The sequence below is a fragment of the Drosophila pseudoobscura genome, chromosome X (genome assembly GCF_009870125.1).
Source record: "Drosophila pseudoobscura strain MV-25-SWS-2005 chromosome X, UCI_Dpse_MV25, whole genome shotgun sequence".
NCBI classification, from domain to species: Eukaryota; Metazoa; Arthropoda; class Insecta; order Diptera; family Drosophilidae; genus Drosophila; species Drosophila pseudoobscura.
Window position 1 is genome coordinate 1,037,255 of NC_046683.1, and position 63,908 is coordinate 1,101,162.

The 63,908-nt window shown below is 48.2% G+C and overlaps 2 protein-coding genes across 6 annotated transcripts; both read left to right on the forward strand.

Moving 5' to 3' along the window:
• The first annotated feature begins 2,149 nt into the window (after positions 1 to 2,149).
• On the forward strand, positions 2,150 to 31,479 carry Sp1 (transcription factor Sp8). 4 transcript variants are annotated; one of them, XM_033383440.1, is made up of 4 exons: positions 2,150 to 2,602; positions 3,247 to 3,623; positions 27,770 to 28,113; positions 28,854 to 31,479. In XM_033383440.1, exons 2-4 carry the CDS (start codon positions 3,510 to 3,512, stop codon positions 30,517 to 30,519), a joined length of 2,124 nt encoding a protein of 707 aa, XP_033239331.1. In that variant the 5' UTR covers positions 2,150 to 2,602; positions 3,247 to 3,509; the 3' UTR covers positions 30,520 to 31,479. The 4 variants fall into 4 exon arrangements, with proteins under 4 accessions (XP_033239331.1, XP_033239329.1, XP_001354397.4 ...); XM_033383438.1 differs by having other exon boundaries at positions 2,150 to 2,564; XM_001354361.4 differs by having other exon boundaries at positions 2,150 to 2,564; positions 28,869 to 31,479.
• Positions 31,480 to 56,712: 25,233 nt separating this feature from the next.
• LOC4814317 (obg-like ATPase 1) lies at positions 56,713 to 59,223 on the forward strand. Of its 2 annotated transcripts, none has more exons than XM_015186752.2 (6): positions 56,713 to 56,820; positions 56,891 to 56,926; positions 57,027 to 57,244; positions 57,858 to 57,918; positions 57,988 to 58,369; positions 58,455 to 59,223. In XM_015186752.2, exons 3-6 carry the CDS (start codon positions 57,064 to 57,066, stop codon positions 59,022 to 59,024), a joined length of 1,194 nt encoding a protein of 397 aa, XP_015042238.1. In that variant the 5' UTR covers positions 56,713 to 56,820; positions 56,891 to 56,926; positions 57,027 to 57,063; the 3' UTR covers positions 59,025 to 59,223. The 2 variants fall into 2 exon arrangements, with proteins under 2 accessions (XP_015042238.1, XP_001354398.2); XM_001354362.4 differs by having other exon boundaries at positions 56,715 to 56,820; positions 57,030 to 57,244.
• The last annotated feature ends 4,685 nt before the right edge of the window (positions 59,224 to 63,908 follow it).

A 63,908-nucleotide genomic window follows, 5' to 3' on the forward strand; every position in this document is an offset into this window, starting at 1 on the left:
GCTCTCCTCCAATGCACTCAAAGAAACGCTGTAGATCCACTGCTCTTTTAGACTGTTAAAAACCAGATTCTACTAAAATACTACTTTTCTTGCAACACCCAGAGAAAAAAGCATTGAGGATCGAATGCTTATGCTTAGATTAAAATATTTTTGCCAATAGGTTATTGATATATGGATGTGTGTTCTCTTCTCTCAGCTTCCTTAAGAAGTATCCAGAGAAGAGGCTTTTCCAAGATATTCCTTCATGGGATAAAGTAAGCGAAGGCTCTACTTTCGCTCCATAGACCCTACTTTGGCTGCCACTTTTGTCCGTTAGCTTTCCACTCTCCAAAGTCTGTAGTGTTTCCTAGTTTTGGGTGTTTCTCGCAGTGCATCGGGTTTCCACGAGTGTCCCGCGGCCCAGTGGCTTGTGCCGAGCACACTTCCCTCGGTCGCTCGGTTCCTCGCTTCCTCGGCTCCTCGGTCCTTCGCCCTGCGGCTGCTGGCTGTTTTGGGCTTTTCAGCTTTTCAGCTTTTCTGTTTTCGAGCGGGCGGCCGGTTACAGGGGCTGGCATTTTTCGGCTGCTTGGGCGTTCTGTTTGCATAGGGCGTCGCGCGGCGCGTGGTAGAGTGGCTGGGCAGGGGCGGGGCAGTGCCATGGAACGGGAAGGGGTGGGGCGGGGTGGATGCAGTGCGGCAGCTGCCAATCCGGGGTGTGGTTCAATTAGTTTACTGTGCCCCGCACCGAGGCCGAGGCAGAGGCAGAGGCAGAGGCCGAGGATGAAGCTGAAGCTCAAGTCCAGATGCAACAGTTCATTCCATCAGCTGTGGGCGGCCCAAAGTGGCCTGCTTTGGATCCGGAAACACTTCCCCTAGGGTGCAGTAGTCTCCCTAGTTTATAATTGAGGCGCTCGCTCGGAAAAGGATCTTTTGATTGTTCTCTAAGTAGAGCTTTCATTTGTGGCTAATTTGTGTTCCCCAAACTGGCCCAAACTGGCCCAAACTGGCCCAAACTGAACAAAATACGGTCGAATGGCCCCCTGAACTTGACCATGCGGTTCGAAGTCTACTTTTAGGGGCCAGTCCAGGCGAAAATTAAGCTCCAGCCCCACCAAGTGCCTATTCATCATGGGGCTCACGGTGTCCCTGAAGTGCCCGGAATGAAGTCAGAATGGGTTAATGCCATTCTATGGATACAAATTTCCACCCAAATGAATGTCAAAGAACCCACCGATCCGAGCGAGCGATAAGAAAGGAAAAACTGGAAATGGAAATGGGAGTGGGAATGGAATGGAAAACAATTTGTCATTTTGGCGAGAGCGTAGATTTTTCACAATCAGCCACAGTCCAATTCCGAGAAACAACATTGGAGAACATTTAATTTAACATAAAAATGCGGAAAAAAGCAACAAAAAAAGGAACAAAAATATAAAGCGAGGGAAACGAAAGACAAAAAACAGGGAATAAACAGCACTGCTGCCTTTTGGGCCCTGTTTTGTTTTCCCTTTGACGTCAGGGGCTCACGCGAGCTGAGAGTGAGAGAGAACGAGGGAGAGAGAGAAAGCGAGAGCAGGGGCAGAGCAGTCCTGTAGAGATGTAGAGCGAGATGACGATAGACACCCATGCGCGTGCCGGGCAGCTGCCATCCCGCTCGCACAGCGGCCATCGCTCTAATTATAGGTTAGGGCGCTCTCGGCCAAATACAATGATGCGATTGGCCGAACGGCGCTGGGTGTCGGTCGTCGGCCGGCGGTGGGGAGGGCGTCCTGGCCGAAACCCGTTTTCGGGGCGCACGGCAGTCAGTCGGTTTTTATGAATGAAACCCGAGCCCCGCAGCTGCCGCCAGGGCCCACGCTCGCTCGCACTCTCTCTCGCGCTCTCTCGCCACGCTCAAAGCCTCCATCCATCATAGCCGACGACGATGACGATGACGATGACGACGAGGGCTCTGATCTCTCGGTGGTGGTTCGCTTCGTTCGGCTCCCTATGGTCGTCCCGCTTGCTCTGCCTTCGGCCAGAGGGGCGAGCGATGGGTGCTGCTGCTGTTGGCGCAGCGCTTTGGCGGAATTCAAATCGAAATTGTGGAATCTCTTTCGCTCTCTCTGGCCGCCACGGCCTTGGCTAGCTCTCTCCCGCTCGCTCTCTTGTGTGGGACGCGCCCCTTGGCAGAGCTGCTGCTGCGGCATTCTGCTTGGAGTGTGGCGCTGGCGACGTCGACATTTGGCCAAGCTTTTTGTTCGCGTGAAACAGTTGCAAGCCTTTGAACGATCAGCGACGACGGCGTTAACTTTGGCGCGGATACAGAAGATTTTTTTTTCGTTTGTTTAAGCAGGCGCCTGGCGGCTGCCTCCTGACACGTTGACGCCTCTGTCACCCTCCGCAAGCAGCAGCAGCAGCACGAGCAAGAAGCGGCAGCACCAGCACCACCGGCACCCAGCAGCAGCCGCAGCTAAAACAGAAAACAAACAGAAACAAACAGAAAACAAAAAAACAAACAAAAAGATACAAAGATACAAACAAAAAGTTACCAACAAACAACAACAACCACAACAGAAGTGCGAGTGCATTCCAATCATCCCATATCCGTATAAATTTTCTCTTCCGTTTTTTTTGTTAATTAAACGTAAATTTTACTTAATTTTTTGTTGTGCATAAACCAAAAAAGGAAAAACAAATTATCCAACAGGAGAGCAGACTCACTTCTCTCCATATCTCTCTGTCTCTCTGGCTCTCCATCTCTATCTGTCAGTCGTTCCCTCTCGCTCTCCGTGCCGCTAGATATATTCAAATTGGCAGAACGGAGATCCAGTAGGCGGCTGTCAGTGCCAGTGACAGAGCCGCAGCCGAAGCCGTAGCCGGAACCACAATCTGAATCAGAATCAGAACCAGAGAGCGACAGTAGCGATAGTAGCGACAGGCCGACGGCCAAGTGAACATAAGCAAAAAATAAAAGCGAAAACAAAAACAAAATACGAAAACCGTAAACCATAAACCATAAACCGTACATGAAAAAAACGTTTGAAAGATTCTTGAATGCATACAGATGCATAGATACAGATACCGAAATAGAGCAACAGCAAAAGAGTGAAAAGTGCCAGGGAAAAGCCTAAGAAAAGTATCCGTCGGCATAGGCATACCATCGGAGATACTTTTCAGCCTTTTTGTTGCATATTTTGTTGATTTTTCTTTTGCAAGCGACGTGCGTGCGTGTGTGTCCTGTGTGTGTGTCCTTCCATTCCATGTCCCTCTGTCTCTCCCTCCGCCCAGTGTGTGTCCAGCGATAACAATAGAAGTAACAAAAACAACAACAACAACGATACAGTTTTCCCATTGTGGAAAAGCCAAGAAAAACAGAGAGACAACCAGAAGAAAAGAAGCAAAGAAAAGACACCATCATTGTGCGCCTCAAACTGACAGCCAGAGAAGCAGCAGCAGGAGCAGGAGCAGCAGCAGCAGCCGCAGGAGAAGATACACCAGCAGCCGCAGCAGCAGCAGGAGCAGATACAGATACAACATCAGCAACCGCAAAGATGCTCACGGACATGACGCCGACGGCCGGTCAGTTGTATGGCTCTCAGATACCGGCCATGGGCATGAACATCAGCAACATCGCCACACACTTGCAGAAGCCACAAGTTAATCCGGTAAGCCGCACACACAAAAGATACACAACTCCATACAGAACTCCCTCTCCCAGATGCAATCGGAGAGGAGTGCAGCAGATACCAGATACTGTATCTATCTATCAGCTATCTGCTGTAGCTTTGAATAGGGGCAACAGTTACTCAGTTCATTTTCAGATATTCGGTTGTTGTGGGGAAAGTAGCTAAGCTAATTGTTTAAGATACAATTGTTGGACACCGAGATCCAACTCACAGATAGATTGATATATTTTCAGACGATTTACTTTGAGAGATACATCGCTAAAGCGGTTACCTGTATAGAACAAACTAAAAGATACATCTTTTGTTGACCCCAAGCTTGTTTGTATGCATCTGACAGATTGATTAGGACAAATTACTCAGGGGTACATTTGGATCCATTGGTATTGAAGTATGCTGCCTTATACCTTATACATTTCAAAAGTATCTCATACATGAATGTATCTTCACGCTCATCCATAGAGTTTAGCAAATTAGTTTGCAGAACAGTGGACAGTACTCGTATCTAAGGGATAAGCAGGCGCTTGAACGGGCATTTGTACCTGCAAGTATCTCTTAGATACATGTCAGATGTCCGATAAAGACAGATTTTAGCTAGAGCAATCCATTGCTTCGTACAGGCAGCTGGCAGCACCATTTTTAGCTGTATCTGAAAGATGCATTTTCAAAAAACACCCATTTACAAGGTCGCCAACTATAATTTAACCCTAAAATCGATTAGATACTTATGTTCTGTGGCGACATAAACCTGACAAATCTGTAAAATCAACCACTTACATGGCATTATCATCGACAATAATCCACGGGTTAAAATAACAATGGCCACAAGATTTGCTTGACGCCGCCCCGATGCGGATGCACGGATACCTTTGTATTCACGGATTCGCTATCAGAGTAGCAGCCACAAACCTTTTGTGCGACCCTCGGATTCTGAAACTGAATCAGAATCAGAGTCGGAATCCGAATCGGTAAACGAGGCTCAGCTGGGATTCCTTTTGTCTGTTTTGTCTCGTCGAGAGTCGATGATTGAGCTGAAAGTACGAGTATCTAATGCTGGGTGAACGGTAGAGAATGCTCACAAATCGATTAGATGCGGCTTGTTCAGTGCTCTGCTGTGTGCAAACGAATTTCACGCTAGCGCTTAGCAGATACGCAGGCCACAGGCAGAGATACATAGATACAGAGATACGGATAGCTGTACTAGAGCTGGCCCTTCAGCCAGGTAAGCGCCGCCTCGGAGGAATCTATCTGTCTCTCCGTCTGTCAGTCGTTTTCGGGCTGAAATCAATTATTCAGGCTCACTTGAGGTGTGAAGCTAACGATTGAATGATGCCTTCCCTGGTATGGGATTATGTTTTTGCAATCGCAATCTGGGGGATCGTATTACGAGTCCCTAGCTCTCTGGATCTCTGACTCTAGATCTGACTTTTCAACACATATTCCCATTGTGGCGGCGGCTGGCTAATTGATTCGATGGCCCATCGATCGACGGCTCTTGTCGAGTGAGGCTGCGAGCGGAAGCCCACACTTATAGGCTAACAGAGATCATAACGATCCGGCCTCGATCTGAATTCGCTCATCAATACCGTCCCGTCCATATCTCTTTGATCTGTGCCGAAACCGAAAACGAAACTGATACTGAAACTAAAACTGAGGCATTTGCCAAGAGATTTCCAGCAGATTTCCTGCCGCGTTAATATTAATGATGATTGTGAGGGCTCTGGGCCTGCTCTCGATGTTGGCTCAATTTTCAATTAGCGGCTCGAAGAGTTATGCTAATTTCTGGCCACTGAAATCCCCAATTCCCCAATTCCTCAGTCTGTGTCCTTGATGATGATGATGATGATAATGATGATAATGATGATGATGACGATGGGGCCATGCATGGCAATTGCATGACACTTTTAATAGAGTTAGCAAACGCCAAAGAGATTGAGGCTAAGGCAATCTACTACTGGCATTGGTACTCGTACCCGTACCCGTACCCGTACCCGCTCTCGTTGTCGCATCCCTTCCCCGTTCCGCTCCGCCTTGAGCTGCAAACTGCAGACGCCACGCATTTGCGTGTGCCCATAAAATATGGTGTTTCAAACCGCAGAGCCACAAGAGCCGCAAAGCCGAAGAGCCGCAGAACATACTCAGAGTCGGGTCTAAACGGGTCCAAACTGGCCAACAGGCCAACAGGCCAGAGCAGCCCCTGTGCTTTGTCTCTGGCTCTGGCCTCACATCTGCATATTGATGGAGCTACCCTAGAGAGAGAGAGAAACAGAGAGAGAGAGAGAGGGAGAAACGTTTATTAAAATTAATACCACATCAATCATTTAACAAACGCGCCTGTCGGCCAAGTTCAAAGACTGAAACGGCGTTCGAGACTAGACTGCGTCTATGAGGGATCTATGTATCTGATGCTCTCAGGCTGGGGCCCTGCTTAAGAAAGTTACACATGCGCATTGGTTTTAATTAAAAGCGTTTAAAGACATCACAAAAAGATACAGCAGCAGCCATTGCCATAGCCATAGTCAGAGCCATAGCCAGAGCTGAGGCTGAAGCTGAAGCAGAAGCAGAAGAAAGATGATAAATTACCGAGACAAACTGAAATTAACATTTGTGTGCCTGAAAACAAAAAGCCAAGCCACCACACAGAGCATCCCGGCCAAGAGAGAGGGCCAGCGTCTTGTCGGGCTGCCGGGTTGCCGGGCTGCCGGGATGTCGGGGGGAAAAGCTTGAAGAGGAGATTATTGAAAGCCGCTGTTAAATTATTGAAAATCATGCAACGATCCCAACGGTCCGTTTTTCCCATGAACATCTCTCAGTTGGCAGGCTGGCAGCCTCATTTGTTCACTGTTCCAGTGTTCGGTGTTCAGTGTTCAGTGTTCAGTGTTCGGTGTTCGGTGTGCTCGTCGGCATAATCAGCATAACAAAAGGAATTAAGCAATAAAATATTAATGAAAATACACTCACACATATGGAATGGGGACAGGGACAGGGACGGGGACGGGGACGGGGAACGGGGAATGGCAATGGGAGAGAAGATCGCCGCGTCATTGACTAATTTGTTTGTGGTTCTCGGGCTTCTTTCTCCCATTTGCCGGGACCGAGGGTCCCAGAAGAGTAGAAGGCGCCAGGGCGTCGCTGAATAGCCCAGTGAGAGATGAGAGGGAGAGAGAGAGAGCGCTGGAGGGAGTGGCCAGCGGTAGCCCTGACAGGGCCCGAACAAAAGCGGCAGGCGCCCCATAGATACAGCACTGAAAGAAATACATTTTCTGATTTGGTTTTTAAGAAATATTATCCAACGATTCTCTCGGCAGAAGATAGGGAAATCTTTAGGGAAACGCGCGTTAAAAGTATCTTTAAGACAGTTCTCGCTTAGGTGATTTGAATGACTTCCATACTGAGATAATTCCTCAAAAATGTATCTCAAATAAGAGGAAATTCCTTTCCCTTTTGGTGTATCTTTCAGTACAGCTATCTTTCCGAGTTCCCCTTCCGTTTTTCGCTCAGTGCACTTACCTCCTTCCTTCTGCTCGACATATTTACTTAATATGATTTGGCTTAATGAATGCGCCTTGCCTTTGTGCTCCCCTGCCCTCCCGTTCTTCCTGCAGCAGTCCCTCTCCTTCGCCGCTCTCTGCATTTTTCACCTTTGACAAAAGGCTGAGCCCAAACGCAATTAACTTGCGTCATTTAGAAAATTAGTTGCCATGATGCTGCAAAAAAGGTGTATAAGAGACCATCGAGGGAGACAGAGAGAGAGAGAGAGACAGAGAGAGACAGAGAGAAAGAGCGGCGCAAGGTCGCTGCTGGCTGGCTTCAAAAGCGCCGCTTGAAAAAGCATTTTTCAATTTGGTTTTTCCTAGTTGTTGTTTTATTTCAATTACAAAGACCACGCACCAAACATTCGTGTGGTGCAGTGTATCAGTGACTTGCAGTTTTCAGCGCATAATAAAAAACGTCATTTAATAGGCCGTCTGTCCGCCTGTCCGTCCGTCCATCAGAACGTCAGTCAGTATGTCAGTCAATCGGGGTATGGCCTGTCATCCGGTGCGTATACGCACTGCACTGCTTGGGGGCCAATTGGGGATAATTTGCATGCGAAAATGCGAAACCAGCAAAGACCCTGACCAGAATTTGAAATTGCATTTGAAATCAATAAATGAACTAAATAATTGATTGGAAGGTTGAATATGGTTTCTGTGTCTTGAGTGCGGGTTGAAATTTAAAGAAATATTAAGGAATTCAGGAAGAGAAAAGAAGGCCCGAGAGCGAATAGACTTGACTTGAAATAAAGACGGAAACCAGATGATAGAAAGGCCTCCGATCTGAGTGTTAATCCATCTATCCTCATGGAAAAGGATACCCATACAATCCGTACAGAGTGTCGGCTCCCTCGAGCTGCCTGCTCCCTAATTGAGATTGCAACACGTGTTAACTGCCATTCAAGTGGCTTCCTCACTCCCTCCCCTTTCACTGGCTCATTGAAAGGTATTGCAATAAACAATTTAAATGCCAAATAGAATTTATGCAAATTAATCGGTCTTTTAAAATGAGAATGTTGAAAAAATGCAAATACTAATTGAAAACAATGCATGCAGGCCTTCATATGTATATTTATTTATATATGAAAAATTACCTTCTTTCGCCGGTCTTCATACGGTCTTCTAATGAATATGAATCGGAATTTGAATACTGATTGACTGGAGAGCAGTGAGCGGAGTGAGTGGAGAAGTGGAATGAGTGGAATGAGTGGACTGGGGCAAGTGAGTGAGTGACTGACAGAATGACTGACTACCGGCCAAGTGCATATTAGATGGCAGGGCAATTATCTGCAACAACACCACACACACCACCGGGCAAATGCAACACCAACAACAATCATTCATTGGCTGGTCTGAATGCGCTTCTAATGAGCGACGGGGGACCGAGGAGCGGCGAAGCGACCAAGCGACCAAGCGACTGAGCGACTGAGCGACCGAGCGACCGAGCAACGTGTGCGCTTTACACCTTACACTTTGGACATATTTCCAAAGTATCTGTGTATCTGTATATCAGTAGTATCTGTGTTTGTGTGAGTGAGCCTTAAGCCCCGCTCTCTCTCCACACTCTCACACTCACAATCTTCGACAGCAGCACCCTCTGCTCTGAACACCGTGTGTTCTATTATTCACGACTAATTTGAACTGACATCGAATACGCTGCAGGTGACAACCGCTGACAATCGGTAGGAGCCGCCGAGTGAGGGTGCCGCCACCAGAAGAGTGATAAGACACGCCCCTCCAGGAACCCAACAAATATATAGAGCACATATGTATCTAGTGTCCGTATCTGGGGAAAAGTGTATCTAAGAGGTGCAAAATGTAACTCAGAATGGAAATATTCATAGGTGTCAAAGAACTAACACGATGTATAGATAAAAGATACTCAGATACTAGCAATTATAGATTACAGATACTAAGATACTACCATTTATAAGTAAAAGATATTTAGATTCGGCAATTTACAGGTTAAAGATACTCAGATACTACCAGTTATAAGTAAAAGATACTCAGAAACTAGCATTTATGGGCGAAAGATACTTAGATTCGACAATTTATAGATACAAAATACTCAGCTTCTACTAGTTATGAGTAAAAGATACGTAAATTCGAATATTTATAGATAAGAGATAGTAAGGTGCTACCCTTGATGGGTGAAATATACAAAGACACTAATATTTATGGGTAAAAGATACTAAAATTCGACAAATTATAGATCAAAGATCCTCAGATACCTACTACCATTTATAGATCACAGTTACTCCCATTTATGGGTAAAAGATACTTAGATACAACAATAGTTCGGTGGCCCCAAGCTAAGGTGTTGGATTGTTTGATTTTGGGGAGTAAAGTAATCAATCCCCCCACTAGTCTGGTGCAGGCAATATACTTAAAGATACTCCTGAATAACGGTTTTCAAAGCCCCTTGCAATGGCGGTTCTTGTATCCCTGGTATCACACCTTTCGACTGTCGCTTAGCCCCTGCTCGGGGCATCCTTCAGAGGGCCAACACTTTCTGGTTAATCGTAGCCCGCATTTGCAGCCAGCAGCAGCTGCCCCAGGCAGCGGGCAGGGGAAGGGAGTTGGCCGCTTCATTTGCGTGGCAATTTTCATCTGGTTTCGGGCCAAGTGCAAAAGCGACGATTGCACAACCGGCAACCGGCGGCTAACAGCAACCATAACTCGTTATAAATTTTGTTGACACGAAGTCAAAGCGTTTTGAGGCAGCGTTGATTTGAATGCAAGTTCATGAGTTAATCAATTTTAATGCCCGGCAACGGCAGCGGCAGCGGCAATGGGGGACTATGGCAACGGCAACGGCAACGACTATGGGCTATGGCAAGAGTAACCACATCAAGCCGCTCGGATCGGATCTGGGCACGTCTACACATCGATCGATGCCAGATCGATGCCACCTCCTTCTCGTCCCGTCCCGTCTCGTCTCGTCTCGTCTTTGTACCCTCTCTCAAGCAATCAATCGATCCAGCCTCGCCTCGCCTCGCCTCGAACAGCATCGAATTGTTTGATCGTGTTGTAAATTTCTGCTTATACGAGTACACCAGTATTTCCAACTTGGTGACGGCAATGGCGATGGCTATGGCTATGGCTATGGCTATGGCAATGGCGATGGAGTCTGGTCTCGAGCTATGCCTTATACGGTCTCCCGGTACCCAGTCCGCACAGCCAAGACATTATTTATTTATATGTATTTTTTATAAAGCCTTGTATAACTTGATAAAAACAACAGCAACATCAACAGCAACAGCAACAGCAACAGCACGGAGAGTGGCTGGTGGGGTGGGGGCGGGGACATGGTGGGGCAGGCACAAGATTGGGTTACGTTTAAAAGTTTTGTGCGCTTGCAGAATGAAATGATTTATGGTCTGAATTACAGATAATTGTGATAATCATACCGAAAAGGTTCGGGCGCAGTTCGCATTTGCAGATATTTCTCCGAGTTGTCTGGCGTTGTGTTTTTTTTTGTTTATTTTTTTTTTTGGCCTGAAATCGATATAAAAATCGGGCGAAAACACTCACAGGGAGAAGCAGAGCAGAGGAGAGGGGTGGGGAGTGGTGTGGAGTGGAGTGAAGTGGAGGCAGCAATATAAAGCGGGAACTTCTTCGTTCGAGTGGGATGCGTGTCTAAAATGCATAAAAGATTTCATTTCTCGGAGCAAAAGGGTAGCCAGAGGCTTAATAGTTGTTGGGTATATGATGGGGCTGTGATCTACTTTGTTGCGTATTTATTAATGAAGGTTACGGCTCACCGAAGTATCTGAAATATGTTGAAGCTTTGCGGATAATTTTGGGGTAAACGATTGTTCTGTATGCTTTCTTTTACCACCAATATTTTCAATTGTATCTCAAAAGTTGTTGTATCTATGTATCTCCAGGCCATGTAGATATCCCCCAACTTCTATACACATCCCATCAATGGGTATCGCTTAGTCCAATTCCCTTTTTGTGCCCCCTTTTGTGCTGAAGCCATTCTAAATAAAAACGATTTTTGCTAATTTTCCCAAAAAAAAAGAACAAAAAGGGAAACGGCAGAGAGACCAAATTATAGAGAACGGAGGGATGGATGGATGGATGGGCCAGGGAAGCAGGGCAGATCGGGGGGATTTTGGGCAGGATTTTCGGCTCAGAGGCACAACTTAACAAGGCACAACAGGGCGACTCTGCCACAGCCAGAGCCACAGCGACAGCGACAGCTACAACGGCGACAACAATGTGTTGCTGATGATGACGATGATGACGGGCCCATTGTGCCATATCTTTGTATCCGTAAGATGCAGTTCAGTTTGTTTTCGTTACGGCTATTTAGTGCTTGCAACTGGGACGCTGGGACGCTGGTACTCTGAGACTCTGGGACTGGCTCACTCTGGCTCATCCCAGGCTCAAGCGCCTTGCCTTTGGTTTATTTGCTTAGGCGGCTTAGCACACAGCCAGAGCCACAGCCACAGCCACAGCCACAGTCGCACTCGAGTGAAATTCTTATGGATTTACTTGTACTTTACTATCCCTCCATCCCATTCCATGCCATATTTTCCAGTCTCTCGGGGCGCTCTCGGTGCCCTGTTGGCTGTGCATTTCCAGTCTTTTTATGTGGCCATATTTCTTGCAAGTGTTGAAGTGTGCCCATCCAAAGATCTCGACTAAGTCCAAGTCCAAGTCCAAGGGAGGACGGGTGCGGGTGCGGGTGCGGGTGCGGGTGCGGGTGAGGGTGTGGGCGCTGCGGCAGTGACAGGAAACGAGCGCCGAGCCGTAAAACTCTTCAACTTTTTTCAACTTTTCAACATTTTTAATTGCAGTTAGTGTTTATGCCTGCAAATATATTTCAGCCGAGTGTCAAAAAAGGGGCTTTCTTTCCACCATTCCTTAACCGAAGAATGCCGTTGAGTGCCAGCTGATTTCTTGGCCTGATTTATGGCCTTATTTATGGCCCAAAGGTGGGGGCTTAGATCTCTGTCAACACACGCCATCAATACTGGGTGGTGGTGGTGGTGGGGGGGAAATATGTTCAATAATCGGATCTGTGGATCCCACTGAGATATCACTGCACGCCCCTACCGGCAGAACTTTTCCACTTTCCCAGTGCTGGGCAGTGCTGCGAAGAAATCTGAGCATCGTTTTGCGGCTGTAAATATTGTGTTAAACATTAAATGAAGTCGTTAAAATCATTTAATGATGCACTCGTTAGTCACTCGCGTTGACAAGTGAAGCGATGCCTGCCACTGCCACTGCCCCTGCCTCATGCCTCATGCTTATGTTTCTGTTTCTGTCTTTGTGGCTTTTCCACTGCCACTGCCACTGCCACCGTCTCTGTTGAGGCGAGGCAGAGTCAACGGGCATGACTGCGGCAACCTGCCCCGCCTACTCGGGCGGCGGCGGCGGCGGCGGTTGTCAAAAGGAATTGAAAGGATGTTTGATGGCATGCTAAATTGACAAATGCATGCAAAACACTTTTCGACTGCCGCATTTGCGCATTCCGCCTCATTATTCATGGCTAGTAAAAATCGCACATTGCATGTTGCATGTTGCAAGCACACACACACACACACACGCACTCTTTCTCTTTCAATCTGTCGTGTTGCGTGTAAGTTGCCATGCAATTGGAACTCCGTATGGATCCCCATATGCACTCTCTCTCTCCTTTCGTTTTTCACAAGTTCTGAAGCAATTAGGGAGACCATCAGCCCCCCATCTAGCCATCATGGCCCTGTGGTAAGCGGCTGTAGATTCCATTGATTTCTGCGATTCTAAGAGGGGGCTCTCAAAAGCACCTTGTTTTAGGGAGAAAGAGATTAGAAATTACCCAACGAAATCCCACATCTAAGTGCAGAAAGCGATGCTGGAAGCTTGTATGATAGGAATTCCTACTAAAAATTCCTCTGATTGGTGGTGCCACCAACAAGTGCTGCAGCTGCTGCATGCAGCCCCGGCCCCGGCCCCGGCCCCAGCCCCAGCTCCACCGTCAAAGTCAAATGGTGGCTGGAGTCTAGTCATAAGGTCAAACTGTGGGCATTATCAACGCTGCAATGGCAATGGCAACAACTTGCAACAACTTGCAACGCTGCCACATAATGCTGCGAGCGATTCGTGCTTAAAAGAGCGCGACACACACACACACACACACACACACAGATGTTCACCCATACAATGAGAGAGAGATGGTTCCAATGCAGATATTCCAGCGAAACATTGTTGCTTGTCGAGAGCGAGCCCGCCAGCAACATGACTCGCTGTTGCGCCTGCGCCTGCTGCACGCTGCATGCCGCATGGTGCCCCATGCCCCATGCCGCCGCCTGATGCCTGCTTAAGATGTATCTGCTGTGATTACCACCAGGCGAGCGTGTACTTAAGCATTTTATATGCTTTTTTATGCCATCTTGTCCTTGTGCAACATCCCATCCCGTCCCCGAGTGGAGTGGAGTGGAGCTCTCTCACTCTCTCTCTGGAGTTGGAGTTGGAGTTGAAGTTGGAGCTGAGGCTGAGGCTGAAGCTGGGGATGGAGCTCCGAAATTGGGTTTATAACTTTGCGCCGAGGCGCGCGTTGAAATGGCGTTGATGATGTTCATGTTTCATGTTTGTGGCTTGATGAAGCGCAACGATTATCCCCGGCAACAGCCACAGCAACATCCACAAGAGTCTCTCGAAAAGAGGCAACAACTGCAACAACTGCAACACGGGCTGTAAAAATATGCCACAAATTGATTGATTTGCCACGGCACGAAGCTGAGCCAAGACGTTGGCCACGTTGCAAACTCGTTTCAGTTTCAATTTCATTTTTAAAGGCATTTTCCTGCCGCGCAGTCTTTGCCACAGCAGCAACAACAGCAACAGCAAACAGAGCTACAGAGCCCCTGCCCCTGCCCCTGCCACACAGTCACCGCCAAAAGTGGGCGTTCTTGTTGCTGGCGTGCCAAAATCTATCTAAAAGGGGAGACTGAGAGGGGAGCCAGGCGAGAGGCAGGAGGCAGCGGCTGCGACACGGCGACAAAATATGCAAAGCCCCCCAAATGCAATTGAAACGCAACGAAAATTGTGCAACGCCTACTTGCCACAAAAGCAGGCAACATGGGCAACGGGCAACCTCCACAGCGAACTGCGACTGCGACTGCGACTCAAGTATTTATTTTTACATTTTTGTTCGAGTTGCCTTCGTCTTCGATCTGATTTTCATTGCGGAAACTGCCACACAACAATTTCCCAATTGAAATGTGTACGCGAAAATTGTTGCAGTGGCAAATGCCCCGTTTGACAAATAAGTTGCATGCAAATAGCAACAATTGCCACTGCAACGGCAGCAGCAGCAACAACAGCAGCAGCAGCAGCAGCAATTTGTTTGCAATGAATTAAATTCCAGGGCACACAATTTTCTCAATGGCCAACTACTGGCAGCAGAGTTTTCCATTGATGAAAATCACCAGGCTCACCTTTGACCGTTCGAGTTGTTTGTCAGGCCGCCTGACAGGCGCCCCGGCAAAGGGAGGCCTAGAGCCATGGAGCCATGGAGCCATGGAGCCTGAGACCTGCACAGTGGCTGCAAAATCAACGACGGATGGCGGATGGAAGCAAAATGATTGATAAAAGAACGTCTGATTGTCCTGGCAGCACTGTTGCTCCTGTGGCATCTCTTGTCCAACAAATGCAATTAGTTGGCAGACGCCAAATGAATTTTTTGGGGCAGTGACAGCCACTCGAAACGTTTATCAAAATCCAAATTGAAAACTCAACTCAAAAACTTTCAGCCGCCCCAAAACGCGGTTCCCACATTCGTCAGACGAGACGAGGCTGTGAAAATATCTGTCTGTCTCTCAGTCTGTCCCTCTGCCTGTCTCCATGAGGGGAAAGCTGAGAAAATGGCCCCGAGGGCCAGCAAGTCAAACGCCAGACCCTGGACCCGGACTCCGACTCCGACTCCGACTCCCACTCCGAGCAGCTCCGGAGCAAAACCTTAAACGTTGTCTGGCTGAAAATTGTGGGTAATTTTCGGGGTTACCTTCTCCCGGTTACATTAGCGTGTGTGCAGGTTGTAATTTTCTACTTTGCGCCTGGAAAACCGAAATCCGAAATCCGAAACCCAAAGAAGACCCGAAAACCCGAAGACCCGAAGACCCGAAAGAAAGCGGGGAAAACCTTTCCATAACCGATAGGTGGATGGCTTGAGCTGTGGGATCATTATGTCCCACTCCCAGGGCGACTCATAACCATGGCGGAGGGGCTTGTTAACTGCTCGTAAAAGCATTGCTGGCTCTGGTACGCGACGTATTGCATTGTAGATCAACAGATCCAACAGAACAGCAAATGCCCTACTCTGTGTCCCATGTTCATGTTTTTCAATCGGACAAAACAAATCTCACACATCGGGATGGCCCCCTAATGATATAATGAGCTGTGCAATCCGATATAATCGGCACTGGGGATGTGGCTCTGTGGCTCTGTGGCTCCGGCGTTGGTGTTGTTGCGTTTTGTTAATTAGCCATTTAATGCCCAATAAAAAGAGGCAACAACCACAATGGCAATGCCATTAGCCATCTCCACAGCTCCACAGCTCCACAGTTCCACAGCTCCGCAGTTGGCATCGCAATCGGAATCGGAATCGGTATCGGAGTCACAACACGATTTTTGATTTATTGAGTCATTAAATAATAATCATAATTTTCTTGTTTAGCAGCTTTAGCAGCGTTAAGCCGCAACAACACACACAAAACAGAAACTATAAAAAGACATAAAAAACTAATACAAAAACCTATAAAAACCAAAAAAATGTTGATAATTTTGTTGGGGTTTTTGTTTGATTATGGAAATGCCTCGAAGAGGTTCACCAACAAATGCCAAATCTTTTGTAAATATCATTTAAATAATTCTGAAAATATTTGATTGATTACTTTGTTAATTTTAAGCAAATTTATTCCTATTTCTTTGTCTGAAAGAATAGCAAAAGATCTGAGAGAGTAGATTTAAACCTAAGGATGTCTTTGCACCTTTTCTGAGTGTCTTTGCACCTCCAGCAGCAGCATCTACAATATCCAATATCTGTCTGCTTTACACCTCTCGAAGATACAGCCAGAGAGCATTTATCAAACAGAAGGCTTCTAGAGATGGCATGCAAGACGGTGCTCTCCTCAGATCCTCAGATGCTCAGATGCTCAGATGCTTTTCCTAAGCAGATTGATTACGAAATTAAAACGTATAAAGACACTAATCGATAGCGGAGAGATGCGAGCAAAAGGGGGGGCCCATCATTAATCAAAGTCAGCCCCAAAGGGGCGCTGGCCACCTTCGTTTTTGTTGGTTGGACAGTGTCAACCCGTGGAGCGAGAATAAAGAAATCAATAAGTCAAATTGCCAGCATCGGATCGGAGCAGTCCGATTCGGAGTCCAAGTCCGAGTCCGAGTCGGAGTCGGAGACGGGAGTTGGGGCCTTTTTCATTATTTATTATTAAACGAATTGGTGCAACCTTAGCTGCCAAAGCAATTGGCTACCGGTCTTCTCCACTCTTCTCCGGCTGCCATTCGCCATTCGCCAGTCCCATTCCCACTTCCACTTCCAGATCCAGTTCCCACTTCCCGCTTCCCGTTCCCCCATCACCATCTCCAGTCAGTTCCATTCGAAATGAATATGCAAAAGAGCGGGCATCAGACAACAGACGGCAGAGAAAAAAAATAAAACAACACAAAAAACACAAAAAGGGGGAAGGCCGAGGCCCAAAACCGGCAGCATTTCGGAGCTGCAGACCAGACAGCTGGACAAGCCCTCTTCACAGCGGGAGAAGCAGCAGCAGAAGCAGCACCAGACAGATCCGGAGATGGCCATGGGGATGAGGGATGGGGATGGGGGATGGGGGATTGGGGGTATTGGAGTATTGGGCCCCATGCCCCCGCTCTTATTTAGCTAATTTAAATGAGCTGCAAACAAGCAGTTGGGCCGGCGAGAACCCGGGGTCCCCCACGAATGCGGGATACCCTAGAAACGATGGCGATGACTGAGAGTCAAGGCTGCGGTCCGAAGCACCATGAAAACTAACATATAGAGTATTCCATAAGTAAACCATCTCCGAAGATCGGAGCTAAAGCTGAACCAAAATCTCCTTCGAAACGAGCAAAACGAGCCGAAGGGAGAGGAACGGAACCGACCGGTTGAAAGCGATTTTATGGGATGCGTTTTGCAATTTATCAACATTTCGGGGCAGCGGCAACAGCAGCAACAGCGGCAACAGCAGCAACAAATTGATTTGCATATCCAATTATAAACACATTCCGTATGAAAGGAGATGGCCCCCAATTCCTCCTTGAGCTCCTGCTGCTGCCGTTTCTTTGGCTGTCCGAGTCTTTTGTTTAACACAAATTGTCGCACTTTAGCAGAACAACAATGAAATGCTCCCATGTCCCACAGAGGGACAGAGATATACATACATATGTGTGCATGTATACTGGGCAGGCCGGAGAGATGACCGTATTTATATGCCATTGGCACGAACTGGGTTTTTGTCTATTTATTTGGCCATTTAAGCAGCTCTTTCCGTCCGAAAGCTGCTTATTTGCTCCGCTAAACTGGCCCGAGATAATGGGCCCAACTGCACCGTGCTGCTGGCCCAGTTACTAGCAGATATCGCCCGATATCGCTGCTAACCAAACAATGCCAGGCGATATACGAAACAAATCTGATTGCACATTGTACAACCATTAATCGAGTCACGCCAGTCGCCGGCCGCCGGTCGCCGGTTGCCAGTCGCCAGTCACCAGTCACCAGTCACCAGGAATGGCCTCTCACATGAGAGAAATGCATTAGTTGGAGTCGACAAAATCGGAATTGCAAGCAGGGATTTCTCCCAGAGGAAATGCTTCTCATTTGAAGAGGGATCGGAACTGGGACTAGATGGAGTCGGTGGAGCTCTCCCAAGATTCATTGGCCAGATCTTTGCGCATTCCATTTAGGGGAATCGTAAAGATAGAGCACATAGAGAGATGGAACGATGGAACGATGGAATGGCAAGGGGTGTTTGTGTAATCCCGGCACTTATTAAACACTCGTCACTTTTAATTAAAAAAGTCGCCGCCTGTTCCACTCTCTGCGGCCTCTGTGGCAATGCCCCTTCCCGCTTGTGTGTGTGCTTATTGGCCAGGCTGTTTCCTGGGCTTTGTGGTGGGGTGGCGGGTTGGTGGGGCTGCAGCATAGTGCTGCATGCCACTGCAATTTGCAATTACCACAAACACGCGGCACAGGAGCAGCCCCGCAGCCGCAGTCGCAGTCGCAGTCAGAGCGGCTCTTTGCCTGGGCATGTGGCATGGGCAGGGGCATGTGGCATGGCAAAAGTTTTGCAATTAGAACACTTTTCGCGTGGTTTTAATGATAACACATACAAGGGGCAAGGCGGGAGGGGGCTATGTGCCACTGCAGTTGGGGCGGCTGATGGGCGTGGCAGGAAACTAGCTTTTAAGTGTGTCTGCACTCGGGGCATTCGCCGAAAGAGAGAAAGAGAGAGAGAGTGAATGAGGGAAATTTCGAGTGAAAAACGCTCAAAGGATTTTCCTATTTTTCTTCCTTTTTTTTGCATCAGAATTTGCAGGAATTCCGCATTGGCCTAAAGTTTCGGGCATTGCCATGTTGTTTTAGGCCCTGTCCCGTCTGTGGCTCCGATTCTGGCTCTGTCTCTGGCTCTGGCTCTGGCACAGTTTCAGAATCAAGTGCGCCCGGGGTTCTGTTTACCCAAAAGAAAAAGAAAGGACAAGAATGGAAATAATAGAGAGCCAGGAGCCAGCTTTTGTCCTGGCCCATTGTCCTGGCCCCGGATTCTGAGAGTGTTTTCGAGTGTCCTGTGTGTCGTGTTGTGGTTCGGTCAAGTGGTGCAGCACAATGGAGGCTTTGTCCGCTTGAGCCGCTTGTTTGGGCCTCGAATCGTGTCTGTGTGCGTGTGTGTGTGATGTTTGTCCAGGATCGCACTTGATCTCGACAGCGTTCGGGACGAGGACCTCATTAGAGCGCAGATTTAGAGCAAAATGTCTTTTTGCGTGTGCACTCGCATTAAAGGATTTCAAGGATCAACTGCGGGATTATTGCCAGCTCTCTCTCTCTCTCTCACACTCGCCAGCGACATCCTGCAGCGATAATCGTTGAGAGGATAAAAAAAAGAAAGAGAGGGGAGGAGAGGAGAGAAAGAGAGAGAGGGACAGCGTGAGAGAGAGCTACCCCCCTGATAGACCGCTAATTTGTTACAAAAATTGCACATTTGGCTGTCGTTCCCAGCACGCCATGGGGTGGCGCATCCGCATCCTCAAAGCATCCCTCTCGCACTCTCAGCCATCCATCACGGCCATTTGGCAGTTGCCTCCTCTTTCTGGTCCTCCCTTCTTTCCTTCCCCTCATTCATTGTCGGCCTTGTCCTTTGACCTTGGTCTCCTACTGCGCCATTTCAAGCATTTAGCGGCACTTAGTCCATCCATCCATCCATCTCCCTCAGCCATTGGTATCTCTCCTGCTCCTCACTCCAATGGTTCCACGTGAATCTCACAAAGGGACAGCGGTACAGTCATCGATTTTCCGATTTTCGATTTCTATGAGAAGGCATTATTCTGAACACTAACTCTCAAGCCATACTAACTCTTTTGAATCGGTTTTTATTCTCAATCGTATCATTCATCGTTGGTAATCGATGGAGTTATCGATAGATTATCTTCTGTGATACCACGGCGAGAATCATGTATTTTCAAGACAGACAAAGTCAATCAATTGCCTGGCCATAAATATCAATATCCATATCAAGTTGGCTTTCAATCAAACTCATTATGCTAATGAAGACACACAGCTGCACACGCCTACACAAACACACACACAGGTACACACCTTGACTGGCACACAGACACAGATACCCAGACAATCGCTCAGTTGCTGGCCGACTAAGTGAGTGAGTGAATCGCGTTGACTCGACTTGACTGACTCGCCTCGAATCGCCTCGCCTCGCATCGGATCGGATCGTTCTCTTGACTCTTGACTATCTTGTCGGGTCTGTGGCTCTGGGGCTCTCTGTCTGCTTAACCATCCAGCCATCCAAGATTCCAGTCCCCGTCCCAGTCCCAGTGCCAGTACCAGTGCCAGTGCCAGTGCCCCTCGCATCATGATGATCGTCGAATGCCTGACCATCGACATGAACATCGAGCATCGAGCATCGAGCATCGGACAGCTTGCGGCGACGTTTAAATTTGCTCATACTATAAACAAAATGAGCTGAAGATTCTATCTGTTCGTGTAAATATTTGTTAAAATTAAGCTTTCAACTGAAAAGTTTCAAAAATTTTAATTTTTTATATCGAATCGATCGCTGCCCAAGCCCAAGCCCAGGCATTCCCTGTTCCTCGTTCGCTTTGTCGGACTACTCGTATAATATAGTAGTGCACTTGGATCATTGATTGATGTACTAGCCGCAGATCGCAGGTGGATAACTCGCCCCCCTCGCCCCGCCCGATGGCTGACAAACGATTAGGCTAATACTCGGCAATTTCACTTAATTTGATTTGCACTCTAAATGATCACCCTATGACTGATCATTAGAGATCAGCATCAACAGCAGCATCAGCAGCAGCATCAGCATCAGCTGCCATAACTCTCTGGGAAAACCACAAACAACGACAACGACAACGACAACTCAGCAGAGATGGAGATGGAGATGCTAATTTGTCGGCGTGATTGTTGGGGGATGGATCTCTACTACTATACTACTCTGATCTCTGGTGCTAACTACTCGTTTTTGATGGGCGGATGACATCATCTGTGGTGTGCATCTTCTGCTGGGGCACTCCCAGAGGATCGTCTGAGTGCGAGGAGAGGTTTTAGCACTTGCAGGAAAGATCATTCCCCAGAGGATCATTAGAGGATAGGGGAATATTCTTATAGGTTGAAGGATCAGACTGAATGTTGGAGAAGGGCACTCCACATTCGTCTAGTTCGGACGTGAATGAAATGTTGTTTGCATTTTTAATGTATCTTTTTGTTGTTGTTGCTGTTGTTGTTGTTGGGCCTGTGGCAAATGTTTTGTCTTTATTTTGCTGTGTGGTTTTTTAGCTTTTGTTTAGCCCGCAGACATGGTGCAGACATGCAAACCTTGCCTCTCTCTCTGTGGCAGGGGCAGGGGCAGCGGCAGGGACAGGCACTCAATAGCAACGAACAACGAAAAAAAAAGAAACAACTACAGAGGAAACCAAAGCAACAACTACAGCTACAGCAAAAACAACAGCTACACTGGAACAACACCTTTGAGAGCTGCACACCACACACATAATTCAATTAATTTGATTTGATTTAATTGCCGCAATGAAAGCGGCTCATAAATTGCATAAATTACCCACGAACTAGTGAGTAATTATACGAGTACAAGTACCAGTACTCGTAGAACTATGCATATGCATATGCCTTAATAGTATATAGTATAACCCCGCTATATTGTATATGTACTCGAGATCTGGAATCTGAGATCTGGCACCTGAGATCTGGGATCGCCAGAGCAGTGTGGCCAGGTGGCTCGATAAACTTTCGATTGCTTTCTGCCGCGAGTTTGGGCACACCATCTGCTGTTGCGAGCTAATGACGTTGCAAATGTGTGGTTCTTGTTGCCTGTCAGCGTTTATTTGCCTTCAAGTCCCCTTCCACTTGCACTTGCACTTCCACTTCCACCTCCACCACTCCAATCCCTCGTTCCTGCTGAAAGTTGTGCGAGTTTTATGAAGTTTTAAGCAGGCTCTAAGTGTAATGTGAGTTGAACACGTCATCAGAAGGGAAGAGAGGGGAGGAGAACGAATGGCAGTAGGGGAAGGAATACTGTTACGAGAGAGGGAGAGCCCCAATGTGCAGGGAATGTTTTGAGGAAGACACTTTTTCATGGGTGCCGGCGGCGCCCATGGGTGACATATGGGAAATCCTAGCTTTCGGCAAGTCCAGGGCTCGTATTCCTCGCCCTTCCTCGAAGTCGAAATCATAATCAACCCCAATTACGGCCTGAACTGGTCCTGAACTTAAACACCCGAACAGGCCCAGGCCCAGGCACAGGCACAGGCACTCAGCAAAGTTCGAGTTCAAATTAATTGCAATCCGAGGCACATTAAATGTGACCCGCCACCCACCACCCGCCGCCCGCCGCCACCAGCCACCAACCCACATTGCCCCAGACCAGTGACCAGTGACCAGACCAGAGGATGGGAGGTTTGGGGCCCATAGAGAATGTCATGTGGCTCTAATGAGCGGTCAGTTAATCATGGATATTCCAGAGGGTGTGGGCGTGGGGGAGGGCGTGGTCTGGGGCGTGAGTGCTTGGTAGCGCCAGGATATGCTGCGACTGATGATGCGCATCCGATGGAAGCGAATGCCCAGCCAAATGAGCAGCAAAGTGCTCGAACATAAAATTAAAGCATTCTCGAAATTAAAATCCTGTAGACAGCAGAGCAGGAGGAGAACGAGGAAGGAGGAAGAAGGAAGGAAGAAGCAGAACTCCTCCTCCCTCTGCAGTTGTTGCCGCACATTAAAGACACTTTAATGCAGTTCATCAATTTGGGTGTATGACAGCAGTCCCTATAAAGCGGCCATAATTATCTTAGCCTCAGCTTCAGCTTCAGTTTCGGGCTCTGAACAGCTATGGATGGTCTACCCTATACCAAAAGTCGAAATATTCGTATCAGTTTTGAGACATAATCTGTGTAGAAATTCCATTGCTCGAAGGTCTAGGCCTTAAAAATCGCCTCACGTATAGAGTATTTATAGATCGTAGTATCCCCATGAGGTGGTGCCTCGTGCCCCTCCGCCGTTTCCATTTTGATTTTTGAAAAATTTCTCAAAAATAATAATAAAAAAAGGAAGCAGCAGCAAGAGCCGCTGCAGATAAGAAAGAGCTCGAAAAAAAATAATAATAATAAAAATTATGATGAAAAAGTCTGGGGCTTTGGAAACTCCATTAATTTTTGCCCGGCTACTTCATCCTCGTTCGGCATCATCTCCTGGCTCTGGCACTGGCCCTGGCACTGGCACTGGCCCTGGCACTGGCTCTGGCTGGATGTTGTTTTTTGGAGCGTCATTGTTAATGAGTTTTCGTGTATGGCTTACTTATGGGAACGGTACGGGTACGGGTATGGGTATGGGTACGGGTACGAGATACGAGGTAGGGCACGATCCCCAGACCAGGCCCAGGCCCAGACCCAGACGCAGACGCAGACCAGTTCCAAGGAACTCGGTCCTGCATCCACGGCAGAGTCCAAGACAAAGTCTCGGTCTCGCCGTCGGACAGGGAAGAAAGGAGTCCAGTCCAGCTACTTAGTCCAGAGCTCTGTTCTTGGGAGGGGTGGTGGGGGTTCGTTTTTTAATAAACTTCTGGATTCTCTGGACAGAAGTTGCTCAGTTCCCACGCTGCTTTTAATTTGTGAGCTTCTCCTCCATCCAGGGTGCTCCCCGGTGCTCCCCTGGGTACTCCCTGGGTACTCCCTGGGTATTCGGTATTGGGTACTGGGTGCAGAATCAGAATCAAAGCCATTAGTTTACACTTTACATGCTAATGGAAGGATGAGAGGCTGGATCCTTTCTGCTGCTTTCTGTGGACTGGACCGGACTGGACTGTCGACTGCCTGGAGCCTTTCGTCGTCCGACTGCTCTTCTGGCTTCCGAATGGAGGAGCAGCCGCCAGAGAGCACAAAATCGAAACCAATGAACGTTCTTTTTAATTGCCTATGAAAATTGTGTCTGCTCCTCGCGGAGAAGTCTCTGGCAGCGGTATCTGGCAGCGTATTCGGGTAGCTCTCTTGCCGCGCCTCATCGGCCACTGCCACAGCCACTGCCGCAGCCACAGATCTGCCTCTTCTTTTGCCTGATCTTTCCTCGTTTGCCGCAATTTAAAGTTTCTTTTATTTTCGCATCGCCTCGCATCGCCGTTTTATGTTTTATGTTCTGTGTTTGTTGTTTTATTTGCATTTTGGCGCCGGAGTTTTCGAGTTAAAAACATTTTGAGTACCTCTGTCTCTGTCTCTGCCTCTGCATCTGGCTTTGCTTGTGCCTGTGCCTCTGTTGATGAGGTGCTGTGCGGTTGCAACACACTGTGCCACAAAGTTTGGGGATTAGCCAAGAAGCCAATTGGTGGTATGGGGCATTGATGGATTGGCACCGCTGCTTGTCATCGATAGTTGGCTTTTATGGCAGTGCTTTTACGGGGAGAAAGTTACGTGTGTGTGTGTGTGTGTGTGTGTGTGTGGAAACTAGGAAGCAAAATAACATGTTATGGCAGTAGATTCCGAAACTCTTCAAGCAATACTCTGAAATCTCTAGGAGGAATTCTTTCAGAGGATTTCCGCAGGGACTCTTTCCATTTGGTTCCTCCGATTGGTTGACAGTCAGTGGCCCTCAGGTGGTCCCTTCTTTTGGGCTAATTAAAACAGTAAAATGACATTTCGGGTGCCTGCTGCAGAGGTGAAAAGCGGATACAAGACGGGGAATCGGACACGAGAGAGCGACCATCAAAAGGCGCGAGCTAAACAAATTCGGTCAACGCAGCAGGTGACTGCCCCAGGGGGCGGGGAGGTGGGGGGATTCACTGACCCGTTCCCATCATCATCATACCGAGTCCGAGTCCGAATCCGAATCCGGAGTTTGAGGTCTCTCAGGGATCTCTCTCCCTCCCGATGCGGATCACAGCAGGCGCTATCAGCAAATGGCGCTGCAGGTTCCAGCACCTTTTATCTCAGCCTCACCTCTCACCCCGCTGCCCTCTCTTTCACTCAGTTACTCTCTTTTGCTATCTCTCTCTCTCTTTCCCTCTCTTTCTCTGGGTCGCTGTGTCGCTGTGTGTGCGTAGCGGCAACAAGTTGTGCACATCAATCGGAGGCGGTGTCATAATTTTCACAGCAGGTGTCGCTGCTAATGATTTACAATGAGGCAGGGGGCAGGGGGCAGGGGACAAGGGGCAAGAGCAGAGTGCACTTTGTTGCATCTTCCACCTCCGCAGACCCTGCCCCCGTCCCTGCTCTGCCCCTGGGATGGTGTCGGCAAACAACAATAAAAATGTGAAAAATCTAAATTCGTTGCGGTAGAAGTCGCTCTTTGTTTGATGTTGCCCCTGTGTTGCAGCCACACGAGAATCGAAAACCAATTCATTATTCATCAGCCCACATTGTACGAGTATATGGGTCTAGACTCCTCTCTCCTCTTCCCCTTTCTTCCCCTCGCCATCGCCCTGTTCTGGCCATTGTCCAGCGCCGGGCGGCTGCTGTGTGGGGGGGGGCGTTGCAGTGGCTAATTTGGGTGCGACGGGAATGGAGGCAGACTGGCGCCAGAGGCGCCCCCCGTAGGGTGCATAAATGCCAAACAAATTGTTAACTTTTGTTCTACTTTTTGTGTGCTCTGATACGATTTCTGGCAATGGGGGCTTCGGGGCACGAGATAAGAGATGATCTTCGAAAGACCCTTAATATAGGCAAACAGTTTATGGGAGAGTACGACTACATACTGAGTTTGGTACTGGGCTTCCCCCAGTATCCCCTCCCCTTCCTCTTTTCTTCCGGATCGATTAATCAAATCATTTTGCATTTTAATTTGCTCCAACTCCAACTCCACCGACTCTCTAACTTACTAACTCACTGACTGACTCTGACTCTGACTCTGAGTCTGGCCTCCTGCCTCTGCCCCGATATCATTTTGTGTAATTTTCATGCCACACACACAAACACACAGTTAGACACAGTGGCACACACACACAGACAGACAGATACAGCCATTACTCATACGCGCAGTTGCACGACGTTGAAATTGCTCCAATTAAGTGCTGTTTTTTGTTGTTGTTGTTGTTGTTTTCTACCTTTTTTCGGCCGCCACAGAGGCCAAAGTAGTTCGGTGGCTCTCGACTTTTGGCTCTGACTGTCTGCTGCTGCTGCTGCTTGCGCTGCTGCTGCACGACTCTCGAATGGGTGATGTCATTAGGCTGCCAAAGCACCTGTCTGGAGGGAGGACTCTGCTGGGGATGGGGATGGGGATGCCCAAAGTGGAATTGAAAATTGGCAAATTGAGAATCAACGGCAGCGACATAAACGTGCCACAGAGCCCAGCCCCAGTTGCAGCCCCAGCCCCACACTGCAATGCGGAAACACAGACCAAGGATGGGGGTCGGCGGATGAGGAGGCTGCTGTGGGAGGATCGGGGGTCGAGGCCAATTACTGGCCAAAAGAGCAGCTTCCGCGGAGGCTCTGATCCCGATTCCGATCCGATCCGATCCGACCCGATCACAGCCTGATTGCCGGTTGCCAGTGGATCCCTCTGCTCTCTCACTCTCTCTCTTTCTATCTTTCTCTCTGCTCTCTCTCGCACTGTCCCCGTTTTTTGTTGGTGGTTTTGGGTGGGGGAATCAACGGTAAAAGCGCCAAACTAGACAACTGTAAATCGGGAAGATCGGGCAGCCAGAAAACCATTAACTTAATTTTTCGGCCAACCAGCCACACGAGACTTGGCCTGGCGCTGGCGCTGCACTGAGCAAAATACGTGCCCCAAACTAGGTATTCATTGAATTCGAATATTCAATCATCCGGAATCATTTTCGATCAGTGCATAGCCTGATCGCCCGATCGCTTGATTGAACAACTTTTACCATGGCAAGTGGCAAGTGGTTGGACTTGTTGTTGACAATTCTCTTCCATGGCATCTCAAGCATCTGCCGTGCAGGCATGAAATGTGTTTGATGAGGATCAGAGACCACAGATTGGAGATCCTTCGCTCTCTCTATCCCTCCTCCTGTGTGCTGTGCTCCTGCCACACACACAATATCAAATCCTCGACCGTCGTCAATCAGGCAGCAATTAGTGTGGGAGCGGGATAGCCGCATAGATGCTCCTGAAGACGACCTGGGAATGGGCCGAAAGATGGTCTTGGTCCTGGACAAGTGTCGGGCGGAGCCGCTAGACAAAAAGCGGAATTGAAAATTAGTTTTGGGCAAAGGCTAAGCAAAGGAGTCCGCGACCAGGCAGCCTTTTAATGACTTCCTTTCGAGTCCAGGGCGATTATAAATGTCTGTCTGCCGGAGGACTGGGCCAAGCCGCACTACGGATACCCTATGGAGCCTTATGCAGCCAACCCCAAAACAATCTCTGCTCGACAGAGAGCCCTCTCTAGGTCGGCACAGCCGCAGCCCTCTCTGTCAGTTCGAGGGTATCCTCAGACCGTAAAAACGCGGCCCATTCTCGGCGTTAAAAGCGAATTTCAGTTTTGATTTACGTGGCGAATTAATTTTGTGGGTTGCTGGGCCCGTCATCATCATCGTCGTCGTCATCCTCCGACCCATCTCCATCTCTCCACCTCTCCATTTTCACAATCTTCGTTGGCGTTGGCGTCGGCGTCGGCTTCGGCGGCATTAGAAGCTGCTATTGTGGCTCTTGCGGTCTCTCTCGGTTTTTGGTTTTTGGTTTCTGGCAGCAGGAAGCGAAATTGAGCATAACTAATTTGTATTTGAATAATTTGCAGTTTCACCCGAACCCCAAACCCCGAACGGCGTTTGCCGAACGAGACTTAATTAAGAAATGTAATGCGCGATTCCCCCGCAGTTCCCACGTTGCTCATCCGATATCTCTGCTGCTTTTCAGGATCATCCCAGCCTGAGAGGAACACCACTGGCCATGCTGGCCGCCCAGTGCAACAAGCTGTCCAACAAATCACCGCCCCCGCTCGCCGATGCGGCGGTGGGCAAGGGATTCCATCCCTGGAAGAAGAGCCCCAACTCCCCGGCCGCAGGCAGCAGCGGAAGTTCCGGCGGAGGGGGCGGCGGCGGTGGCGGTGGCGGAGGAGGAGGCAGCAGCGCCGGCCAACACTCGCCCTGCGCCATCTCAGCGGCCAGCTCGTCCAGCTCCAGCGGCAGCGCCAGCGGCGGAGGACAGTCGTCGAGGAGCCTCTCCTCCAGCGCCAGCACCATGGTGAACATCACAGCTAGGTAAGAAGCGCAACGGCGCACAGTGGTCTCCAAAGAAGTCCTGGTGAGGTCCTGGGCGGGTCCTGGTGGATGGATGTAGCAGTCTGGTGGACAGGCAATGATTAGCAGAAAGACAATCCAGAATGGTCCTGAGGAGAGAATAGACCTATAAAAGGTAGATAGATCATTTTTTGACTTTGAGGAGTATTCGTCTTATATCAATTGTCGCATTGTGCAAGTTAGAATTTGATCAGTTTCAGAATCGAATCGACCTATAGATCTCGTTGAACCACAATTAATTGTTAAAGGCATGCCAGAAAACATACTAGTAATATACCAGTAAAATACTATAAGTATTCCAGAAAAATACTTCAATAATACTAGGTACTAATAGCCGAATACTAAAAATACTTTGACCTCGAAGGCGAACAAAACTAGGGTTCAATGCTACGGTTTAACCTGATACTTGATCAGCGGACTATGAATGGAAGGATGGAAGATGGAATTCAGGGCATACAGAGACAGTATGAGCGTAGAAAGAAGGATTATATCGAACCAGGAACCAGAAATACATCTAACCACAGATGAACGCACACATTGGTGCGTCGAACCTTCATTCCACCTCCAGCATCATCCATCCAGCATCCATATCCATATCCATATCCAGGCACCTCCTCCAGTACTGATACTTTTGGGGACCACTGTGCGTGCGTGCACCGCCCACACAGCGCTGGATCTATACAACTCGCGAGTAATTTCAGCATCTATCCTTACAGTCGCCCATTGGCCTCCTCGTGCGCGGCGGTGAGTGGCTCGGCCTCGGTGTCGGCCTCGGCGGCGGCAGCGGCGGCGGCATCCGTCTCGGCCTACGGCGGAGATCTGTACTTCCCGAACACGGGTACCTCGACGGCGGGAATGGTGGCGGAGAACCATCACATGCACCAGGGGCTCCTGGGCAAGGTGGAGGGGGCGGCGTTCGGGTCCGTGTACTCGCGACACCCCTACGACTGGCCATTCAACGCGGTGTCGCACAAGGCCGCGGAGGCGGCCAGCGTGAACAGCGTTAACGGGTGGTGGGACATGCACAGCGCTGCGGGCAGCTGGCTGGATATGGGGAGCGCGGCTGCAGCCGGGATGCATTCGACCATGGCCAACTACGCGAGTGCCGCGGCCGCCGGCTCCGACTACTCCTCGGCCCTCTCGCACTCGCTCTCGAACACGGCCCACCTGCTGGGCTCCGGGCAGCACCTGCTGCAGGACACGTACAAGAGCATGCTGCCCGGACAGGGGGTCGGTGGCTTCTCGCTGCCGCACAGCTCCCCCTCGGCAGCGGCCACGGCGGCGGTGTCCCCACAGGCCTCGACGCCGTCGACACCGTCGCCCCGGTCGCAGCGACGGTATGCGGGGCGCGCCACCTGCGACTGCCCCAACTGCCAGGAGGCGGAGCGGCTGGGGCCGGCGGGCGTGCATCTGCGGAAGAAGAACATCCATTCGTGCCACATCCCGGGCTGCGGCAAGGTCTACGGAAAGACGTCGCATCTCAAGGCGCACCTGCGGTGGCACACCGGCGAGCGTCCCTTCGTGTGCAATTGGCTGTTCTGCGGCAAGCGCTTTACGCGCTCCGACGAGCTGCAGCGGCATCTGAGGACGCACACCGGCGAGAAGCGCTTTGCTTGCCCCGTGTGCAACAAGCGCTTTATGCGCAGCGACCATCTGGCTAAGCACGTGAAGACGCACAACGGCACGGCGCCGAACGGCATTAAGAAGGGCTCCTCGGAGTCCTGCAGCGACTCTGAGGAGGCCGCCAATCAGTCGGGTGAGTCCAACGGGCTGGGCGGCGCGACCAGTGGCCAACAGACGGGCGCGGCCGGTGGCGGCGGGGGTGGCCCAACCAGCGCCGGCTCCGGCTCGGGCTCCGGCTCTGGCTCCGGTTCGGGCTCCGGCTCCGGATCGGGGTCTGGCTCTGGCTCTGGCAGCCATCCCGGCACCCCGACCTCGCTGCACGCGCATAGCGCATCTAGCACGCCCAGCAACCTGCTGGGCGGCGGTCTGCACCTGGCCTCGCCGCACCAGATGGTCGCCGCGGGCGGGTCGCCGGTGATGCTTCACCAGCACCAGCAGCATCAGCAGCAGCAGCCCCACCAGCAGCAGTCCCACCAGCAACAGCAGCAGCAGCAACACCACCAGCAGCAGCAGCAGCAACAGCAGCAGCAGCAGCACCTCCACCAGCAGCAGCAGCACCAACAGCAGCAGCAACAGTTCGCCCAGCAGCAGCAGCAGCAGCAGCAACAGCAGCAGCAGCATCCGCACGCCCATCTGCATCACCACCATCACCACCATTTGGCGGCGGGTAGTCCGGGGCTGGAGCACCGCCTGGACCGACTCGATCCCAGCGCACTGGTGGACATCAAGCCCCCGATGGTCTGAGGGTCGCTGGGACCCTTTCTGTTCACCAACTGAGCGGAAATGGGTTCCTGGTCGGAACTGGAATTGGAATTTCTATGCAACCCCAGCAGCTTACTAAACTATATCTACGAGTGATCAAAATCAGTCGATCAATCGATCAATCGATCAGTCGGTCAGTCGGTCAGTCGATTAGTCGGTCAGCTGATCAGCCGATCGAATATACTCGTACATAATATACAATATATTCTATAATGCATAATGTATAATGTTTTTTTTTGTGATTACCTTACATCTGGAATAAATATAAACATTTTATGGCGATGCATCGATGCAGTGGTGCAGTGGGAGTAGGAGTAGGAGTAGGCTCTTGCCTATCAGAAGATAAAGATAAAGATAAAGATATTACTCGTATAATTGTAAATATTCGATGCACTCTCTATATGTCTATGCCCGTAACCACCCAGCAGAACACACACACACACTTATCGAGCACTCAACAAAAACATTGCTTGTCGCTAGCTTAAGATCTGGAAGTATATCATGCAGTATATACTCGTACAACAATAGTATATTCGATATGGGATGTAAGCAGGAGGACGAGGATGATCTATATTTTTTTTTCGACTTTTTTTTAATAGTTAGTAGAGGATACAATACTATATGTAGTATATATACACGGGTATACATATGTATGTATGCAGAATTCGTTTTTTTTCTTAGGCAGTAAGTAAGCTAATCCTAAAACAATCTCTGAATGAATATTAACCAACAGACAAGCTTCGAGCACACACACACACACACACACACAGATTAAGGGGGAAATAAGTAAATTAAATCTCAAACTATTTGTTGAAAATTTATATGCAATTCTAAAAAAAAACACCCCCTACAAATATATATATATATACACTATATACTATAGTTATATGGATATGGCAGAGAGCGAAGAGCAGAGAGCGGAGAAAAGAGGAAGATAATATATTTCTAGTCCAATTACGAAGCGGCAAATGTGGGGGGAAGGGAGAAAATGATTCGGGGCGGGGCGGGGCGGGGGGGCAATGGATAATGAAAACTGTATGTAAAAAGCTAAGCGAATACCTTTGGAACGGCGGCAGCCCGTCTCTAGTTCTATCTCTATCTTGTACATTAGAATACTTTCACGATCTATTTTTGCTATCCCCAAACAGACGGACAGACAGACAGATACAGATACAGATACGTTTAGACGCTAGTGCTTTATCAGACTAAAAACAAAAAGAAAACAAAGAAAACTAAAACTAAATGTGTTTTTGTTGTTTTATTTGAACGTAGGCTTAGTGCAGATACTTAGATACTTAGCATAAGTCCCACCCACCCGCACAGCACCCCCAAAACACACACAGACACACACACACACACACACACACACACACACTCCGATTAGTGCTTTGACTAGTTTATGGATTTATGTATGTATGTGTATGTGGACCATAAGCCGCCGCCGCATCAGCAATTTATCATCTTCTATTATTTTTTTTTCGTCTATGTAAATTAATTATTTAAACTACAAATACAAATACAGATAAACTAAAATATTTAAATTTCATTCAAAATAAATGTACAACAAAACCCGGAGACTCTCGATTGATTTTGGGACTTGGGACTGCCGCTCTTGGGGCGGGGTGGCTGGGCGGAGGGGGAAGGTGGAAGGTGGAGAGGCGGAATCAATTTGGCAAAGCGGCTCTGCTAAATTGTATCTTTGTATCTGCAGTTCATAAGCGTAAAATATGTCTCTGATTGAGGGTTGCGCTTTTTCGGGGGATGCTTCCTGCCTTCCTGCTGCCTGCTGCCCGCTTCCTGCCGAAGCGACATGGGTGCCATGGGTCGTTAACGACTTTTAACGCTCGCAATCTCCGTCAAGTGGATGCTGGTGCTGCCGAGGCGAGTGTGTGGGTGATTTAAATTTTATTACCGTAGATTTGTGGACCGCACCCCCAGGAACCCCACATAAGCCGAGGAACGGAACGGAGGGGAGCGGAGCGGAACCCTTGGGTCAGACCTCCGAACAGATTGAGATTGAAGTGGGTGCAGATTGTTTCTCCCCCTTGGTTACAGATTTTTCAGAATCCAGATTCTAGATTCCAGACTTGTGATTCCTGATTCCTGATTCCTGAGTCTGGGAGTGGATTACGCTGCGCAGTTATTTTCCCCGCTTATGTTTTGACATTCACAATGGGGGTGTGGTTTCCGCGGGGGGAGGCGGGGACAAGGATGAAAGGCAAAAACAATTTGCCAGGGCAATGAATTGAAGATACACTTTTGTGTGTTGTATGTTTGAATAGTGATCATCTGGACCGGAGTGGCCTGTGAGAGCCACAAGGAATCCATCGAACAGAGAGTTTTGTTTGCCATTAATCGAGAATTAAGGGAAAATGTGTATACAATCCTTGAGTGGTTTCAATAAATGTATGTCTCTGCAAACTATGAGTAAACAATCTTTAACTTTACGGAAAGATCTATGGAAAGCTGCGAGTGAGCGCCTTTGTTTCGAGCAATTAAAGTTGACTGCCAGCAAACCTCAGGGAAGATGAATCTGTTCCTGGAAGGAGGCCGGGGGGGGGGCCAGGGCCAGGGCCAGGGCCTCAAGTGCGCCAGGACTATCCGGCTATATCCTTGTGCAATCGCTGACTTCTGTTTCTGTTTCGGGGTATTGTTCGTCACATGGTAGCCGTGTCCTGCTGTGCTCTGTCCTCGTTCTCGTTCTCGTTCTCCCACTCTGCCGGCAAGCCATAGTCAAATTTCAAAAGAGTGCCAGAGCAAGTTGTAAATTAAAATAATGAAAAATACACAACACACACAGAGAGACAGGGAGAAAGGGAAAGCAGGGCTCGCAAAAGAGACAGTGAGAGACATAAAACAAAAGACGGGACATGCGTTTGGCATCGGCTTGCAAAGGACATGGATGGATAGTACTGTTGTGTGTGTGTATGGGGAAGGACTAGAACAGAACAGAACGAAACCCCATTCCAGATGAGCAGAAAAGGTAAGGTGAACCAGCAGCAGGCTTGGGCAGAGCGAAAGAGAAGAAGGGGCACAGACAGGGACGGCAAGAGATGATAAATGGCCATCACTGCGGCGCTGACAAAATCATTAGCAGCAAACTTTAATTAAAATATGATTTTCACACATTTGAGCAGAGTTAGGCGCCAGAACGTACAGTTCTACATGCAATCTCCATCCCATTCCCATTCCCATTCCCATACGCAATGCCCGAGTCCCCGAACACCGAAAATTGTCAACACTTTTCCCTTTTTGTGGGGCGGGACAGATCCAGAGATCCGGCGGAGAGGATGCCGAAGGCATTTCAAGAATCTTTTAATGGTTGCCACGCCCTCGCCGGCCCCCGTTCACAAATCTTGTTCACACATTGTTTTCATTAAGCACGAAAAAAAGGAAAGGCGCACAGAAAATATTTGCATACCCTGTACTTCCAGGCCCGCCCAAGGGCGTATATGGCCCTTGGGGACAACTACATGGTGTGTGACACGGCAAGAGAGCAGAGCAGATTGGCATATGGAAGTTGTTAAGGTAAATGGATAATGGATAATATCTGGCACTGATTGAAGGCAAGATCAATTGTGAGAAAAGGCCATGATTGGCCTATGAGTATTTGTATAAGCCAGGGACCCTAAATACTAGTAAACTATATACTGTATACCGTCCTATAATATACGGCTTCTGAGTTACCATTATTAATGGATAATAATTTATGCCATAAGCTGCAATACCACCCATGTGTATAGTTATTTGAAACTAAACCATTAACCAAATCAATACCAAACCATTTAACCGTGTTACGAGTATGCCAATCAATCGGGATTAAGGTGCTTCTTTCCAATCATATATTGCTGATCGAGGTCCAGAAATCACTGTAAAATCTAGGGCATTCGCAGAGTCGATCATCTGCCGTTGTCGTTGCCACTGTCGTGTGTGCATCTTGAATCTTGTTTGAATCTTTGGTCGGCGGCTGAATGGAGTCTCCGTGATTTGCTGGCTGTTGTGGTCGGCCGGGAGTTGTTCTCGGAGTTGTTTCTGGTTGTCGGTTGTCATCTTCTTTCGACATCTGTTTGCATTTGACACGATTATTTATGTTTATCGCGCGTTAAATGCGCGCTATTATCAGCATAATAATCGTAATTAAAAGCCAACTAATTTATGGCAGTGATTTATGTATGCCTCGCTCTCACATTCCTCGCATTCCCTCCGAGCACCGAGCATCGAGCACCGAGCACTGAGCACCGAGCTCTGAGCTCCGGTTCCGTTCTGGTTACTTCACCGTCTGTTTCGTGGCTCCGCGGCTCCGTGGCTCTGTCTCTGGAGTTTGGTCTCAATTTACGCAATACGGGGGACGTCCCGCCGGGCCAGGCATCAGGGATCAGGGTACGACCATCCAGGGACCATCCAGTCAGTGCTGCCCGCCCGCTGGGTATTTTAATCTCATTAACTGTCGACGCGATTTCGGTCTCATTCCGTCCTGATTCTGATTACAACTGTGTTGTTGTGGCTGCAATAACATTTAAGCAAATTGCATTTGTTGTCCTGCGGCTTCTCTCACACTCCGTTTCCATTCCACGTAGGGGAGTGGACTGAAGAGGGTCCGTCCTCAGGGTCGCGTGCGACGCGATAATGCAATCGAAGCTAAATTGTCGTGTCCTTGCTTAAGAAGGGGATCCCTCGATGCCGATAGCCCAGCAGATAGCTGCCTAGCTTTCAAGGAACTCCGCAAAGCACTCCGTCCAGGTTTCTCCATTTCTGCTGCATAATTTCGGGGGCTTTGATTATTGCAAATATTTCTGATCGCTCATTTCATTTTCGACAACCTAAGAAATGTCGCCATTTGTGAGTGCCTCGTTCAAACTACTCCAAAAAGGAAATTCCGCGGTGGATATAGACAGCTTTTTTCTTGGATATATCGACTGTTTTCCTTCTACCCATTCAGAGAACCCATTCATTAAGAATTCTCCGCAGGTCTTCCAGCAAATGGCCTCGATTGTTGCCTTTTTAGCCACTAATTGCTCAATTAGACCGTGCCACGGCCTGAACCTGAACCACACCCACTCACCCACTCACCCACACCCCCTTTCTCCCACTCACCCACTCACACAGCCCAAGAGAACCCTCCTCCTCCTGCTGCTAACCCCACCATAAACCATAAGGCAATTATCTCTTGTACTCGAACTGTACCTCAAAGGCGGTCATAGACATGCTCCGGAATATGTTTCTATTACAGATAGGTACGGCATGTACTTTGGCATATGCGAGTACAGGTACGGGTACACATACGATGTACGATGGGCAGATGGGGCACGCCTAATAAGTTCGTTAACAAGTCCTCGAATGGAAATGGTTATATTTAATTCCGTTTCTCCTATTCCGATTGCCGAACCTATCATTTTGGGCTGCGTGCGGTGTACGGAGAAGCGGAGCGAACGGAAGTCGTGAAAGGGTTCAGGTTGAGGTTTCTCCCCCTTTGGCCGCTTTGTCCGCGTTGTCCCCTTCGAAGTTGGACACAGTTGGGAGACTTTTAGGCCTGCCTGTGAAAGTGCAAGTACAGTGGACACTACCTGTCTGGTATGTAAATAATTGAACGCGTATTTTTGGGCACTGTTTTCGGGGGCAGAGACAGAGACAGAGGCAGAGGCTGAGAGAAACCCAAGTCGATAACCCTTTTCTGCGTACTCCAAATGCCATTTAATTGTGGCGCGCCCAGACCCAGACCCCGAGCCAGTCCCAGTCCCAGTCCCAGACCAGGTCCTGGCACGCAATCCCCGGGATGGGCGAGGACTCTGCCAGACGGCTGGCTGGCTGGTTGCTGCTAGTGGCTGCTGCTGCCGCTCAATCGATGGGAGAGATATGACTATGACCCGACCCAAAGTTGCATTTAATTATGTCAGATTGGATCTGTTCGGGGATCTGTTCCGTGCACGCTTCATTGCAGCCAACTGGCGCACGGGGACGAAGGACACGCAAGGCCAAAGGACAAAGGAGCCCAGGGGCCCAGGAGCCCAGGGGCCAAAGAAGCAGGAACAAAGAGTTGTGTGGAGAGGAGCCAGTTCCTTAACCTCGGCCGCCGCATCAAGGACTGGTACACTTGCCGGGGCCCAGCGTCAAGTATCCTTAGACAATTACCGCGCTTCCATCTCCAACTCCATCTCCAACTCCAACTCCAATTCCATCGCCATCTCCCTGAGCTGAGCTGTGAGCTGAGAGCTGAGATGATTATCTGCTAGAGTTAAATTCGATACCGTCTATTAGCCTCGTTATTATCCCTTTCTGCTGCTGCTGCCGTGCTCCTGCATGTGTCTCCTGTGTCCTCGCATGTGTGTGAGCGCGCCCTGAGTTCCTGCCATTTCTGGCATTGCCATTTGAAGTGGTATCGTGTGTCAGCCCTTCATTGCTGAATCGAATCGAGCAGAATCTTCCTTCATTCATCACTGGGTGCTCTCTCCCTCACTCCCTCTCTCCCTCTCCCTCAGCACGCAGAGTTCCTGTGTTGTACCTGTTGTCCTCCGCCAGCCAGTCCTTCCCACGCTGCGAAAGGAATAATAGTTTCCATTGACGAAATGGGAGACGGACGATGCCGATGCCGATGCTCAGGACGAAGACCACAGGAAGTTGCTGCGAGAGTGTTGAACTATTTGTCGGCTTATCATCCATCATCCGCACATTAGATGATACCATTCCGATGCCATTCCCTGCTAATATAAGTTTTCGGTTTCACAAAAAACCCAACGAAAAAAGGTGGATAGAACAACGTTGCCAACATGTGTTAGAGCCGGAGACAGGAGAGACAGGAGGGACAGGAGATTCAGGGGGGGGCACGGTAGTCGGTAGTCGGTATTCGGTATTCGGTATTCGGGGGATCAAGTAGTTTTTATCAGATTTCCCTTTTGGCACAACTTGCTCGATTCTCACAATTAGCCCCCCTCCCTCCCGCTGCCCCGCTGTCCCACTGTCCTTCTGTCGGTTTCGTTTCTGTTCCAGATGCTCCTCCTTTTTTTGTTCTGTTTCCCATATCGGAACACGCCCACTTGTCAACATTGCATTCGTGAAAACTGAAAAAAACTGAAAAAAAAAACCACCGAGCAAAAGGAGAAAAACAAAACTAGAGCCTGAGCCTGAGCCTTAGCCAATGGAAACCCCCAAACCCGTAGCCAAACCCAAGCCCAAACCCAAACCCAAACGAGCATCAGAAATTCTCTATGAACGCAGCTGTCCACGAAAGTTGGCTTACTTTATAATTAATATTTTTCCAAATGAAAGGTATTACAATTAGTTTCTTTTTCTTTTTTTGTATTCTTTGTATTCTTTTTTTAACATGATATCCCCGCATTTTTGCGGTTTCACGCTGCTGTCGTGCGGCTTGTTAGGCAGGACCCTGGAAAAGTTCCAATACTCGTACAAAGTGTGGCCAACAAGTGGAGCAAACATGTCGATATATGATACCCTTCCAACGGGAATCAGAGGCTATCCATTGATCCATTTGAAGTCCCCGAAAATCCAAAACGAATGGCTTTATTTCACAGAGTATCTCAGACCTAGAAACACCTTAAAGGCCCCCTCTATATACATAGGTGTGATGCGTCCTTCGCAGGTGAAGCCTCATGCCCATTCGCGTCGTGTAGAGTGCAATGGGAAAAAGCAAATCCTGGCGCACATGCCTTTCGCACCACAGCCACAGGACATCATCAATTATTCAGAGAGCTTCGCATGGGAAAGGCGCTGCTCGCTCTCTCAACGAGGTGCCACAAAAAAACGCAGAGGGAAACAAAGCCAGGCCAGGAAGTCATCGGAAACGATTAATAATTATTGTATTTTTTCCATTTCAGCTTGTTTTTTCCATTGTTTTGTGTTATGAAAATTATAGAGCTGCAAAAGTTTTCGATTTAGTGCCAGTTCCAGTTTGTCAGCTCCTCGTCAGTACGTCCTGGGAAACCCTGGGAAACCCTGGGAACCGGCGCCAGTTGTCCCACTCGATGGTGCCACGTATCCGTGTCCGAGCCCGTGCCTGTGTCTGTGTCTGTGTCCGGTGTTTTGTCAACAGATGTGTGGGTTCCATGGTTCCATGGGTCCATGCGTGCCCCGCCAGCAGTCAACAGCTCTGCTTACGTAAACAGAATTGTGCAACAAATTGTTGTCTTTTCTCTAGTACAATCGAAACGAAGGGAGTCTGAACACCCGCCCACCTGGTCAGGCCTTGTGCGTGGAAGAGTGGGAGATCCTGATTGCAAAATCAGTCAAAAAGAAACTTAAAATTGGCTGTGAAAAAGAGGAGGAATCGACCAAGGGGAGGCCCACGATGAAGGAAGAAGGCAGAGAATTTTTGGGAAGAGCACAGCTCTCTAGATCTCCTTGCAAAACTGGCAGACTCTCCTTAAAACTGTTCTCAGTGATGCTCTCACACGAATTCCTGACGAAAATCATTTGTCGCTATCCACTCAGGCAGAATAATTTAGTCGTCGAGAAAGCCGTCTGTGAAAGTCTGCGCAGACTGTCAGCTATTGCCTACCAGCAATTGTGCGTGCTAATTTAAAGTAAAAAGAGACTTTTACATAGAGGAAACTCTGGTCTGACTGCTGACTGCCGACTGCTGATCCCTGACTGTTTTTTGGTTTAATTGAATTTGCCGGCGGACAACAATGGCCGTGAGGCATTGAGCCGCACAGCCAGTGACATTTACGCAATTTGACATAATCCATTTAGCATTAATCACAGAGGAGAAACACACACAGGGGTAGAGTTACCTGAAGCTGAACCCGAACTAGGACCAGAACCAGAACCAGAGCCCGGGGCTGACCAATGTCCTGGGAGCAACCCTTTGCCCTCGTACTCGCCCTAGTACTGTGTGGCTGTCCCCGACTCTACTCACATCATTGGCATTTTATGGAGTATTTGCCGGACAAGTAGCTATTAAAATTAATGATTTAATTGCAAAATGATCAGCAATTGCCGTTCTGTGTGCTGTATTCAGTGTGAGGCAGGCACTGGCAGTAGTTAAGACGAAATTTGTTCAATGCGATTCGATTCGATTCGATTCGATTTGTTTCGATTCGATATGCTGCGCCTTGCAATTTGCCAAAGGCCGCTGCCACATATGTCTCTAAGTATCTAAGTGTCTCAGTATCTGAGTATCTGAGTATCTGTATCTGTGGCTGGGCTGGGCTTGGAAGGGGAAGTCGCAATTGTTGCTGGCCCACTGGCAATAGCCATAGGAATGTGTGCAATTTGTCATTATATTAATTGTTGTCTGGCACTGGCACTGGCACTGGCACTGGCACTGGGCTTAGTGCAAAGTTTGTTTAGGCCAGAGAGGAGACACTCTCGCTCTCCTCAAAGAAGCCGAACTTTTTATCGTAATAGAGACACTTCCAGGAAGTTGTTACGGGGCCACAAAGCAGCAGAAGCAGCAGTAACAGCAGTAGCCACACACAAAAGGAAGTGCCACAAATTGGCCAGCCTGGCCCGGCAAAAAAGTTCCACAGTGGCCACAGGACAACAATTGGACTCTGGCTCTGAAAGGAAAACGACAACGACAACGGCAAAGGCAAAAAGTCAGTAAGGATAAGGTTAGGGATAAGGAAAATGGGAAACCCAGAGAGAAGTCAAAGTCCATTCAATGCGGCAACGATTGTGAGTCGATTGTTTGCCCAAGTAATTGATACGCTCACTCAATGGCGGGAAGAGAGACCCGAGGACAATAACACGCATAAATGTCAACTTTATGTAACTGACAATGATGCCCGGGACACGGGGCCCCTTAGTCCTGCGTCCTGCGTCCTTCGCCCTGCGCCCTGGGTCCACAGTCCACAGATCACAGTCAAGCCAACAATGGGGGATGTGGTCGGGCGTCGAGGACAACGCAGCATGCGACACAATTTATCAATTAAAGGAAATTCTCTCGTTTTCCGTTCACCATTTCCCATTTCCCATTTGTCCCCTGCGCCCCTGTGTGTTGTGCGACGAGGCCTTCTAATTACGCGACATGCGCTGACAAATTTTCACAGCGACAACTTCTGTCTGGTCTGCCTCGGTCCTCGGTCTTCGGTCCCCGGTCTCTGGTCCCTGGTCCATGTTCTCGCCTTGGACAATGGCACAGGGGCTCGTAAATCCCAATAAACGATGATAATGGCTGTCAATTTTCGGTTGCTGCAGCAGGAGAAGCATTTGTCTGATCGATGGATCGATCCGATCCCCGATCCCCGATCCTCGATCACAGCCAGATTGCATGTGGCATGATGATGCATCCTCTCCCCTCTGGCTAACCACAGAAGTGTCGTTCAGGTCCAGGGCCGGGGCCAGGGCAAGGGCCCCGCTCTCCTCCTCGAGTATTTCAATCAACAAAGGTCCCGGGTCCTCAGCATGTGGTCCCCACACGGACCATCCATCCATCCAACGCGTCCTGCGAGGACAAAAACATGCAAAACTCAAACAAAAAACCAAAAATACTACAAAAAAGAAACCAAAGAGGAATAAAACTTTAAATTGGAAATCGCGCCTGATGTGTTTGTGCGTTAATTTCGATCCGACAACAAATGCTGCAAGGAGGGGAGAGGGAAAGAGTCCGTGTTTTGTCAAACTTTTTAATTGCTTAACGAACTTTCTGCACAATTGGCATTTATCGAGTCGAGCGACTTCCTCTGAATGGCCCGATCCGACCCGTGACCCGACCCGACTCATTAGCCACACTCCACTGCACCTCCAAAGTTCATTGCAGGAAACTCTTTTGCATAATTCGCAATGCGATCTCGATCTCCAGATGTATTGTATGCCGAGCGCTGCTTCCAATCAATCCTCAGTGAGCAAATGTTTGGCAACAATTCCGAACAATATCGGATTTGAAGGAAAGGATAATACTAGGGATGTATAGGGATATGTTTTACCAGAAGAATAACCTCAAAGAAAGCTCAAAGAAAGCTCCTATCTACACGTATAGCTTTCCTCAGACACTGCTCTGCGTTGGATCCATGATTATTTGGATTGATATGCATCGATTGACCTGCAGAAGAATAATCCTTACATCCTAGGCTTCCACAGAGAAAGGTCCTTCTAGAGACTGATCCTCTCCACATTCGCCTCAACTGCAACCTGAATAAATGCGAAATTTGTATAGCTTTTTGTTTGATTTCGCAAAACATATAATTTTCACAAACTTTGCTTAGCAAAAAAAAACCACAAAGATATGGAAAAAACTAAACGCTTTGTGCAAAATGTTCAACAAAACGCTGACCAAAGTGGGCGTGGTTCGGCCCCCTGATTACATTACAACAAACACGGACAACAATGAGCAAAATTAAATAAACATTGGGGCCCCGTCGTCGTATGTGATTACCGCAAATAAACGTTGGAAACAACACAAAAAAAGGAAGAAAAAACGATGGAAAAAGAATGAGAAATTATAATGGAAAATGTGAAAAATGCGAATGGGACAATAATCAGCTTTCAGGTGGATATCAATACAATGGCCACAGAAAACAGAAAACAGCAGAAAAAAAACTGTCAACGGAACGAGGGCCACGCCCATCGGGGCCGCCTTCGACTATAATTACGCGGTTAACGTTAATAATCAGTTTATAGCACATACTATAGGAGTATATCTATTTTGTATTATTTATTCTGGCCATGTCCCATGAGCGAACGGATGATACGCGTAGTTGGAGACACTCGCAGAGAAAGAAAGAGATGGATACAGAATACAGAGGGACAGAGTGACTGAGTGACAGAGAGGGTAAGATATTGGAAGCATTCAACCCTCTCCTCGGCCTGGCCAACGATTGTTTTGTTGTGGCCCAAAGCCACTGCCGATTGGCTTCGCTTCACTTCACTTCACTTGGCTTCTCTCCTCCATCCACCATCCACCATCCGCCTTCCATCTCCTTCTGTTCAACAATCCGTTTTGGCCATCTGCAAAGAGCAGACCCCTTCTCCTCCTCCGCCTCTGACCCCACGCTCATCTGCCATGGTCGATAGACCTTGGTAATCGCTCGGCTTGCGGTCACCATGGTAGGAGTATCTCCTCGGTTGGCGTGCACTTTTTCAGCTCAACTGCCATTTAGCTGCAAATTGAATAACGCATCGGAATACAATCAAATGATGGAAAATGATGGAAAACAAAGAAAACAGCATGCGTGCAGAAGAGTGCAGACTGGGCACCAGGGGAAACGTCACCAATGGGGGGCACTAGAACCTACTAGAACCCTAGAATCGTCAACTTCTTGGCAGTCACGCACACACGCCATGGCAACCCTTTCTTTTTGTTTTTCGTTTCGTTTTGTTTTTGCTGCGACACACACGCACTTTTCAATGAAACTTGCAACCTGCCACCGTGTAATTGGGATAAGTACAGGCCACAGGCCGCAGGCAACTATTGGTTAGAAAACTTGGCCCAAATGCCCCTGCCCCTGCCCCAGCCACGCAGAGTCAGAGTCAGAATCAGTCAGCGGTGAAGGATGAAGGCAAACCCTGTATCGGAATCCCATGGCCATGATTGGGGGCTCGGATCGGTCTGGGGATGTGGCCAACATAGCAGAAGTATTTCCTATGTCAGAATACTTAATTTGAAGTAATATCGTTCTCCTTAATCCTTCGATCTGATCTGAATAAAAGGAAGAAACATCTTTTGGAAACTTTAAATTTTTCCCTGGAAATTGTTCGCATAAAATCTTAACCAAATAGTGCAATAATAAATTCAATCTTAGCAACGGATTTATAAATATTGTAGTCGATTTTGAATGCTCCGAAAGCAAGGAAAATATTTCATCTGAATTATTCTTTCTATTCTGATTCGTCATAGATTCTGCAAGAAGCAGCTGCATTCCAGAAAGGAATACTTTTTTCTGGCGTATTTTTAGAGATTTTATAAGTCGCTTAAGTTCTGCTACTTCCTCGAGATATCCCAAACAAAACCCCTAAAGTTAATGGCCCAATAATCCATTCAGTTTATTTGCCCACAAACAAATTCGCAGAAGATTTGCCCTAATCCTTTGGCCAGCATACTCATTAGGCTGTCATAACCGGGGCCCCACCCATAGGGAAACTGCCCCGCCATCCTCACATCCTCACAGTTCTCATGCATTGAGAGCGACTCTGATCCGCATTAAAATCGAGTGCGAATCCTGTTAGAGATCGGCAAATGGGTTCGGGGTTTCCTGCAAAATTTTTAAGTGTATCAGCGCCCACACAATTATGTAGCCTGCTGGACACGCCCACTCTAAAACGGGTATGGGGGGGAGGGGAGGGGATGGCAGTATTATGAATATTCCCAAAAAAGGATTACAAGGACGTGCAGCTGATTAGGTTGACACGTTCCAGGGAAGGTTCCTGGTGCCGCTGCCATTGCCAATACCGCCTCCTCCTTCCTTTCTCGTAATTGTGTGTGCAGCCAAGGGCTTTGTGCGGATTGCCCAAATGCAGGCCAGGGCCCAGAGCCAGAGCCAGAGGCAGAGCTAGGGCCAGGGCCAGGGACAAGGCCCGGGCCAGGATGCAGGCCAGAACAATGGGCATTCCTGCATTCGATGCTGAAGAAGGCGGCAGTGGAGGCGGGACGGGCGTACCAATTGTGCGACGACGAGCGACAAACGCGAGCCCTTTCCATGGAGGAGCGGGAGGAGAGCCACCGGGAGGAGGACGTGAGCCGGGACCATAACCAGGAGCAATGACGAGGTGCAAAATCCCGAATGATGCCTGGTGCCTGCTGCCACGCCCCCCAACAGTAGCCAGGACCTTCGACAGCCGGCCCATTTCTGGCGCGAGTTTTTATTATTATTATATTATTTTCTTGTTTTATTTTTTGCATTCGAGCCCTGGACCAGCAGACTGGGGACGGTGGCGGTGGACGGGTGCAGCGATTCATTTGACGGGCGGGCGTGACACGCCCACTCTCTGCAAGGGCGCGTGGAAAGGGGGGCGGGGGCAAGGACTCGTTGCCTGTCACATGTCAAACCGGAAGTGTGCGAAAAACCCAAGGCAAATAATACACTGCGGAAAAAAGGAGCAAAAAGAAGAGCGAACTTATGTACAATTTAACTGGAAATAATCCCTGATTTAATAAACTAAATTTAATAAATTCGTTGAAAATTAATGCATATATATAAAACATAATTATTAACACCAAATTAAGTTTGGGCGATAATTTTTGTAGAATATTTTTAAGCAAAAATATAATTTGTTTACTTTTTTGCATTACTAAATCTTTTGTTTAATTTCGAATGTGAAATTTGGGCACGTGTACCGCCACTCCATCCCTCTCGCTCTCACTCTCTCATTCTATATTTAGCTCTCGCTCACTCCTATACAATGGTTGGCCGTCTGTGATTTGTCGTAATTACGCAGAACTCCACGCAGGACGCTAGGCAGGACTCGGCACCCTTTTCTTTCATTGAATTCCGCACTAATATAATTATAGAGCCGGGGCCGGAAGCGCTTTCACAGCACCCAAATCTCGCACCGAATCGCAGATGCTGAGGCACGGGGTGCCAGCAGCCGAGGAGAGCTTTGTGCGACTGCGACTGCGTCTGCGTCACGGCGTGTCCTGGCGAGCGGAAGCCAGGTCCCTGATGGATGGATGGCTGGATGGATAGATGGATGGAATGCCAACGCGCAGACCTTTAGCCACTCCAATCGCTCGTCGAAATCTTCGCCGGGATCTGCCAACATATAATTATCGCCACAATACTCCGAGTATCGTTTTTCAAGCATCCTGTCCGCGTCCGCGTCCTCGTCCTCGTCCTCGACCTTGCTGCAGCTGCCTCTATTTGGCTCCTGCTATTGCTCCTCCTCCTCCTCCTTCTTTCCCCGGGGTGCGACAACAGTTGCCAAATAATTTGATTTCCACAACTATAAGCAAAAATTATTATCGAGGAAAACGCAATTTCTGCGCGCAGTTGCAGTAATTGAAAGATTGATTACCTCAGAGGGGATCCAGCCAGCGAGCACGCGCTAGGACTTCCTCTCCTCTCCTCTGGCTCTGAGGAGTCCTTCGAGAGGTTCCCTCAAATTGAACAATGCGCAAAATGGCCGAGTCAAGAGCCAGCGATGATGATGGACAGATGATGGATCTACTCGGGAAGTCACATACTCAGGCATGATGGAACAGTCTGTGAACAAAGTGCGAGGCATTCATTCAAGCTATTCACTATTCAAACTCTTTTGTTTGATTCGAATCGATCGGCAATAATTAGCTAATGATTCACTGAAGCCTGTTGTGTTTTCCAGTACACACTATTTCAAATTCGAAGCACTTTTATTTGGACTCCTTTCCTCTGGATCTCTCTTAAATGAAATCAAACCTCTGGGCCTTCCATTTAATGTCTTTATTTGCCTTTGCCGAGACGAAAAAAGGGAAATCAAGCTGCAGATCTCTGCCATTACTTGGCCTAAACAAAATAATGATTAATAATTAAGGCAAACAACAAATTAATATGCATTTATTCACACTTTTGTGGTGGGTGGTGCGGCGGTGCGACTGCTGCTGGTGCTGCGGCTGCGGCTGCGGGTGAGGGAATGTACTAAATGTATCTCATATCTGAGACTGTGCATCTGTGGCCCAGTTGTATCTTTTGCACGAACAATGCCAAATGAAAATTACCGAGGTATCACTGTATCTCTGTAATGCAGTAGCACCAACATGCATCCCGACTCGAATCGGAGCTGCCACAACTACAACAATAACCAGTTGCCTTATAAGTAACAATTTCCACGAATGCCAGAGAACTTAATAATACAACGAAATCCATTTAATAAGCAACTGCAAATGGCAGCGGCTGCGGCAGCCACAGCCACAGCCACAGCCACAGCAAGTGCAGCAATCAGTGGCATGGAAGTGGCATGGTAGTGGCATGGGGGCACATGCAACTGCAACTCAAGCTGAAGCCATTCCAATGTGCGATGATCGCTTCCTGTCGATAAGATGCACCTAATAACAATGCTCGTCCCCGGCACAGTCCTCTTGATGCAGCAACAGCCATCGATGCCCGATGCCCACGATGCCTCGATTCCTGATGCCCGGGGCCTGGAAACTGAACTGGAACTTGGAGCCACTTGGTGCCCCCTTTTGGTGCCCCAGGACAGGACAGGACAGGCCAGGACAGGACAGGACAGGGTCCAATGCTTGTAATCACGCTCAACGGCAGCAAACAAAATTCCTCAAATTATCATAAAATTACAATAACAGCGGCAGCAGCAGTAGTCGATGGAGCCAAAGACAGAGCCAGAGCCAGAATCAGGCAGAGACAAAAAAGCCAAGTGGATAAGAGCCAAGAGAAAAGTCAAGACGAAGCTGAAGATACCCTAAGGAAGCTGCGGCACATACTTAAGGTATAGCAGCGAGTGGAAGATCATTTGGTGTTTAAGTAAATTCAGATATTTTCACATAAAAACAATGTAAAGGTTTAGAACAATCTGGATTCTAATAGGTATCTCTAACAATAGAAAGCCATTCCATTAAGGTTAGATCATTTTCCGAAAACTCTATTCTTAAACATTTTTAAGCTGAAAATCTGATTGTTTCTACTATTTTTGTTCAATGAGTGTGATGTTTCACAATTCCTTTCCTAAAACGATTGGAATTTGTATGAAAAATGAACAAAATATACAAAAATGAATTAAGTATTTCATTATTTATTAAATAAAAAAGCTCAGTTGAACGAATGTTCCTTAAGAGCAAGTTTTGTTGGATTCCATAGTTATGCTCGATCGCTAATTGCGTGCTCCATTGATCCACCTATTGATCCACCCATCGATCCACCCATCCTCGACAAACCCCTCAACAAAGTAGCATATACCATGGGTATACTTGCCCCCGATAAGTATATGGCATATCCCGAACGGCAGCAATGGCTTCTGCTTAAAGTGTAACAACAGAAGTCAATCATCGGAGTCGGAGTCGGAGTCGCAGTCGCAGTCGAGCATCTATCGAAGAGACAGACCACAGTAGGGGAGAGGCGGTGCGGGAGTGAGGGGCAGCCATAGCCATAGCCACAGCCATAGCCACAGCCATAGCCACAGCCAACCAGTTTACTTGTGGTCGAGGGAGCTGGCCTGGCGGTGGGGAGTGGCACGTTTGCATGCCAGCAGCAAATAAAACGCAGTATCGTACACCACACGCACAAAATGGTATACAACAACCGCACAGAGCCACAGAGAGCCACAGAGAGCCACAGAGCCACAGAGCCACCAGAGGGAACCGCTTTGGACGGCCATTGCTTTGGCGCTGGCTGTGACGTCAACTGCGACTGCGCAATGGCGACCGTTTGGGGCAAGGGAGGGTGAAGTAGGGGAAGGTTGGCGAGAGTTGGCATGGGGGGTGGGGGGGGACTGCAGTAACTCTGGTAACGCTGGTGCCTCCTCGCTTTGGCTTGCGTGCCAAGTGGCAATCAGTCACGTTGAAAGGCGTTGTCCGTACTGCCTTTTGTTGTTGTTGCTTCTGTGGCTAATAATATTATTGTTGTTTTAGTTATTGTTGTTGTTGTTGTTGTTGCAGGTCCCGCGGGGCCGGTTTCGACTTCTTCTTCCAATCGCAAAACGTTGTTCGCTCTTGCGTTTCAAGCTGCCTCTCCCTTTCTCTTTCTCTCTCCCTCTCGCCTGGCCTTTGCCTTTGCCCCTCTATGCCTCTCTCTTTCCCACAACAATAGCCCTCTCTCTCTCGCACTCGATTGTTGCCATTTTGAGGGAACGGAGCGACAAAATGCGTCATTTCGAGCGAAAAGAAAGCTACTCTCAAAAGTAATAATACAACAGAAAAAAAGAATAGAACAGAACAGAACAGAAACAGAATAATAATAAGCTCAATTACGGCCAGGCACTGGTTGTGGGCTTACCGCTAACCGTTAGTTTGGGTCTTAGCCTTGGTCATTTCTTTGGGGCTATTACCAATGCAGGTGCCACTGCCACTGGCACTGCCACGATGCTATCTCCCACTACGTGACGGAATGGGCCCCTGTCGATCGAGGACTGCCAAAGATCTCTTCCCTCCATCATGGACCAGAGCCTCTGTCACGGATGATTGAGTGCCAACGAGTGCCATTATTCGACTTGAGGTTCAGTTCTAGCTGAGAGAATTCATCGATTAGCGATATTCGGGCGGAAAGACTAATGGAACACTCTTAAATGGGAAAATTGCTATCATTCCTGAGCAGAACTCTTCGCCAAGAAGAGTTTCTTTGAAATCGTAGATCAATACATGCTGTAGTAACATCGGAACTTATCGTATATGATAAGGACATATTTGGAGACCCAGCGAAGTGCTTAATGCCATTAAGGAGACATTAAACACAATCTTATTGGCTTACTATATCGAGTTGCAATAAGTAAGGTCTTGTAATAATAAATATATTAAGTAATTTCAATTCATTATCGAAACAATTTTGACGAATCCGTAATTCATATATTGAAGAATACTAAACTTAAGAACTTAATAATCAAATAGTTATTCTCTAGATATACTACTTAGAATATACTTGATCCGAGAGTTGAAATTTTAAAGGGAAGATTCCCGTTCTAAGGCCCAAAAATTGGCTAAATTTCAGGAATTTGTTTTTAGTTCTGCAAAATCCTTTTAGTAGATTTTATTTGTAATTTAAACACGTAATTTATTCAATTTTTGTTTTAAAAAATATAGCAAAATGGCGGCCTTGGCTCTCGGCACACGCGGTAAGTACGCCTCCGCATCAGATGATCTCATAGCTCAAAAGAGTATAAATAAATATAATATAATTCAGAGCTCAAATAAATACATTTCGTATTTAAGTTAAATATTTTCCTATTAAAATTGAAGAAGCAATCCTAAAAAAGTAATATATTACATGTATGTCAGTGTTGAAATACCGAACAGTTCAATGAAATATGGGTGTACTGTGCAATTTTTCTCTGATTGGCACCATCATCATCTCAATTTTATAGCTATCTTTAGCCTTCAATTAATTCCAAGCTACTGCAAACCTGGGCCCCCATTAGAAATATAAAACACGTTATTTAAATGTATATATTTGCATAGCCTATTAATTAGCAATGGCCCAGAGCCCTGCCCTGTACTTTTCCAATGGAATCGAAGCCAAGCCAAACCAAATCCAATCCCAATACCAATTTCAATCCCTATCCCAATCGGATCCCAATCAATCGATTCGGTTCAGCTGTCAGTTTCGCATTACAATTCAATCAGAAGACGTGGCGGAACCTAGCCGGAAAGTTGAAGAAATTGCTGGGCTGCCCCTGCCCGGGTGGCGCTTCCTCTTCCACTACTTTCCGCTTGCCATTTCCCTTGCCAATTTCCACATTTTCCATTCCATTCTACAGTCTACACTGCTCGTTTGCCATTCGTCCTATACGAATGACTTCGTTTGGGGGCAGAGCCAGTGCCAGTGCCAGAGCCAGAGCCAGAGCCCCGTCAATTAAAAGGTGTGGAAAATGTCGAGTTCACATGCAAAACAACAATTTAAATGACCACGGCCGCGGCGCCTCTCAGGAGCGCCTCCCCAATCCAGTTTCCAGTGTCCAATGTCCAGTGTCCAGAGTCCAGTGTCCAGCCGAGCAAGGACGGCGCATATGGAAATCGAGATATGGAGGTATGTTTTATTCCACACTCACACACTTTTTCTGTAAGTTTTTCTTGTTCTCTATAATTGGAGCAGTATTCATTAATGATCATGTAATATACAAAACGTATGCGGGAACCCGAAGATGGTGCCGGGCCGGGGGAAAGGGGAAGGGAGTGGCAGATGGCGACAGGAAATGCAACAGCACGAAGGCAATAACAAGCCAGAGGAAAAGGGGGGGGCCAGAGCCAATCCAGAGCCAAGACCCGGCGTCGGGGGGAAAATGTCAGAAGGAAGAAGGAAAATTGCAGGCGATTTGCAAATTGTTTGACGATTAAGAAAGAGAAGGCGAAACTTTTGGGGCCAAACGAAAATTACAATTTAGCTGAGGAGCTGAGGAAAACCATTCCTCCCCACCTCGACCCCCCCGTTTCCCCTCCCCGCCAGATGACCCATCCAAGCAAAATGGCGCGCGTGTTTTCCAAGAAACTAATTAGTGCGGGGCGAGCAAAAGTCAGCAGTGACTCGACCCAGGGGATGCCCTGTGAGAGCCTGTCTTTTGAAATGGCTTGGAGCTCAGGCTGAATGAGAGGTGGGGCTATTCCTTTCTGCTACTTTGCGATAAGCATTAAAGCTCTGTAGTGCAAGGAAGATGAACGTCAGTAAGATTTGGAATTGCATCTTAGAGGGTATTCGTGTATACCCCCTGTAATACCTCTTCTTTGGGAGTGCTGCTGCTCCTTTGGGGTCTTATTTCTTTCTTTCTTTGCGTTTGGCGTTCATTAAAGTGGAGCTACCGGTTTTCTCCCTCTCTCTCGCTCTTTCTGTCTCTCTTCTTGGCTCTGTTCGGGGCCAGTTTACATGGCCAGTTGGATGGCCAAACCTCCCCCTCCCCCCACCAAACTTGTCTTCTCCTTCTTCTCACTTGGCCAATTCGTTGGCCATTTTAATGGCCGCCGACCAAACGTCGCCGTCTCTGGCTTTGGCTTTGGCTCTGGCTCTGGCTCCTTGCCCCTGTCCCTGGCCCCTCGGCCCCACCCCCTTTTGGGGTGTTCAACCAACTGCAATTATTTTGGTTTTTTTTTGTTGTTTTTCTGCAGGTTTTTTTGTGCTGCTGCTCTTCCAATGTGCCTCAGTGTTTTTTTGCGAGTTGCTTTTCTTTTAGCGCAATAATTTGCCTCTCTGTGCATTAAATGGATTTAATGAATGCGGTCCTATTAACTTTTTTTTCCCCTCCTCCTGTTGTTTTTTCTCTTTCTTCAACTGCAACATGTTGTTGTTGCTGCTGCTGTTGTTGCTATTATTAATAATAATTGGGCAAGTCGTCGTCGTCGTTGGTCGTTGGTCGTTGGTCGTCGTCATCTGAATTTCAAATTCAGCTTCAACTTAATTTTTATTGCCGCACAACAACAGAAAAAAAAAACAGAATGAAATGGGAATGCGTTCGCTCAAAATTGTTGGGACTGGGAGGATCAGCGGAAGGGGGGGCACTCTGAGACAGGTTCCAGGTTTGGTTGGCTGCTGCCTCCTGCTTCTTGCCTCTTGCCACTACTGTTGCTGCTGCTGCTGTAATTGCTGCTGCAAAAATGGCCGTTCCAAATGGAAATTATGCGCCATTTGCCCCGAGGGGCAAGACAGGAGGAGAGGAGGGAGGGCAATCCCCTGGTCAGACTGGCAGCATCTCTAGAGTGATTAAAGACTGGGAATAACTTCTTTTAGAATGGTAGCAGATCTAGTATCATTTGACCAATGAAACCTAGAGATTTTTCGATATAAAAAAAAAGAAGAGTCCTCCAGCAGAGGGATGCCCTACTCTAAGCCTCGAGCATCCTGTTCACTTAGAGCTTTCTGCCGGCTAGATGTGATATTTCACTGAGTGTAATTTAATGGCTCCTGCAACAAAGTAACGCTGCCATACCTTTAATCGTTTCCCATACCCATCCCGTCGAGTGCTTTCTCGCTCTGATCCCCATCTAAGCCGCCGACATTTGCATAACGATCCGATCCGAGGATCCATCGGATCCATCGGATCGCCAAGTGCACCGCAGCGACAGACCTTAATGGCCGCGACCGTCATGCAAATTGCAACTGCTGCCGCCTCAACGATGTGCCATCAATGCATCAGCTGCCAAATTACATGTTGCAAGCCACCGAAGAAATTATGAATTATTACAAAAAATACTCGTGCTCGTGAGGAAAAAGATGCATATACTCGGAGACAAAGACCTAGGGATCCGAGGATCTGGCTGAGGATGTGCCTGGGGAGTGGGTATGTCTATGGCCATGGGGATGGGGATGCTAGAGGAAGTGCCGATAAGGGTAGGGCTGCCGCAGGGGGACACAGACACAGGCACAGGCACAAATTGAATCGAAGGGCCAAAGGTGCTACACGCACACAGAAGACAGAGCGAGAGCGAGAGAGCGAGAGAGAGGGTCGCCTCTGTGTCATTGTTATAGAAAAAGCTGACACCGGAACGGGAAAAAATATATTTAAGTAGGAATGGAGGAGAGAAATGAAACGAAAAAAAAAAATGAAATAATATGAAATATAAAGGGGGCGGTGCCCGGGCCACTCCCCTTGCCACACGGCTCGAGAAATGGAAATCGTAATAAACGCAATAATAATCATGAGCTGGGAAAACAACAATGCAACAAAAAGCGGCCCAGGCACAGGCATAGGCATGGGCACTGGGAGAAAGAAAAAAACACACGAGCCGGGGTAAATGGATATGGAAACCGAATGGAAATGGAAACCCACCCTTGCATCACGTCGCAACGGACGGCATCCTGCGGCATCCTGTGGCATCTCCTCGTAAACGAATTATAAACACATAGGTGCACCTCTTCTTCCATGATTGATCCCCACCTCTCCCCGCCCGCTCAGTTTGTCAGCTTCCAGCACGTGACTCCCGCCACAGCTGCCCCTTCCTGGGGATCGGGTGCCCCGCCTGGCGCCTGACTGGGACTTCTCCATTCTTTTCTCCCCATCCAATCCCAACCCAACCAGCTCTCTATTCTCTATTCTCTCCGATATCTGTCGTTGAATTAAGCGATTATCCCCGCAGGACACAAATCGTAGGGAACCGGGAGAGGGAAACTGGGTAATTGTGGAGCGTGCTTCGCCCAAAGTCCGTGCTTCGCTCGTCAGGCAGCTGTGTGGGTTCTGATCTACTACTTTACCATTTATTTGCTATTTTCCAAAGATTAATCTGGAATAGAAGTTTGGGGAAGAAGGCCAACAAATAGCCATCTAGAATAGAACAGAGATCGAAAATGTGCAACACTTCCATTAATTAGTTTAAATATTTGAATACTCCTTTTACGATGGGCAAGGCCAAAACCAATCAGACACAAGATGTTGATTGGGCAGAAAAAAGGTTTGGCAAATTCAAATGAAGGCCTGTCATGGCTTTTTTGGAAATCTAGGCTAGGCTTATAATGCGAAAATTCCGTAAATTCCGTGTCTAATTTGTAATAGAAAATATTAAGTATTTACATGTTTGTTTTATTTCTTGGTTTGATCTCAGAAATCGCTGACACAGCCAACTCTAATATGCGGTCTTAATGGTACTACCTGCCGGGCTATATACCATATTGACAGACCACCAGCATGGTCTTTATTTTATGGATTAAGAGTTTTTTGTATATTTAGAAGTATTTCGAAGTCATCGTATGTGGGTAAGTAAAAAGCATGGAAAAATATAGATACACGATGGAGCACTACATTAGAAAACACTCCAGAGTATTCGATTCCGTTTCGCGGATTTATGCATTTTTTACTAGATTAAGCCAAAGTCGAATTCTATTTCGCGTAAGTTCGCGACCGATTGTTTATTGCTATCATTAGGAAGAAAGATTCATTGAAAGATTCTGCTGCAGGTATTTTCCTATTCCCGACTCGTCGGCCTGCAACCCGTAAAGATGGGCCAAATCGAGCACATCGATAATGGTGTCCACGTCCAGTGTGGACCGAGGCATCTCCCCCGAGTAGAGATATCCCAGGATTAACTTGAAGGACGTCCGAGTAGTTCTGGTTCATGCAGAGGCTGGCCATGTCCGCGACGAGGCTGTCGATGTCGTCGATGTTTTCCACAGTGGTCCCTTGATTTTCCTGGCTGCTCATTTTCGTTGCTGGATCTTTCTGTGTGGAATGGAACAAATGATGTCTAAACGGGTATTCTTTGTATTCCATAAACTCACTTTATTTCAATTTCTTGAACAATTTATGCCCACAGATTGTTTTGTTCCTCTATTTGTGGTGCTTAGCAATTTTTGTTGCTGCCTCTATTTATCGTATATTGATAATATAATTTACGATACTACCATTATACGTATAATTTCTATATGTATCCCTTGTAGATATTCATAATTTGAAGCAGTTTTGCTTATGGGCAGAAGATCATTCAAGTTCGTTGCCTAAGTCTTTTGTTTCTCCGAAAATTTTCCGAAGCAAAACCATTTGAATAGAGTCCGCGCGGGGCCAGCATTATAATTAGAGGCAATAAAAACTGAATGAATATGAATATGAATGGGTTTCTTTTTCTGTTTTCTGTTTTCGCCACTTTTCCAGTATATTTTTCCCCCATTCCATTGCGCCCCGCTCTTTTAATTGGAGCACCAAGATGGAAAAAGGCAACGCAACGCAACGCATACTCGTACGAGACTCAATGAAACTTGATGTTATGCATTCAGTACGGGGCGGAGTGGAGCGGTGCCTGTGAGGTGTGCTTCTTCCGTTCACCTGCCTCCTCTGGGCCACGCCCTGCGCGTAATGTGGGTGCGAAATGGGATGGCAGGGGGAAGGGAGAAGGCCCTTTGAGGTTGAATGCGTGGCTGGATCTCAGGCTCGTTTGGCTAATTCGATACGGAGAAGGTTGCAATTATACAGTCATATGTATGCGAGTATATAGAAATTTATGATGCCCCCGCCCTGCGCTCGCCGATGCGGGTCTGGGCCAACACTCTCCTGCCCAACAATGGCCGACTCCGACTCCGACTCTGATAATTAAGCGCAATAAAAGGCAATTAAAAGGCAACTTAATTAACAAACCACAAACAATATGCAAAGGAGGCAGGCTTCGACATCAAATAGAAAATTAGAATAATTCTTGATGGGGCGGGAATTCCGGGAATTTCCATTCGAAAACTTGGGCTTGAGAGCCAGGCAGAAGTTCTGCAAACTTAAAGGCGAAACAAAAACTTATTATCAAGAGGAGCTGCTTTCATACTAGTTTTTCACTCTCCACTTTCGGATCTCACACCCCAACTGCGTCTGTGGGGAACATCGTATAGATTTTTACTTGGGCAAGGATAAAGAATGGACCATGAGGCAAGGTCGGGTCCTCGCAGATGCACAACTTTGAAGGGGAGCAACAACCGCAGTACAACCGTCAGCAGGCAAACCGCAAGGATTGGCCTGTGAGAAAAATGTTTTTTCTCCTCGTAATTGTTGACTTTTTACAACTCGAGTACCACTTGCGGTTTGTGGACAAACATTACAAAGGTATTACATGCTCCGGTGGTAAAGCAGGAAGAGCAGGGGACAGGGGACAGGGCGCTGGGAGCTGGGGGACTGGAAAGGACGACAGTTGTCCAGGGTCAGTTGCAAATGGATTTTTAAATGGTTCGATAACCGCAAGGAGCCCAAGAAAACCAGAAAGCAGAAACCAGAAACAAGACAAAGTGGAAGACAGCGTGAAATTATAAATAAATTCTCTAGCACGCACACGACCTGAGAGAGAGAGAGAGAGAGAGGGGGGGAGCCGACTGATCACGCATAACGGATCTTTTAATTAGGGCCATAAACGCGGGATTCCAAAGGGAATCAATCAAAGTGAATCGCACAACGATCTGGAATCGATTGCCAACAGTCGACAATCAGCGGATCAGCGAAGATCAATAAACCAGCTCCAACCCCGTACTCATCCGATCGCCACCTCTCTCTCTCTCTCTCGTGACCACTTTTCTGGCCAAGTTGCGTTTCAGTTGGCAATAAAGGCATCGAGGGATCGAGGGATCCAGCCAGAAAGCGGCGGCTATCGATGGCTGGTCTGGCTGCATCCGCGGATCGATCGCTAATTATGTGAAATTATTGATTATTGCGGGCTTTTCACTAAACCACCAAATTGCGTGTACGTGCGTCGGCCTTGTGACCTTGACAGTTAAGTTGATCGCTTTTACCTGTGAACACTGTGCTACATGGCGCGGGGAGCGACAAATTATGCGAAAATGGCAGGAAAAAGAACAAGGCAAGATAAATATTTTTGTATTCAGTTTGCATTCTTCTGCAGGATAACACGAAGTTTGGCATTCTAAATATTGGTGGTTTTATGGACTTTCATATATTTGGTCAACGAGATTTGCACAAAAATCCATAAAAATTATTTACTTCTTGTGTCTAACTTCGAGTTACACATTGTTACCTTTTCCCGCCTGGTACAGATTCAACAAAATAACTATAAAAAAACTCCCATTACAAAATTTTTTCCCCGAAGAGTAGTGTACAATTTTCAAAGTCTCCCTGGAAACAAGCCTCGAGGCGAAATTCAAAGTGCGCGCACTTGCTGCTGCCGCCCTCTATTGCCTGCAGCTGTGAACTAGCATTTGGAACGCTTCGAAAAAAAGCCGCAGGCTGCGCTCGCACGCAATCAACCCTGTCCGGGTCGACAGCTGTTTGATACGCGCTCTCTCTCGCTCGCTCTTTCTTTCCACGCCGTCAGCAGCCGACAGTGTTTTGCTGCCGCATCAAAAGTTATTTGTAAATATTTAAAACAATTCCCACCACCGACATTCTAAAATCTCCTAACAAATCGATTCGTCCCTTGCAGCGGAAGGCTGACCACAGCGGAGCACTTCTAGCGAATGTAAGTTGCGGCCGCCGATAGTGAGGTTAAGTCCGAACGCGGCTGGCTGAACGAAATTTGTGACCGAAAATAGTTAACAAAAATTGAGTTCTTCCGCCAGCAGCCAGCAGACAACAGACGAACAGAACAGCCACAAGATGCCACCTAAGAAGCACGAGGAGCCGGAGCGCAAGCCCCTGATCGGACGCATTGGCACCAATCTGAGAATCGGCATCGTCGGCGTCCCCAATGTGGGCAAGTCGACGTTCTTCAATGTGCTGACCGAGAGCGCCGCCCCGGCGGAGAACTTCCCCTTTTGCACGATCAAGCCGAATGAGAATAAGTATTACCAATTATCCATCGGCCCGCGGGCCCCCAGGGCCCCGCAAAATCCAAAAATCCAGGCGGGGGCAATTTCTTTAATCATTGTAATCAGTATTTTGAATATAATTTTTATTCAAGACTTGTCGATGGCAATGGACTGCCCCCAGGAGCGGTCGCCACATCCACAGCCGCTTCTAATTCCAAATTGCTTGCTGGCTCCGCCTGCACTGGACGCGGGGCTGGTCTGGGTCTGGGTCTGGGTCTGGTTCTGGTCCTTCTAAAAAGAAACTATTTCGTTTGGGGCGTGTCGCGGCCTTAGCAATTTTATCAGATCCAGTTTCCAATATGCAAATTGCCCCCGCATCCAGTCCACCCGGTCGCCGGTCCGCGGTCCACCGTCCTCGGATCGGTTTCAGTTTCTTGAGCGACTTCATTTTGGTTTCGGACTCTCGTGGATTGTTCAAAATTATAGAAAATTGCCATGATTGGCGGCCCGCTGATGCTGCCGGGGCTTCCCTTTCCAGTCTCTTGCCATGTAAGCTAACATGCGTCTCGTCGCTCTTCTTTCGTTTTTTCGTTCCATGTGGTGGGCTGTGATGTGATGTGGCTGCCTTTGCCCTACCCACACGTCGCGTTCCGGTCCCCGACGAGCGCTTCGACTACCTCGTGGAGTACCACAAGCCGGCCAGGTGAGTCCTTGCGCTTTCAGTTTCTTTTCGTCTTGAATGTGTCACTGACTTCTGTTTCTGTTTTTTAAGCGTGGTGCCCGCATACCTGAATGTGGTGGACATTGCCGGTCTGGTCAAGGGAGCCGCCGAAGGCCAGGGGCTGGGCAACGACTTCCTTTCGCACATCAGCGCTTGCGATGCCATTTTCCACTTATGCCGTGCCTTCGAGGACCCCGACGTTACGCACGTAGAGGGCGAGGTTGACCCAGTACGCGATCTGGAGATCATCTCCGAGGAGCTGCGCCTCAAGGACGAGGAGAAGCTCCTGCAGAACCTGGACAAGCTGGAGAAGATGGTTGCCCGCGGTGGCGACAAGAAGCTTAAGCCCGAGTACGACTCCATGGTGAAGATCAAGGAGATCTTGATCGACCAGAAGCGTCATCTGCGCTTCGAGGACTGGAATGCCCACGATGTGAGCGAGAATCCCCCCTCTCAATCTTTGCATCCCGCTCATACTAATGCTCTTCGCTTTTGCCCTCTCGCTCGCTCTTGTGCAGATTGAGGCGCTCAACAAGTATCTGTTCCTGACATCGAAGCCGGTCATCTACCTGGTGAACCTCTCCGACAAGGACTTCATACGCAAGAAGAACAAGTGGCTGCCCAAGATCAAGGAGTGGATCGACAAGAATGATCCAGGCGCCCTGCTCATCCCCTTCTCGGGCGCCTTCGAGCATCAGCTGAGCGAGAAGGATGAGCTCGAACGCAAAGCCTACGAAACGGAGACCAAGTGCAAGAGTCAGCTGGACAAAATCATCATCACCGGCTATAAGGCACTGCAGCTTGAGTACTTCTTCACCGCCGGCCCCGACGAGGTCAAGGCCTGGACCATCCAGAAGGGCACCAAGGCCCCGGCCGCCGCCGGCCGCATTCATACTGACTTCGAGAAGGGCTTCATCATGGCCGAGATAATGCACTTTGCTGACTTCAAGGCGGAAGGCAGCGAGGCTGCTGCAAAGGCTGCTGGCAAGTACCGTCAGCAAGGACGCAATCACACCGTCGAAGACGGCGACATCATCTTCTTCAAGTTCAATGCCGGCGCCGGTCTGAAGGACGCCAAGAAGAAATGATACCGCTTGGCCGCCCTCATCGCCATGTCCACCATTTTGTATATTAATTTGATTTTATACTCCCAGATGTTTCACTTTGCCTGAGGCCACGCAAACCCGCTAAACCGAATCCCCTCCCCTACACGCATGATCATGCCTTAGAATGATGCATTTTGAATTTCTTTTGTACGCCACGTAAACACTTTGACACTCTCAACAATCGTTGTTCTTGTTTCTGGTACAGTCAGGGCTCCAAATGAACCTGATTTGCACAATAAGGAAGGATAATAAGCTATAATATTGCCCGAAAGGCACCAGCCGACAACTCAGGGATATGGCTAAGCATTGGCCAAATAAAGTTGGAGACCAAAATGCCATCCCACCGCACCCCATCAATCTGTGGATTCGAGCACGAGATCGTCGGAGGAATCGTCTTTCGTTTGGTTCGGAGAGACGGCGATCTTTCTATTTTTATCTGATTAAAAACGTGGCATTTTCCGAAATGATCTTGAATGTCGGGACAGCAGATATTTTTGGTACATTAGCTGTGGAATGACTGCCCCGACCTGGGACTTGGGTGTGTGGTTCCGAAGCGATCGGGAATTCGAATGCTGGGGGAAGGTGAAGTGTTGTATCTGTTGGCAACGAATGTATCGAAATATTTGATGGTATAATTTGTTGTTGTCTCTATTTATGCGAGATATGTACGGTCTTCCCCAGATTTATGCTTTGAAAACTTCACAGAATAGCTGCATTCTTTTGGCTATATCTCGCCCCATTAGGGCGTGGCATGTCTTTCCGTTCATCGTTCATGCGAAAATAAGAAATCGATTTTATGCCGATGCCAAAAATCGGCAAGTCGAAAACACAATACGTTTTCCCAACAATGGAATTTCTGTTTCCTGTTGTGGTTCCAGCGTACTTTAATGTATGGGTCAAGGAATGCCTGTGCCATTTTCACGTGCTTTGAGTGATGTTATAGTATTCGTTTCGTTTTCGTTGCTGTTTCCCTTGAGGGTCCAGCGTATTTTAATGTACGGGTGTAGAGTGTATAGTGTACACGCATTATCACATTCTGCATGCATAGGTTTTCCGATTGTTGCCTTTTGGAGCTCGCACTTTTTGAAGACTCTTGCCCGATATGATCAGAAGAACCCTTGCATTCGTATCACAAAAAGAGAAATGGACAAATGATTTCAATTTTGATGCGAAAGTATGACAAAGCTGGGCTGGCTGGCTCCTGATGATGTGGCGGTGGCCTAACGCCGACGAGCCGACGACCCTGGGATCTAGTCCAGCTAGTTCGTTTCCGAAATGTTCGGTGTATCTACATATATACCGTGTGGTTGGTTAGTGCCAGAGTCCCGCACTCCCTGTTTGTCACTTATAGCTTTACGGGGATTCCGATTCAAACAAGTTCGGTTCACCCTTTTCGCTATATCGCGGCTAAATCTGGACAGATCAGAGCATGGCATCCGATTTTGTAACGCCAGGATGAAACCTAGTCAACTAACAAGCAACGGAAAACTACAGAACCCAAATGGGAGCCCATTTACCAGTACTTTTTTTCATGTGTAGCTGTCAGAAATGTACGGGGAGGGGGCGAAGAGGTAATGCACTTGCTTAAGCCTCGCAAAATGTATCGCTTACCATCATTAGCTTCTGTCAAAGGTCCCAGTCATTGACAATCTCGCAACTGAGGTTTCAGGACTGGAACTGGAACTGAAACTGAAACTGAGACTGAATGCAGCAGCTCTTCGTTTTCTTTCCGAAAACTTTTTAATCATCTTGCCACAGCGCTCACAAAGTTGGGAAGGAACACCTGTGCAAAGAGCGCCGGCCAGCAGCAAGCACTACAAGACAAGGCACAAAGGCGAAGGGCCAAAAGGGGCTGGACGGGGGAATGGATGGGGAATGGATAGGGGAATGGATAGGGGAGGTGCCCCTTGCTGTCCTTGCTGTGTAAATGCAGCTGCGAGACGCACACAAAGCGGCAAAGCGACAAAGCGGTGGTGGGGTTTCGGCGAGTGCATGGGTGGGTGGCTCGGCGGTTGTGTGGTTTCCCGCCCCATCACCGACTCTGGTCGCAGCGGCAAGTTCCTAAGCACATAATTTGGTTTACCGCATTGCCAAACATGCGCCTCCATGAAACACGCACCAGGAACCAGGCACCGGGCACTCCGCCCCCTCCCCCGCCCCCGCCCATCTTGCGAGGCGCTCTTGCTCTGGCACTGGCTCCGTCTCTCTGTTAATCTTTGCCGTAAGAAACTTTTCTTGTGCACTGTGGAACGAATTGCGGGAACAAATCCATCTTCCAATTGAATATTTCAACTCTTGGTATAAGTATAAATTTATAGAAATTTAAATCCAATCTTTGCTCTTCTTCTATTCGCTTCTGAGGGCGTTTTTCTGTAATACCGTGTAAGCGTCTCTTCTCTAATTTCATGGCGATTGGTCTTCAATCCATATAGAGTAGACATATGTATGTGTGACCAGGTTTACTTTAGATTTTCTGTAGGCTCTTTTTTGATATTCTTTAGATCTCCCTTAGTTCTCCTTTTGATATCCCTTAGATCTCCTTTAGACCTCCTTTAGCTATAGATCTTCGTTGGTTTCTTCCGACAATTTCTGCAATGGTATATCTCGTGCGGTGCCCACTGTACGTGTGGCCTGCACTCCTGCATCCTTTTGGCTGGCCAAAAACTTTGGCGTGGCAGCAACTTTTCATATGAAATGTGCAAAATTACACACTCCTAGCCCAGCCCAGCCCAGCCCCAAGAAACGAGCCGACAAAAATATTTTGAATGTTTTATTAGCTCAGAGAAGGAGCCGCAGAAGAGGGGCAGTCGGAATGGGGCAGAAGGGGGGGAATGTAAATGCAATTGCAGTGGATTTGTAGTTAATTAAAGTGTAATGTCTGGCCATGTATGAGTCTGCTCTATGGGTCTCTGCCTCACCTCCTCCTTGGCTGATCCTGATCCTGATCCTGTTGGGCGCCAAAACGTTGACAAGCCCCATCAGAGGGGCATGAAATATGGCCACTCTAAGTTCGGCCAAATGGCGCTGGCTATGGCTATGTCTCTGGCTATGGCTATGGCTATGGCCATGGCCAGAACTGCCCTCGACGCCCGTCAACAAAGAGGCCAAACACAAATCATTCAGACTACAACAAGTCGGCATGGCAGGAATCCCAGGTCCAGTTGGTCGGTCAAACGGGGGCTGTGGGGATACCCTTTCGGTGTCCCCCTATGGCCAAAGCTGCGCTGGTCTTGACCCTCCAAAGAGGTACTACTATGAAGCCCTGTCTGATTTGTTGGCCTTTGTGGGGGCGCTAGGGCTCCTCGTTGTCGTAGCCAAGGGACCCTCGCGCCAGCAAGGATATCAAAAACATTTCAAGCCTGTTGGCGAGGAGGTTTTTTCCTGTCTTGTTTGTTAGCTTGCCATTTGTCAGGCGGCAATCGTGCACTCAATTCAAAAATTCATTCAATTCAATTGAAAAATGGCGTTGAATATTTGACGCATGCAACGGCAGACGGACAGAGGGGCAGCTGGGCAGAGGGGCAGATGGTTAGGGGTGTGGGTGTGGGTGTGGGTGTGGCATTGGGTGTGGAGCATCAACTGTCACTGGCAGAAGCAATGGCCAGCAAAGCGTTAAAAATGGCTGTCATAAATTAATGAGCGACGAGCGTTCGTTCGAGTGACGCATCGAAATTGAATTGAATATATTTTTCGCTGAATTGCATTCATTATTCATTTACAGCTGCCTTCCGTCTTCTGCCGTAAGCCCGTGTGTACCGTATGCCACACCATCCTCCTGCGCCAATGCGTGCCTGCCCCATTATCCTATTCCTCTAGCTCTTCTGGTGTGCCCAACTCCAGCTCCAGCTCCAGCTCCGGCTCCAATTGGACGGCCACTTTAATTGCTTGTAAAAAGTGCAATGCACCGTAAGCAGAAACGGAGTCCCACTCACCCACTGACCCGGCACCCACGCCCACGCCCACGCCCACGATTAACGCATCTGCCACCCCCGCCCACAGCCCACAGCCCACAGCCCACTCTACCAGGCCAGGCCCGTCTCAATTTCAATCCCAATCTGGCCATAAACGTGACAATAATATAAATCAGCAGATTGTGCCGCTCCCTCTCGATGCTGCAGCGACAGTGGCAGCGGCAGTGGCAGTGCTACAGGCATCATCCTCGGGCCCCATCCTGGACCTTATCATCATAATCATACTCTCACCATCCCCCCATCAGCATCAGCATCATCATCATCATCATCATCATCATCATTATCAGCGGCAGCATCATCGGCAGCATCATCATTGTTCCTGTCGTCTACGTCTACGTTGGCATTTAACTTAATGCCCACATGCGGCGACAGCGTAAAACGATCTGAGGATTAGAGTCCTTCGCTTCGCCAGTAGCCAGGAGCAGCCAGGAGCAGCAACAGGAGGCACTGGCACTGGGAGGCAGCGGAAGAGGAAGCGGGCCCCGTCCCCCGTCCTCCGTCCGCTGGTTGCAACTAAGGTAAAACGTGCCGTTCCTGGAAATAAAGCGTGTAATTGTTTTGGCAGCTGCCGAAACGTTTTAACAGCTAATTAAGGAGCCATCAGAGAGAGAGAGAGAGAGAGAGAGAAATAGGAGGCAGCAGATGGGGTCCTACTCTCCAGGAAACTCTGGGTAATCTATACCGAGAGGATCTTGGCAGACTTAAATGGGATGGGTATTGGGGATTGGGGAGTGGGAGCGGGAACGGGATTCAGGAGCATTGCGTATGAGTACCTACTACCGACATTCGTGTTATTTGAGCACACCTTAAGTCCATGGTGCATACTCGTGTGAGTAATCACTTTGCGATTCCTCTCTCTCTCTCTTTGGGAATCCTGTGTCTTTAAATCTACTGG

What these genes read in the sequence shown, in the direction of transcription:
- LOC4814317 (XM_015186752.2), top strand. Translation starts at nt 57,064, where the DNA reads ATGCCACCTAAGAAGCACGAGGAGCCGGAGCGCAAGCCCCTGATCGGA. An exon ending in CACGATCAAGCCGAATGAGA is followed by an intron (nt 57,245 to 57,857) that starts ATAAGTATTACC and finishes CCCTACCCACAC; the next exon opens with GTCGCGTTCCGGTCCCCGAC. An exon ending in GAGTACCACAAGCCGGCCAG is followed by an intron (nt 57,919 to 57,987) that starts GTGAGTCCTTGC and finishes CTGTTTTTTAAG; the next exon opens with CGTGGTGCCCGCATACCTGA.
- Sp1 (XM_033383440.1), top strand. Translation starts at nt 3,510, where the DNA reads ATGCTCACGGACATGACGCCGACGGCCGGTCAGTTGTATGGCTCTCAG. An exon ending in AGAAGCCACAAGTTAATCCG is followed by an intron (nt 3,624 to 27,769) that starts GTAAGCCGCACA and finishes GCTGCTTTTCAG; the next exon opens with GATCATCCCAGCCTGAGAGG. An exon ending in ATGGTGAACATCACAGCTAG is followed by an intron (nt 28,114 to 28,853) that starts GTAAGAAGCGCA and finishes GAGTAATTTCAG; the next exon opens with CATCTATCCTTACAGTCGCC.